Source organism: Falco punctatus (assembly GCF_963210335.1).
Source record: "Falco punctatus genome assembly, chromosome: 9".
Lineage (NCBI taxonomy): Eukaryota > Metazoa > Chordata > Aves > Falconiformes > Falconidae > Falco > Falco punctatus.
The window spans coordinates 7,551,147-7,623,235 of NC_137589.1; the positions used below are offsets into that span (position 1 = coordinate 7,551,147).

A 72,089-nucleotide genomic window follows, 5' to 3' on the forward strand; every position below is an offset into this window, starting at 1 on the left:
GTGTTCCCACTAGCTCCTTCCCCACCTGTACGAAATTTCATAGCACCATTTTCAAAGTGGTGCCACACAGGCTGGGAAGATAAATCCTGTTTATTCCTCATGTGTATTCCTGGACATAACAACCACAGGTAGCAACAATTCAGGTTATTAAGCTGTCTAGCACCCCTCTCATGCTTTCCCCTCAGCTTTGTGTATCAGTCACAGTGCTGGCTCACTAAGGCATAATATCACATTTCTCTTCTGATGCTGCCACCCTAACCCAGAAAACATAAGCCTCAGCAAGTTCCTGCATCCCCTTCAGTAACATGGATGGTCCGTTCACTCAGATGGGAAGGTCACCAATTGCTTTTCCTGGTGTGTAGTTTCTAGACATAATGCAGCTTCATTTCTAGCTTTTTGGATATGGTAGTATTGGAATTCCTTGGTTAGAATTCACTTGGGAAAAGATGGTGCTCATCTGTCCCAAGATAAAGCTTCTCAGTATAACTGGACATGTTCTTCACCACTTCTGTAGTAATCAGTGTAGGCCAGCAAGACCATAGGTTGATGTCTTTTCCCGATCATGCGATTAAAAGAACGAGGTGGGAGCATCATATTGGGTGAATGACAGTCTGCATGACCTTAGAAACCTCTAGGTGATACAGACTATGCAGGGGCAGAAAACCAACGTTACAGACTTCCTCTGTGCCATACTGATTTTCCCCTCCTGAAAGAGCTGGGGCTGCCAGACACCACAGCGTTATGGCCAGCTTCCAGGTGTCCTCTAACAGGTTTCTGGAACACTGGGCACTGTCACTAATTAGTTAACTGATACATTGGGTCATATTGCTTTTACAGAGCAGCATACCTGAGAGGTCATGTTGGACACAAAGCATTGATTAAGTGATTACAGTATATGCAGAGTACTAGAACAGCCTGTGTGGGGAGCTGGTAAGGGGCAGGTGCGGAGCCAGTTTGGAGATCAGCCCATCTACGTATATAGGACTGGGAGCTAGAGTTTTCTCCCTGATACAGGGACATTATAGATGTACTCTAAGTATCTAGCTCAGAACCTCAATGACAATCATTATGACTCTAAATTAAAAGAATGTTAAGCATGCTAGGTCAGGCGTGGAAAAAAATGAAGTGGCAGAATGGAGGTTGCCTCTGCAATCTTGGTTCTGTTGTTTAGTTCATGGACATGATGTCAGTCTTGATGATAGAACATGAAGATCAAATGGTATCACCTCTGTGTGATCCCTGCCTCATTTGGTGCAAAATCTGCAACAGAATGAATGTCAATAGACCGTAATTTGTCACTGACCCCTCTGAGAGGAGTGGTACTATAAAACAAGGTAGCACCACATAGCATAGTAGCTTTTTTTTTCTTTACCTGCACAGAACATACAGAAGCCTGCTACAAAATGAGAAACCTGTAGTGCTTTCTGTATCAAGCCAGAGGACTAAAAGCAATAAATTACTATAATGTAAGGTACTAATAGGAACTGGCTTGTAAAACAGTAGATTTTTAATTCTAGATATTAGTACTGAAAGCATACAGAAAAGTTATGCAGTTGTGGTTACTAAGATGGGTTATGTTTACCATGTACACCTGGAAACACATTGGTTTCCCATTTTATAATTAGTGACAGACTGTAATATTTCAGAAACAGGATAAACAGGATGACCTTTCTCTATTATATGTATTAAAATCAAAATAGAAAATTGAAATAAAATTATTTTCTAGCAGCATTAGACTGGCAAGTTTGATAGTATTGATGTGATATTACATTATATGGTTATATTAATTGGATACCTTAATTGTCACTGTTCAAACAAGCATAAAATTGGCGTGGACCTGCTCTGAGGGAACCAGCTGAAAAAAACCTTTCCAAGTGGTACAAAGCTGAAGTTCTGTTCCTTTCAGGATATTTAGGCTGGCTTGGGAGATGGGAGAGGTAAGGCTAGTATGGGCTATACTTCTGTGCCACTGTTTTTACTTCGGTCTACAGGACCACAGCTTGTGGAACTTCTTGTAGAAATCTCTTGATCATATGTATTCACCTCTCTCCAAGAAGTTTGTAAGGCAATAGTTTGTTTGACAAGCAAAGATAAAAGTTTTGTAAAAGCCCAAACTTTTGTCCATTAATTTTGCCTTTTATTTTTAAATTTTCCATTCCACAAGAGGGAAAAGGCTTTTCATTTTTCATTACACACAGGGAAGTGATTGTCATTCTTGGGTTTTATCCCCATTCCTGAGTGGTATTAGCAAGACAGCTAACCTTTCAAGCTATCCTCAGTGTAACTAACTGTAAAATTGGGATATTAATGCCTAATTGAGATGGGTATAGTAGGGCTTAATTGATTAATATATGTAAAATGTCATGAAATTTGCAGGTGAATGACACTTTAGAAATGTTAGGTATGACTTTCTTTATATTTTAAAATAACCAGTATAAATAGCACTAAGGACTGATCATTATGAACAATTTTTACAAACACATTTACTTATAATTTTTCCACTGAAAGGCAAATTATAATACTGTATAGTGAATACAATTTGAAACAGTAAAAGTAGAAGGGAATTAACATGCATTTCCACTCACTACAAGAAGCTGAACACTAATAAAATATCCTTGTAGATAAAGCTTTGGAAATATTATTTTCAATGTGTCAGTTTATGGACCCATATGATGAAAATATAGATATTAATGTAAGCAGTTGTTAAGTTTAAAACAGAATCTCCAAAATCTTTCAGTGGGCTTGTCACGTCTTCTTGTTGCTCACTTACCCGTTCTGTTGTTGATGAATGTTTTGGTCTTTGCTTTTCTGCTTAAACAGAACAATTTTTAATTAGTACTACAAACCAGACATCCTTAGATTTTTCAGGTCACAAAAGATTTTCAGACCTGTGATTATCTTATAATTAGAACTTCTTTCTGTTTGTGTCAGTGTGGACAGTTCTGTAGCTTTGTTAATATATGCATTTTTTCATAATGAAAAATTAACAGTAGGGAAGAACTTTTAATATCTTGCTATCCTTTCATATAATTTAACATATGGAATAAGCAGAAGTACTCTCCATCATGCTGCATCTTTGAGGTTACTTCATCAGAGTTTTTTTCACTTCATAAAGAGTTTAATGTTTTTTTCAAAATCTTTTAAGTCAGACTTCTACTAAATGTAAGACCAAAGAAAGAGGAGAAAAGTATCCAAGTTAGCCATTAGATCCAAGGTAGTCAGGATTTTTCATGAGAGGTTCCACTTGCTGTATCCACGCTGCATTATCCGAAGTGCATGTGAAACTGCATTTTGAGATTACACGGCTTCAGTGCCATGTCTGGGGTGCCAGAGAGCCAGAAGGCTAGGCGAAACCTTCCCTGGCTGTGTATCATCAGGAGCATGTGAACCAGAGTGCGTGTTCTCATGAGAATAAAATGAAGTTTTAATTCCTAAAAAGCTTAGTAAATTATTAGTAAATATTTTAATAGGAGGTTGATGGATTGACATGAGGTTAAACAAGCCAACAGACTCTCCTTGTAGCCATCCATGACTGCTACTGCATAACCTCATCTCCAACATGTGGTTCTCAGGCTGTAAAATTTTGCAGATTCTTTTACTTACCGGTTAGTAGTGCTTTGAAAACTATTTACAACTAGAACCTTCTTATAAAATACAGCCTAATGGTTGGTTGGGTTTTTTTCTTCTTGTCTTAGTAGGGAAGTCTAAGACAGCTGACAAACTGGGAAAAAATGCTAGAAACTTGGCTGGCTAATCTGGATATTTCTATCCCTCCATCGTGAGAATTAACTGTGCATATTTCTCAAGAGTTTTGAGCTGAGAATAAAGTAGTTTTTGTTGGTTACTGCCGGTTCTCCAGAAGCTCAATTTGCAAAGCTGTGTTTTATTCCTCTGTCCTGTAGTCCCGATCTATGATGATATTTGTTATGACAGCTTCCTTTTTGTTGGGTTCTGTAACATAAATCAAGTTACTCCACCAAAAATAAACAAAGATATTTTTTTTTTTCTCAGAGAGAAAGGAAAAAAATTAATTTGCAAAAGTTTTGTGAATAATATTTTAAGCTTCTTGAACCTTTTTTCTTTGGCTTTGTATGATGTCTTTTATAATACTGCTGTCACTGAATTTTAAAAACACAGCAGCATTTGTGATTAGATCTCTTTTAGCCTTCACTTTTTATTACAGAATTCACTCAGCTTTGTCTTAACAAGGTACAGAATCTTCAGTAAGTGACCCAAATGTAGCACAGTAGTCTAGCTTGCTACCTAATCATGTGAACTGTTGTCACTCAGATACACCGGTATAACCACTACTAGCATGAAATCCCAAACCTAGAGCCCTGTGGTGTTTTTTGGTTTGGGGAAGTATTCAAACTCTCAGCTTTGAAATTGAAGACCTTACACCATTGCATGCTATCTCAGTTCTGATCTGCAGACAAAGCCTGAGACAGCTTGAAGTGGTTTTATTCTCCATGTCCATTCAATCATTGTTTTTTTTTTCAAATATGCTAATTCTGGTATCTGTTTCTATGCTGATTTTGTACATCTCTCTGCTGGAAGTGAAACAGTTTGTTCCGAATTAGTTGTATATGTTATCCAACACCATCAGCTGATAGTAGCTTTACTCATGTGACTGGGATTCCAGCAAAAAACCTAAGCATGGAAAGCTTTATATTATATTGTTAACAGTCCATCTTCATCTTTATTTGAGAGCAACAGTTATTAATCTGAAACTCTGAACTGTTCTCTTGTGATTGTGGAAAAGGTCGCCAGTGTGATGGCCAAATATCAGCACATTTTCAGATACTTATATATGTATGGAGTCGAAGTTGGATTCCAAAATTAAAACAAGAATTTCCTTAAGTTTAGCATTGGTCTGTCTCTAATAATCTCTGCAGTATAAACAGGAAGTCTCTTTGTTTTTAGTCTGCTATTTCTTTTGTGTTTCTCACCAAAAGAAGGCTTATGAAAATATTTTTTTATGTTATTTGGACAGATGGCTTGGAGACTAAAACATAACCTACAGCTTATGGAGTACCACTCTGTTCTCAATGAATGAAGCATTACATTGGCTCAGCTTCTTTCCTTCTTTTCACTTTCCCACTTGGATAGTGAGAAGGGTCTAGAAGAACAGGTTTTTGGAAAGGAGTCGGATAGTATTTGGAAACTTGTAATGAATCTAATCCTAGTATCACAGGACTGCTTGACCCACAAGTTGGATTTTTTCCCTCTGTATTTCCTGTTCACAGAAATGCCATTCTCTTGTTATAGAGAGGTTCCTGCAGAAAATACCTTACTGGCTGCACAGGGGTCCTTTGTTCTTCCACTAGCTTACATGGGATTTTCTAGTTCTTGAAGAACTGAACACTACGTGACTGAATTGTGCTAGATGCAGGACTGGGAAGCTTAGGACGAAAATGTCTTGGAGGACCAGCAGGTACTGTAGAATCTATGGTCTAAAATTAGGTACTCTTTCTGCTTCATCTTTCCTGGGAAAGGGAGTTATGCATATTATTGTGTTTGAAGGATTTCTAAGTTAGTATATTCGCTTGCAAGGACACTGGAAGAGAGAATTAAAGCACTAAAATCACTATCAGGAAGATTCAAGAAGAATCAAATTTAACTAAACCACCTTGATTTCCCATGCATTTTCTCTCATTTTCAAGAAGTGTAAAACCTGTTTCTTGTAGATGTCAGGTTTACATATATCTCTCTATATTAGCTGATAATATATTGCTTGTGGAGACTGCACCTCTGTAACTTTCAGCATCCAGCTCTTCTCTCTTGCATCATGTGTGTGCTTGTTCTTTTCCTAGTGGTGTCTCCAGATGATGCAGAATTAATGCTAGCTGAGCTATATTTATCCCTCTTTGCCCAGAAGGATGGGTGGATGAAAGTAGTGAGCAATGGGAAAAGTTGCTCTTTAACAAACTGCAGAGGATGGTGGCTTTTGTTTGAGCTCTGTTCTTTCATAGCCATCCAAATTGCTAGCAAGTTCCATACATTTCTGCAGGAATCTTTGGTACTTAAAAGGTATAATGAAAAATAGCAACTGGCTTTAGAACTGAACAATAGGGAACTAAAACTTTTGCTTCTTAAAAATACAGAAGTTATTCCACATTGAACTGTACCATGTTGGCTTCTGATTGGACTGTATACCTGCTTATTGCTCTCTTTTTGGCAGCAGTATCACATATCTTACCTGGGGAAGGCTGTGGTTTTGCCCTTTGCTGGTATAACCAGCTCAAAGATGTAAGACTCAAAATGAGGCTGTGAGAAGGAGGGAAGGAACCTGTTTGCCAGAGTCGAGTATTCCCACACCTTGGGTTGAACTCCTTCCTGATCATACAATCTTCTGTCAGGGTAACAGAAGACTTGTCTTTAGGATTGTAGGGTCTTATGACCCTTCCAACATGTATTTTCAACAGTATAACTTGCAGATAAGTCTCTCTTATTATGCAGTTTAGTGTGGCTGGCAAAATAAGGTGTGGATTGTGCCTCCTTGGATTGATCAGGTGGACATAGCTCCTTCTGCAAAAAAATAAGCTCGACAAAACTACCTCTGGCTGGTCTCGCATTTCAGTTCTACAGTGCACTGCCAAGACAGCTAGAACAAGGGAGATCAGCTCAGCTACAAGCTCCCCTGGCCTCTGCAGCCACTTCCTTTGTCCTTTGATCTTGGTATTCAAGCACTTCCTGCAATTATTTTGTTTTGTCTTTGTGTGACAGACAGTTGCTGCCCCAGACATTGTGACAGAGACCTGGAACAAGAAAATACCTCACTGACCTTCTAAAACCTTGTATCTGTTATTTAGAACTGTGATGTTTAATAGCCTCAAATTAGACTTTATCCTAGCTTTAATCCTTTTTTTTCCCCCCAGCTCTGATTGTTGCATTCTTATGAGCAAGCAAGCATCGATGCATAGAGACGTACAGTTGCTTCAGTATTGCAATTTACTTTCCCACGATAATGCAGCCAGTCAACCTGAAATTCACCTATATGTAATGAACTGTAGGGAAGTATAGCACTTCGGGTTTGTTGTGAGTCATTTTAGGCTTTGAAAAAAATAATCTCTGTGTATGTATGCAACATATAATTATAGGAGGAGCAGTAGCAGCAGCTTCCATACAAAGATTACTGAATTCTTTCAGATTAAAAAATTCTCATGATCTTTTATTAGGTGTTCTGTGCCTCCACGGTTAGCAACAGGCCTTTGAAACTTGGCAGGAGGATAATCCCGGCATACTTTTTGTTTGCTATATGAAAAAACATTCAGATTGCATAAATTGTAAGCTATTGAAAAATACCATTTCTTGTGTTTGGTTTGTGCTATACATTTAGTTTTGGCAACCTGTCAAAATCCTGCAATAATCTACAGAGTTTGTGAATGATCCATATCAGCATCTTTTTTCTGTGTGCTATATACTCTAGGTGGGACACACAGAGAATTGTAATCACCCTTCTGTTTGGATTATCCTTTTGCCTGCAAGCACTGGGAGCAAAGAATTGATGGTTCTACTCTTGCTTCTTTTCCTGACTGAAAATGATAATTTTTATGATATAAAACCTATGGTGCATTTACACTGAATAGGACAAACCAGGACAGAGTATTGTCTAGAGTCGGGGTATCAGTCTAGGCCTTGGGAGCTGTAGGTTCAGTTTCCTAGCTGACCACAGATAATGAACATAAGTTTCTATACAAATAAATTAGCCTTTCTGTGCCTCAGTTCCTTTTCTGTAGGATTGGAAGATGAGGATTTTTGTGTTTTCCTGGCATAGGGTGAGAATAATTGCAGTGAAAAATGCCGTGTGCTCTGGTTATACAGTGCATTGAAGAATTTAGTGATATTTTACATGGTTGAATTAAATTTACTTAGCTCTGTTAATTCTATGGTCTAAAGGAAACAGACTCCTGTATATTAAAAAAACCCAAAACCCAACAGAACAAAACCAACCCTGTACCATAAACATATATTATGAGAAGGCAGAATTAAATTGCACAATTACTTGTTGCTATGTCTTAGTTGTTGAGAGCGTCACTTATTAAATGTAATTCTAGCCTAATAGCTGTAGTGTACTATATAATGTAACATAAGGGATTTTTAATTGTGTTTGGGCCGTACCATGGTCGACAGAACTGTCATTAACTTTAGTGGAAGACAGATGAGATTACTGGATAAAAATTTCAGGAAAGATTTTTTTTGTTTTTCTTCTGTCATCAAAGCCTTTGAGTTGTTCTGGTTTTTGAAAACTCTTAGCTTATAGTATATTGCATTATAATGCTTATGCAAAGCTTACCTTAACAGAATGCTAACAAGCTTACAAAATGAAGCTTTCCAAAGACATAAAAAATGCTGAACTTCAAGGTGCCTTTGCAATAAAACAGTGAGCCAAGCTTGTCGGAACTGCATTCATTCACAATCACCATGTAGCCTCACTGTGCTCATACCACACTGCTGCCATATAAGAGAAAAATAATAATTACATATATCCCAGAGGTGGTTTTAGACATAATTCTCTTTGCCTGGGGACAGAGGAGGAATCAGAGAGTCAAAATTCAAGAGGCTTTCTTAAGAAATCTATCAGACTGGACACCCTGCTTCTGCATTGCGGGAAGGGATAAAAAAGCAAAAACTCTAGAAGAAAGTAAAAATATTAACCCTCTTTTTTTCATAGAGGCCTCCACAAGAATGGAAAAATGTAAATCAGGGCCATTAGCAGTAGCAAACTCAAAGCAAACTCAGAGGGATTATGTGGGCCCATGGTAGTATGGGACAAACAATTTTCATTGGCTGCTTTTCTGGACAAATATACCCTGCAGAGTTTCAAACACACAAGTGTGGGCATACACTTCTGAAAAAAAATAATCACTTTACTGTCATTTGGGTGTTTGTATCTTCAAGTTTTATAGCACTATATCACGCCGTCATACTAACACAGTTCAGGAAAAGGTGTACTAGTGTATTGAGTGTATGTGCATAACTTGCTTTTCAGGTCCCTTTGTTTATCATAGGCTGTTAAATGTCTTTGTAAGTGAGAATATAAGAAATAGGTTGGTGGTAGGAAAAGAAAAACCTAATTTTCAGCAGTTCAGCTTGGGAATGGCAAATAACACCATCATTACTGTATTTCTTTCAGTCTTTGCCAATAAGATTAAACTACATACTTCATTGTATTTTATCTTCTTTCCATCATGCTTATTTTTTTCCTGTGTGTTTCACAGCAGAGAGTGCTAGTGATGCTATTTCCTGGGAGACATCTGAAGTTATTTCTTTGGACATTAAACATCATCTTTAACTGTTAGTGATTAAAAACAGGTGTAAGTGAAGCTTTGTATGTATAAAATGTTCCTCTGGTAATATGGACAAAAATGTCCATACTACAGTCAGTCTCTTTCAGCTACATTGATTCAGTTTGTGTTGAACATCATATTGCTGTGGATACTTATCAATAAATACTTTGAGACAACATTTTCATTGTGAGCATCAACAAAATGAGTGATGTGGGTAAACTTTGAGCCAAATTTTCTGATGGTCAAGTGGGAAGAATTCCGTGACTTGGCTGGGATTTTTTTTTTCCTGAAATGTTTTGCTGCAGAAAACTGTTCAAGCACACTATTTTGTCAGGTGAAATGGTATATATATTTATTTTTGTAAGACGACAATTGTTTGTTGTTTGACTTACTCTGAAGTGTGCTGTAAGCCGGAAAACACACCATTTTGATTAACTCAGTCTGAAATATTTTTATAACTTTCAGTTAATAAAACATTCAGAATATTAATAAAACATTCAGGATTTTTCCTCTTATAAAACTTCAGTGTTCTTTCAAGACAGGAAAACACTTTTATACCTAGGCTTTGTATAAAATTATTTAATTCATTTAGTGTTTGGTGCGGTGCCAAATTTACTGGTACGTATTAGCTAATTATTCTAATCAGTTGGTTAATGAGATTTCTTAATTGTAGCTTTATATACATTTTAGGCTAATGACCGCTAAAATGACTTAAAGCTCTGTTATTATGTGAAGAACTTAGAAATAAGTGACAGATCTGACAAGTATCTACCGCAGTTCCAATACACTGCTTCCTGGTCGTTTGGAGGCTGTTTTACAGGTATTATCTTGTTTTGAACATACAATGCACTTTATTCAAGGAACGGGTCTGCTCAATTTGTTATATATATTTATATATATATATATATGCATTGATAAAAAAAATATACTGAGCATATTTGTGTAACTCCTTTATTGTAGCTATACATAAGAATTTTTTTTTTAAAGTCCGTGGTGGTTTTGTCTGTCTGCAATTCATTTATCAAGCAGTTTTGGCAATACTTTGTTAAAAATTTTAGGAAATTGTATTTGAGTGGCCCATACAGAAGTGCCACCTTCTGCTTCTAACTGTGCAGTGAAACTGATAATTTAAATGAACAAGTGATTTTAAAATTTTCTGTATACATGCATTGTAAAAAAGACATTTGGAAGGTCAGCTAAGCCCCACTGTCATATAAATTATTTCGACCTCTACACAGAATCCTCAAAAAACTTTCAGCTTCTAAGGAAACACCAACAAAAATACATTCGGTAAGTACAGACTTAGTCCTTTGAAGCATTACTCTTATAGGCAGCTCTATCAAAGCTAAATAAAATACTCAGGTGATTCAGGTTGTGCAGGGCCCAGACTCAAGAAGGTAGTGTTCTGGGATGCTCAGAAGAATAAATATATATGGTAAGGTGAAAAACATTCTAAAACCAGAGGCAGCCTCACAGTCATCTAGAATCTGTGCTGTAAAACGACACTGATGATCAGCAGGCTCAAAAGCTAAAAAAGCCCTCCTCTATTTATATAGCACTGTAATGTATTTTAGCTTCATAATAACATGAGGCACAAACTAATGAGCACATTGACTCATAGGTTTGAAATCTGAGACAATGTTATAACTTTGTTACAATTTCAGATTAGATGTTACAAAATACTCGTTTGGTGGTAGACAGTTGCAGCTGTGAGTTTTCCTTCCTTTTGAAAATTACGTGCAGGTGATGGGTGCTTAGAAATTAAGAAATAAAAGAAAGACTCTGAAAAAACAAAGTTTGAGAGATTTGCCAATCATCCTGTAGGAAACTGGCAGCAGAATTAGGACTTTCAAGATGTAAGTTTTCAAAGTCTAGGGAAGCATCATAACAAGACAGTCATCTCTCCTCCCCATTCCTCTGTTCTAACGAGTTTTGTTTTTCACTTCCTGTACAGTATAATAGGCCCATTTTGTCACTGCGGTCGGTAGCACTCCCTGTTTGTTACACACCATGGGATCTGGATCTATTATTTTATCTGTGGCAGATAACAATCTAGGCCATGTCTGTACAAGAGAACATTGAACTGGTTTCAAAAGAATGATTATAAGCCAGATGCACTTAAAACAGTTTGCCACCTCCTTAAGTTGTTTTTGTAATTTACAAAATTCAGCTCAACTGATTGAAGAGATGATAAAGTCAATTTAAGTCACCCAGTTTAGGGAGCTGCACCTGCAACTTCTCCCTCTAGACAAGGTCTTGCCTAGTAAGTAGGAGGATCAATGGCAGGTTAATGCAATTGGCAATGTAAGAAGCTGGAAGAAACAGACTTGTTATTATTTGTGAGTGCTGTTTTGTAAACTATTCGGGCAGGAATTTTTTCTTTGTAGATATCGCTAAAGTGACAGCTAACACTCTACTAAAATTAATACTAATAATACAGATAATGATGTGCTAAATTGTTTTCAAGATAGTTATTCCAATTGTACAGCAGCGTAGTACTGAACTGAATTTACTCCATTAAGACAAATACAGCTAACTATAGCAGCGGGCCACTTTGTGCCTTGAGCTGTATGTGTTCATCCTGATGGGAACCGCATGCTTGTTACTGAAGCAGAGATAAAAAGAGGTAGATACAGAAAGAGGAGAATGTATTGCTTTGTTTAAATTTACGGTTCACATAGTGCTTGTTTTCCTTGGCATACATTATTTGCTGTATAATCTAATAAATAAATAAAGGCACCGATTGTTTGAAGCATGCTGAGTGATGACCTGAACGAGCAAGTATGCCTTGATGGAAAACTCTTACTTAGAGAAACAGAACTTTTATTCATCAGCATGTAAGAATCAGCTTATTTGCTGTGGATGAAGGGTTTGATTCTTCTCAGCCTTACACGATACAAGGAAAATTAGATCCATGCAAAGCAAGAGTGATTTGCTCATTGACTGTGTTTTGATCTTTCTACATCTTGGCCCATTTATGTTTTTAACACAATACATTAAAATAACAGAGAGGAAAAAGAGGTACAAAGTGGGTTTTTCCGCAGCTGCCTGCTCTGTGTTTCCTGCCTAGCAGTCAGCATAAATGGAGGAATGGCTCTAAAGGAAGGTGTAGTGCCACAGCTGTACCAAGAGTTTATTCTGTTGATATTAAGAGGCAGAGCAGCAAGTACAGTATTACTTTCTGCTGTGTTGCTGAAAAAACTGTAGAAAGTGGTTTGCAGCGTGGAATATGTGTCCTGAAACTTATTTCCCCTCACAGCATGTGCCTCTGCTTTCAGCAAGGGTGAGTTATGCTATATTAGCAATAAAAGGGAAAGAAGAGCCAGATTTTTGAAGGTGCTTAGGCAGCTGAAGAGGTAGGTAGATGACTAACAGGATTTAGGATCTGAGCCTGGGAAACCTAAGTATCTTTAAAAGTCTCACATAAAATTCTGACAGAAAGCCTGCAATTTCCCTACTCTGCCTAAGCGGTGATAACCTACCATTATGCCAAGATTTTAACTGGCAAATTCTCGTGCCCTGGAAGGACTGGTTTGGCAGATACTTCTGATTAATTCCAAAGGTGTTTCTGTTTTTTGTGCAAACTACCCTATATTCTACAGACAAGGAAGTATCAGTATGGGGCTGCTTCTGCAAGCGCTCCCGCACCAGCGACACACGCGCGCCTCTCCAAAGGCAAGCGATGCCGTCCGGCACGAGCTAACGGGCTGCTGGGCGGCGGGGAAAGCCGTCCCGGGTGACCTGCACGCCACCCAGCTCCTCACTACGCCGCGACCGCTCCGCCACCGTCACACCCACCAACTTTCCATGTCAGCCCTGCCGGGGCCTGTTCCACCCGCGAGACAGCCCGCACGGGGCCCAGCCCGGCGCGCACCCGCGGCGCTCGGACCTTCGCTCCGGGCACGGAGCGGCAGCGGGGCCGGTGCCCCCACGGCAGCCCCGCGGTCCCGCCGGCCGCCCCCATCCGCACCCGCCGCACCGACGCGGTCCCGCCGGGAAGCCCGCGGCGGAGCCTCAGGGCCACCTGCCCGGGGGGGCCTCAGCGGCGGCCCGACCCCCGGCCGCCCGCGCGGAGCCCAGCCGCAGGTGGCGGCGGTTCCCCGCGCTGCCGCCGCCCCCGCCCGCGGCCCGGCCGCGCTTCCGCCCGCGTCAGCTGACTGCGGCGAGGGAGCGGCGGCGGCCCCGGCCCGGCCGAGCCCCGCGGGAGTCCCGGCGCAGCCGCCCCCGCAGCCATGGCAGGGGTCGTGGTGAGCGGAGCCCAAGTAAGTGTCCGCGGCTCGCAGCGGCCCCACCCGCCGGGGGCTGCCCGCCCCGGCCGGCGCTTCCACGCCCCCGGCAGCGGCCGCCCGAGCCCCACGCCGGCTCCCTGCCGCCCGGGAGCGGCGCCGGGGCCGCTCCGGGCGGGTAGGGACGGCTGCGGGGTCGCAGAGGCCGGGCCCTTCAGCTTCCAGCCGCGCGTAGGCACCGCGCCGCGGGCCGCTGCCGAGGCATCGCCTCCCTCGCCGGCACGCCCCGGCGAGCTGCCAGGGAAGGAGCCGAGCAGCCGTTCCTGCCCCCGGGCCCCGGCGGGGGGAGGCGGGGCGGCCCCGGGGGTGTGTGCACGCGGCTGGGGCCGGGGGGGCGCGGGGGCGCGCGCCCGTGCTCGCGCTGCACGGCGGGGACGGCAGCACCGCGATGGCGGGGGCTGCGCTGCCGCGGCCCGCTCCGGCGCGACCGGCGCGTCCCCGGGGCTCGGCGGGGGGCAGCGCGGCTCTTAGCCGCGGCTCGCCCCGCGCAGCGCCCGCGGCTGGCGGCGGAGCCGAGTCCCTGTTGCTGCGGGCCCCGGCCGCTCGCAGGCTTGCCCAGGCTGCGGGGTAAGCGGAAGGAGGAGAGCTGAAACATGCAAAGCGTTGTTCCGGGGGAAAGTGAACACTGGGGGAGGGGGTTCGTTTTGGTTAGAGAAGCTGGGAAGTGAAACAAACCCTCCTGGCCTTTACCAGTGCTATAGTTGGCTACTGAAATTTTTTCTGGCTAGAAACTGAGAAATGGATCTCGTTACTGCTGGACCTGTTATTCAAACTAGAAAACATCCCCCCCCCCCGCCCCCCCAAACAACCGAAACCCAACCCCCCCAAAACAAAACCATGAAACTTGGCTTCTTTTTGAAGAGGCCTTGCCATTTAGTCAAGGTGGTGGCCATCTAATTGCTTCTTTAATCTGGTTGCTATTTCTGTGTGGAATGCATGTAAATGCGTGTGTGATATGGCAGCAATTAGCTAATTTTGCAACTGCTGCAGGAAACGGTTCCTGTGGTCTCTGTGGCACACTGTGGCACTAAGTAACACGCTGCTGCCTCCCCCTGAGCATGCCTTCAGCCCCTTCAAGTAAAACATATTCTTAATTTGGCTGTGTGCCTGACGTACAATCTTCTAACAGCATAGAGTAAAATATAATGCTCAACTGACTGGAAATATTTGCTAGATGTAATTCCCTTCAATGGAAGAGAATAAGTGGTACGGGGAGTTCATACACGACCTTTTTGGTGATATTCTTTAATAAAGATGTTACTTTATGAGTTACTAAGATTACAGTATCTTTGTAAAATGATTGCAGAGATTAAATGGTAATATCCTCTGAAACTGAAGCAGAAGAGAGGTGCAATTGTTATTGACTGGTTAACTGATGTTTTAAATATGTTGTAAAAACATATTTTTTCCTGGATTGCATACAGTGTGTTGAAGAGTCTGTAAGAATGTCTGAGACGTCCGTGGCCTATCTGACGCTGGGCTTTGTGGGAAACTTTCTGAATGTTTTGGTGGGATATTGAGCGGGGCACCAGTAGTAAGGATGGTAGTGACCAACGGGTATTACATTTGAGTTGGAGAATTAGGCAGTGGAAACCTCTACATCCAGTTTTTAATCCTACGTGATGTTCTGTGACTGGTACAGAAAAATCTAAGAAATCTGCTGTTATTGATGTCCCTTGCACCCAAAGGGCTGAGGAGTCCTGGGAAAAGTGTGTTTACTGTCATCTTTCAGTGATGACATCTCTGGATATGTACTTGAAAGCTCATATTCATCCTGAGGGTATTTGAGATGGATGCAAAAGAAAATACACTGAATTATGTACATTTTATTGTTTTCTGGGTAAATGATTTTGAACTGGAGGAATTAAAATGAAGAAATGTTATTCCTCTCTTGTCCAGACTACTGAAGTCTTGTTTTATATCAGCATTGTTCAGGGATTAAAGAGCAGAAGAGTGGGGAAATAACTCTTGAAAACTTGTTTGAAAAGGCTTATGGTGTATCGCATCACTGGCAGTTGCTGCTATTCTAACAGTAAAGAGAGTTCTTGAGTATCCGAAGCAAGTTCATGTATGTGGGGAGTAGACATCTGAAGTTGAATGCACTTTGTGTGTTTTGTGGAAAAATAAAGCTATTTGTTTTAAACTGAAAAAGTGCTTGTACTGTGAGTGTGCTGGAGTGGAACTAAAATTCCTTTTGAAAGGCCTCAGCATCAAAAGGTCATGACAACTATATTTCATCTGCCTGTGAATAATCTGTTTGTACCAGTTGTGCAAATATATTTGTATATTATAACAGTTCAAAGGCTGAGGCTTTGCAACATTTTATGTATTTTGCCTCCTGTGTGCTCCAAAACACATTTGCACCAACTTTTTCCTTCAACTACTGTTCTTGTGGAGCTAGAACATTTATGGCCAGGTAAGTTTCTGAATCAGGTCAAGACTCTTCTGGTCTTTCTCCACCACTCCCTCCCTGGGTGGAACGCAAAGTAGTGGTCAGTGCTCTTGCTGTGTTTGTAGTTGCTTGAGATGGTTTTGCACACCTAGTGTTAATAGGCATCATATTTTAGTCATTTCTGTTTCAATGTGTTACATTTAACTAAATGCTCAAATATTATTCTGCTGTTAATGTGATGTCTTTCCAAGGGTTTGCAAGCATGAGTTTGAAGAAATCTACCATTCAGTGCAGAATGAAGCAATTCTTGTATGCATACCTGCATGCATGCATGTTGTAAAGTGCATCATAGTTGTCTTGGATGAAAACGGGAGGAAAAAAGCTCACATTTAATTCAATGAATTCTGCAAAACGGTTTCTGTTATGTCCAAACCATTAGGATGCCAACTACCCCAAACAGTTCCTTTCCTTTTTGAGCTTATATTTGCTAAATATATACGTATGTCTGGTAGCAGAATTTATTGCAAAAGCAGGTATGGTTTAACAAGGGGAAGAAGTTGTTAAGCTGAGCTTTAAGCTACCTGTTTTCTTCTCGTAAAAATTATTTCACTGTTGTCAGCTTTATCTGTTGAAGTTATTGAACAAAATGAATTAAATGGGATGCAATATAGTATTATCAGATTGCAATCATTTTTAGAGTGTAAGAAACTGCGATGACTTGCAAAAGTACATGCCATCAGTCTGTTCTGCAGAGGAGTCTCTATTTTTGCAGAAAGTGAAATACTATCAAAACAAAGTTTGATTGACTTTTTTGCATATTTTTTTGTCTAACATTTTTTATACCGGTGGTATATGGTATTGAAATTGACTTTTATCTTATATCTATTATATGTATTATATTATATCTAACAGTGTTGAAATCTACTGAACTAGCAAGTTGCCATTTAAGGGCAACTAAGCTTTCTTTAGCAGAAAATCTGAAATGTCAGTGTTTATACTGATGTTTTGAACACTGGGAGGATGAGCCAATATAGATGTATAGAATTCATGACAATAGGTTTGGCAGGCTTTGTGGGTATTCTTGGAAGAAATCAAGCTAAAAACTTCTAAGGCAATACAGCAGAGAGAATAGAAAAAATTTAGTTGTTTCATTGTGTTTTTCTGGAAATGTTATCACTCACTTCATCCTGGCTTAAAAAAAAAAATAATATCTGAGTAGACTGTATTTTTGCTACCACTAATTCTTCCTGTGTTTATTAAAGGTGGATTAGATGGGCTGGTGTGAAAAAGAGGAAAGATGTTCACAAATATTTTGAGTATGGGAAGTATGATCTGAACACAGGTGTTGAAGTATTGAAGCCAGGAATCTTAACTTAGACAACTGTCTGAAAAAAGCTGCTGCTTGGTTTTTCAGCTCCTGGGCAGCCCTCTTGCTCTGTCCTTAGCATATCAATGGGAATTCTCCTCAAGGAATCGCTATGTGCATGAGTTGGCAGTACACTGCTTGGGCATTTCTGGACCAAACTTTACAAATTGACCTTTTAGTGTGTTGTCCTGAGAGGTAAATCTAGAAAGTCCTTTGAATGGCTTCTGATCTTTCAAAAAAAATTTCTGGAGTGTATCAGAATGGTAATACAAAGTAATGTTAGATCCAGGTATTAACAGTGGAATAGAAGAAATGCGATATATTTAATTATTTTTACCTGAAAGGAGACAAGACATTGCACATAAGTCTATAGACGTAATAAATATTAAGCTGATTGAATCTGGACAGGAAACTAAATAATCCACTTAAAAAAGTTTACTTTTGCTTCCAATTCTCAGGTGTCCTACATTAGTCAAGACTGTGAAGAAATTCCAGAATTCCTAGGAAGAAAATATGGACATATGGCAAAAAGGCTAGATCTTAGCTTCAACTTATTAAGGTATGTGGCAGTATATAATTTTCAAGTGCAATATGGGACACCAACTCCAAAAATATATATTTTTTTTTCAAAGTAGAAACATATGTGTATGTCAGGTACATTTAAGTGCTATCAAGTGGGTGACACTGTTTTATAAGCCATGTTTGTCTCTTTTTCTTGCATACTTGGAAAAAAAATAACCAGGTGAGTCTGGAAATTTCTTGTGTTAACATAAATGATGGCCAGTGAGGAACTTATGCTTTGTTTTCTGCTCAAAATGAAAAATAAGCATCGTTACCTGAAGAAGGGAAGAATGGGATCAAAAGTGAATTGTTCTTAACCAAAATACTAGTAAGTGTGTGCTTCTCTCCCTTCTTTTTATTTGTAGATGTCTGGTTATACCATAAATGGTTTGTAGTACTCTTTTCCCAGATGATGTGTTTTTGTTGTAGTCATATGATTTTATTTTTGGTCAGCTGTGTAGTCAAGTGCTAAACCTTAGTGTAGTTAGAATTTATAATTAATTCTAATTATTTTAAGATATGGATTGATTTAGAACTCAGTAGTATCCCCTTTAGTTATTACAGTATCCTTTTTCATTTAATCCTCGTGAGAAAGCCTGGTGAGATTCAGCAGTGTATCTTTCAGGTTGGCAACTCCGTAGGTAAGTAGGGAGAAAGGAATGGAGTGTAGTTGTGTGTAAAAAACATAGCTTTTCAGTGGTAGGATTGGTTGGAGTTTCCCTTTTATTCTGTTGAGGGTGAGCTTAGAGTTTGCTTGTGAGGAGTAAGACACACAAAAATAGTATGCTGGTGCCTTGTTCCCATGATGGGAAAAAACAGTGGTTTTAACTTACTTAACACTCCTAAATGTTATCCTGAGCCACTGTCAGCTCTGGAAAACTGGTTCCTGCATGCAGGAGGTAGGAGAGCAAAGGAGGCACTGAAGATTCTGTGGATGGTTATTGTCTTATACTTCTGCTGATGACTCTGTATTTATGGAAGTTGTAATCAGAAGAGAGAATTTTGCTGGGGGAAGGAATTGAATGGGTATTTTTTCATTTTGTCATAGAGATAATTCAAGTTCTGCATGTGTATTCAGATTTAACATCATCAAGAAGATTGTTCCTTCTTTACAGCTCTGGAGGTGCTATGTCTGGAAAAAAGATTTTGTTTCTTTCATTTAATGCATGATTTCAACAGTTCCTTTGAGTTCATTTATTTCATAAAGTAAAACATTAACACTAAACCTAGATGTAAAATATCACTTTAAAACTGTAAGTCCTTAGTTCATGTTTTCATGAAGAGCTTAATTGGTGGTGTATGTCTCAAATCTGTGTTTTCATTCCTTCTTTCCTTCCCTAGCCAAAACACTATCACTTAGCCTATTTTTCAGAAGTGATATGATTTGGTTTTATTGACATTTGGGGAGAAAAAAAAAACATGTTAAAATCTTTTGTGAGGAAACATGAGAGAGAGTGCTAGGTTTTGGGGTAGCTGCAGTCATTTTCATACAGGATAACTTACTGTTGTAAAGCTGTGAAAGTACTGTAAAGCCAGAAATCAGATTTGGGGAAAAAAAAGGGGCGGTATATGTGTGTGTGTGTGTTTTTAGCTTTGGGAAGCTAATACTAAATGTGACGAGAGCAGTAATGTTTTCTCATTTGAGCTGTGATAGATATACTAAGCATATAGAATGTAAGAATGATCAGCTGCTGTATAATAAATAGTTCAGCCTGGTTTGCACTCATATATGAACACTGTGACTACATATTATAGAGAAAGATAAGTTGTAGAATAAATGTCATAGTTTTAAATGACTGTGAATATAGAAGAGATGTCTTGGGCAGCTGTTCAAGGAAGTGTAAACAGTAAGATCATTGTAATCTTCTTTAAACAAGTATTATTGCTTGAAAAATCTGACACTGCTGTAGTATAGTGATGAGTTTTATGATTTTTATCAGTGAATGCTTAATTTGAAAACTTCAGTATGCTGTTTTCAGTGGGGAAACTTAATGTCTATACTTAAAGTCTTTTTAAAAAGGGGTTTGATTTTCTGGAAGAAAACTTGCTATCTGTTGGTAAAAGCAACAAAAAGTTATGTCAAGACAACCAAGGGTGATCAAAATCTAGAAAAAGATAAAGAGAATATTGTGCTTTGCTGACACAACAGTTATTTGCAGTAAATATGTTAGTTTTTATTATGATACAATTCATTATCAGATGGGACTGTGTGTGTGTTCTTAGAAAGAAAAAATATTTCCATGTTTGTTAATAATTTAGCCTGTATTTAAGCCAGAGAAAGGCTGAAATAGTCAGCAGTTACCTGTTCTCAGTGCATAAGCAGTAAATAAGTACTGACCAAACTTTTTTTTTAATGTTGTTTTCCATATAGGGTCTTTGCGTCCTATCCTCTGTAAGTACAGCTACTGCCAAGTGTATTTTGAGAAGGAATCATCCTGCTGTAGTAGACAATAAATTCTGTTATGTAGAAGTGTCAGTAGAATTTCTGACAACAATTGCATCAAGAATTTAAGAAATTTAATGTAGAGGGAAGATTTTTTTTAATGCTTTGGGCACCAGTAGTTGCAGTCATGTTACTTGATATTGCTATGGTGGGTGTAGTTGCATGGAAAGAGAGCTATCTGTCTGTCATAGTAACGTGTTCAGCTTTGTGGTCAGTTGGCAGCGAGCTCTTCTTGCAGAAAGTGCTGTCCTTTCTGAACCTGAATCCTGTGCAGTTGTAGACTTGCAGTCATTACCGTGTGCACACATATGCTTATCCATCTAAGAGGCTCTTATCAGAAAGATGTATTTGTACTACATGATACAGATGTTACAAAACTGTCTTACGCAACTGATACAATGCAATACTTGATTGAACAATTGCTTTAGTGAATTGTACTGATTCTAATACCACTATAATGTAGATAACTTTGTTGCAAAAGTCAGGGTAGAGCCAGGTAAGTTGTTTTGCCATTTAAGGCTTTCCACTGTAAATGTGAGCTTGGCCAGGTATACTGGAAAAAGCGTGGGAGGACTGGCTGATGCTATTAGTAAAGTGGGAAAGAATTAGCCAAACATGCTATATTTTCTGACTTACACGCAAACAATTTATGCCAAGCTTGTCACTTAGTAACATATTTCAAGAAATGCTGTTGGGTTTTTCTGGGAAATGCAGCTTGTTGGTTTGTGCAAACTAAGAAATTTCTCTTCCTCTGCTCCCATTTTTTTTAATTTTTTTTTTTTTTAACTTTTTTTCTGCAAAGAAGAGTAGTTATGTGAATTCGGTGTTCTTATGTGTGGTGGTTTTGTTACTCAGATTTCTCAGATTTTTTTTTTTTTTTTTTTGGGTGTGATGTAAATGCATAAATGTACACAGGACCAGAGAACTAAATTAGAGGAGCAGAGGGTTGTCATTAGTTCTGTAGTATTGGCAATTTAATACAGAGGAAACTGTGTATTTTTACTATTTTTTTCTGACTAGAGTTCTTCCCAGGCTAGACCCTCTTTATTAAATAAAAGTTAGGGCCTGTGTAGATGCTTAATTGTCTTTGTATCAGATCTGGTAAATCTAAAAATAACACTTGATTTAGTAATCACAAAATGTTGCTCTTTAAAAGAATTGTCTGTCTTGTTTGCCTTTTTCCAAGAAGTAATGTTTCTCCTTGATTACCTTGAGTGATACATGGATGCAACTTTCTTTCTTCTGGTGGCCAAAGTGAAGTGATTGTTAACCCGTCAGAATGGTTGTGCATCCCCCCTTTTCCCTGGGAGGGAAAGAAAAGATAGAGGTGAATGGCAAAAGGGAACTGTTTATGGGGAAAAAGGAGGAGTAATTTGTTGTGTACAAGGCAAAGGGAAAAACTCGTGTGTACTTAAAACATGCTAGTTGTAATCAGCAAGATACGGTGCCACTGGATTGCCTCCTGTTTACACCTCTGGTGGACAGAAATCTTTCAAACCCAGACCACTCTAGTGCACCTGTGAATGATTTCTTCTAATGCTGTTCTCCTTACAGATTTTGTTTAAGTAGTTTCTAATGTCTTTTGCTTCCTTTTGGGACTAATTGGGGGTTGCGAAGAAGATGGAGCCAAACACATCAGATATACTGCAAAAGGACGAGAGGCAGTCGTCACAGGTTGCAGCAAGGCAGTTTCCAACTGTTTGTAAGGAAAGGCTTCACGATGAGAAAGGTTGTGTGGAAGAGGTGCCCGGAGAGGCTGTGGAATCTCCATCCTGGGTGATACTCAAAGCGCAACTGGACAGAGCTCCAAGCAACCTAATCTAACTTTGAAGTTGCCCTGCTCTGAGCAGGGGATTGGACTAGATGACCTCTAGATGCCTCTTCTGACCTAAATTATACTATGGCTCTGCAGCTTTATTGGTGTGGTTATCATAAAATAGCCTGAGTTGTAGCAGCTCTTTTGATTTTATATTAGTAGTGCTTTTCAGCTGTTTTAGAAACCATCTGTTTACACCGTGTATTTTGAGTGAGGCATGTTTCAGGAGTAGAGATGTTTTGCTTTGGAAATCTGCTCCTGAGTCTCTCATGGCAACTGTACTTGATAGCCTTGCCCGATAACAGAGTACCGTAAAGGCCACTATGTTGTTTCATAATATGTGGAAAGCATTCCCTGGTTCTCATGTAAGGAAAGCACAGAGTATAGGAAGGAATGTCACTAATGTGCCACTGTTAGTGTTACTGGGAGGCTTTGCTGAAAAGGATTTTGAGAGAGAATGAAAAACTATTGTTGATCATTCAAAGTTTTCATTTAAAGACAAAAAGTAAATAATAATCACTGGTGATGGACAGAAAGGAATAAATAAGCAAGTAGGAAGGATGTAATGTAGGCAGGGAGTAGAGATTTGGAAGAAATACAAAGATTTTTATTTTTTTACCTGCATCTTGTTGTCTTGTGGAGAGAAAAAAACCAACAACCCCTATTCAAAGTTTCTCTTACTTGTCCTAGATAACTTTCTTTGTGCCAAATTTGTCATTTCACATTAAAGGCTAAATACATTCCAGTGTCTGAGTAACAAATGTCTGTGGTTTTGTACAAATAGATGCCATACTTTTATAAATAACAGCTACGGTTCGATTCACAGAGAAGTCCGTCTTCTAATTTTGTCCTCAGTAGTTTTAAACGTGAGTTATTTTCCTTTTTCTTAGATTTCTTCTGGGTCTAAGCTATGTGGTGAAAGGGAGAGTGAATCTTTAATCTTGGCCAATGAGGAAGGATTAATCCAATAATTGTGCTCATGGAGATACAGATATCTCTTCTCTCTCTCTAGGGTGCAGATTATTTCTGCTAGGAGCATGAATAATTTGCACAGTGTGTGCTTGTGCATATTTTCCACTGTCCGATTAAAAGGGTGTGTGTATGAAAACATCCCCTTGAACTTTAATCCTAGTCTGGAATGTTCCTCCATGACTTTTGTGAGGCTGAGGCTTTGTAATGTCCCCTCTCTGTGGACTAGAGATTGTTTTTCTCTTCTGCCTACTGTTTTCTTGCCTGGGGGAATATGCAAGTGGCAGCTTGAAATTGGGCTTCAGTTTTACAGGCCATGTTCCTCTTTGCGAGTTGAGTATGTAAGAGAGAGGCTTTTTTTTGTTGGTTTTTTTTTTTTTTTTTCTTGCCACCTTCCCAGTCTGTGCAGCAATAAGACACGCAGAACAGGAAGATGAACAACAAAAGAAAGATGGAAATAAAAGCCAGAATTCAAAACAAAGCATGACATATTTTTTTAAAAGCCTTTAGACTGATCTTTATAGCGTTTTAAAATGTTGAAGAAAATGCACTATTGTTAAAACTTTTTGATGGTTTTATTTATAAGGTAGAAAAATATTTTCACCATAATTGGGTAACTCTTAATCGTAGCAATTGCATATTTATCAGTGTGAGGGGCTGTTATTAATGTAGCTGTCTTGCACAAACACATTTCTGCATTAAATCCATTTAGTATGTGCATTATTCGGTCTAGAATGTCACCAGGACATCAAAGCCCCCTTAGGCATAAGAGCACAGTGCCCTGCTGTGGCTGCAGAAAGGGCTTGATCAATAAATGTAACATGTTAATGCAGAGCAAATAGAATAAAAGATTTCTTTGACAAGACATGAAAAATCACCTTGTGGCAGCTGGCATGGTGATGCCATTTCAGCGGAGACACTAGCAAAGTTGATCTGACAAGTAAAGAGGAGAGATGATGGTTATAAGGTGCTTTTGTTTCAAACTTCTTTCTTGACCTGTCAGGTTTTGAAGGAGCCTGAATGGCCCTTTTTTGTCATGTGAAAATTGTAGTCTTAGGCAGTTATGAAGCAGTTATCTCTTCTCAAATTGTGAATGCTGCTGTTTAATTGATTCACTTAGCATTTGAAACTGTCACGCATTAATAATTGCTAAATCCTGTAGATACTGCTCCAGTGTGTCATGCTTAAATGTGTAGTTATCAGAAAATTAATATCCTTAATGAACCGATGCTTTCAAACTAGCATTGCATGAAATCTCTTTTGCCCTTTCATTTGCTGAAGGTATATCAGCCAGTGTTCAGAGAAACCCCTCCTGACAGTTGTGTGGCTTTATTTTTTTTTTTTTTTTTTTTTGATGCCCGACAAATGCCAGCTTTGCTTTGGGTACATAGTGTGCTCAATGACAATAAATATAGTAATTATGCTGGAGTTAGTAATTAACATAATTATAGTCAATTACGACAAATACAGTGCAGAGCTAAATAAATGAGGGTGCGAAATTAGCAAGCTAATTGATTTACCTTACTCGCTGCTTTTTCTTGCAGCTAGCAGTTGCAGATTTTCTGCAGGAGAAGGAGCGTTGTTTACAAATAGCTGATTGTGTTTTGAAATGATTCTGTCTTATGGCTCTCCTGTTTCTTTTACACTGAGGTGAAGAGGATTGAAATATGGGGTAGGGGTTAGAAGGAGAAAGGAGCTGCTGTTCCGTCCTCACTGAAGGCTTTGAAGGAAAGTGTAGGTAACTTGCTTTAATTTTAGAGGCTTCTTACAGTATTGAAGGGGGGGAAAAAGTCATGATTCTTTACAAACAAAACACGTTGCTGCAGAAATTTTGATCCTTTATTTTAATCCCCTTAGATGTGGCCTGAATTATCTAAAAGACATCTATCTATCTGTTTATTGACATTAGAGAGGTCTGCACAGTACTGTATAGCTAAAGAAAGAATCCAAACTGTTCAAGCAATCCAAGTGTGTTGAAACAATATGCCCTTGTTCAGCCATCAGTTTCAATAATTTAGAACTATTGGACCAGTAGAGATGCAGAGTATCATAACATTTGTGCACATTATAATTGCCTGTTTTGTTTCAAGATGATTTATAGTATGTTGTCTGAAATAAGTGTATTGGAGCTATGCAGTTAATCTGTTTCACTCTCCTTGTTTTTTTGTTTTCGTTCAAGCATGACCACAGTTTACTATGTGAAAAGAGAATTAATATGTTTAAGTATTGAAGATTTTGTATTGCTTTTAAAAAAATAAAAAGATGTTTAGCAGTAGCTGAGATTTCTTTCTTGCTCTAAGAAGACTGGTTTACAAATGTTTGTAAATCTTATACTTGAAATAGTTCACTGTTTCAAGGTAAATGGAGTTGTATTTAGAGACTTCAACAAAGAGATATCATTTGCCACAGCTGAGCTGTCCGAAATGTGTAAATTTTTGATAATTTTTCCTCTACTATTGCAGTAATGTAACAAGTTCAAATGAGTAGGCTTGTAGTTTGAGGTGGGTACTTAAAGTTTACCTGGAAGGGATGTCCTACAGTAAGCACAAGACACTGGTGTTTAACTAATGTTGAAATGTTATGAATGTCTGAAAATAAATGTACACTAACACTGCTAAGGGTGGTCATTCTTTAGAAGCAATTCAGGTGGAAATTAATTTGCTAAATGAAATATTTATGTGCATGGAATCATTTAAATTATTTAAAATTTACAGATGTAATGGTCTTTCAGATGAAGTCTTACATGTCTATTAATCACTATGGACTACCTTGTGCATAATTACCTTTCTATTAAAATAGCTATGAAATAGCCTTATCCTACTAGATGGACTGAAGACAAGTGTGGTGATGGGTTCACTTTCTGCGTGGGTAACACCTAGGGAGTTACACCTATGAAACTTTACCTTGTATATGTCTATTGTAAAAATGGAAGGAGAGTGTTACCAGAAACAAAAAGGATTTTAGACTTCAAATTTAATTCTACTTTTGATAGCTGACAGACAATCAAAAAAACCTAAATCTACTCCTTGCTCTCTTCTTCCCCTCCTTTTCCCTCCCACCATGCCTCCCCCTTTTGAAAAGTGGCATTTCAACAAGAACCAGATGTGCTCTGGGTAATGTATAAGGATTTTTTTTTCCTTTTTAAAACTTTGACTAATAATAAAAAATATTATTAAGATTTACCTTGTCTTGCTTATAATAGCTATGCCTGTGTTCTATTATTTTCTCAACTTTAAATGTGACTACAGAATATTTGCCTTTACAAAGTGTACCTGTGTGTGTTTTTGTGACCTGTATATTTTCATGCTGTGTCTTATTTGCAGTCATTGGTTTATTGTTGATATGAAGGGGACTGGTGAATGACTAATATTTTTAAAATATCATATTAATGGCTTATGGTATATATTTAAATATCTCACTAATTTCAGCATACTGTGCCAAGGATGTAAGTTTTTTTTGATGGATAAGTTATTTTTCCAAAATCAGTAATGTGTAAGGACAAACTTAGAGTATGAATTGTTGTATTTCAATCTTGTACGGGTGGCTGTTATCTTCTTCAGTCCCAACAGCCTCTCTTTTTGTCCATTGATCCTTGCTTGACTTTTTATGGCCACATAGTCACTAACGGACTGTGAAAACACTGTGGTATATATACCTCTGACCCCCAGTGCTGGCCATTATCCATTGATTTACTGTATCTGACAGATCAGAACCTAAGATTGTTTTCTGTTCTGCTTTTCTCAAGGCGGCTTAGCATTGTGGAAGGAGTTGTCTTGAGAGTGTATCACTTAGCACAATTGGGCAAAAGCTTGTTACTGTTACCTTTGGGGTGTTTGTGTCAGTGGGTGTTCATATTATGTAGCAGAGTGTTCTTGGGAGGATTACTGAAGTTGCTAAATCTGGTAAAAATCTTAAACATACTGCAGGATCTAACATGAAGTAAAATAAGGTTGTGAGCTTGAACTGTTACATCCTTCAATATAGCTAGTGAATATTTCTGTGATGGGTGATGAAAGTTGTTTTTTTGGTGATATCCCTCTCTAAAGGGCTGTATCATGAGTAAAGGTAAAGGTGAAATCTGTACTCCTGAACAAAGCTAACGAACTCCTTGGACTTCAACAGAGACCTGATGTCATATTAAGCATCCATTGACTCAAGGCTGTTGATAAGACCTTTTGACTGAGGTGAAGCATTTGCCAGTGAGCTGATGTTTGCTTCACATAGTTTTCTTCGTGTTCGAAAGAACAGGGAGCAAACTGGTTTCTCTTGATCTGGTTTCCTGTGTAAAAAATCAAGTTGTTTTTTGGGGTGATGTTGAAGATCTAATCCACACAATCTGCACTTGTCCTCTGGGTACCCGGAGGGCTTAATTCACTGGCACAGTCAGTCCAGCTCCTTTTGTGAGAACTGTAATTGGTCTTAAACAAAAATGGGTTTTTGTTTTGAATTCTGTTCTGAATGACAGGAATCTGTGTCAGATTGACAGAAAATCAGGTAATAAATGGAAGACTACTGCAATGTATGGAAAGTATTGACATTTGGAGGAGAAATAGTTTGATGTGCTTGTTTTAGCTTTCAAAGAATGTCAATAGATTGCAAATAACATCTTGGTGACTTGTCCTACACAGTCTATGGTTATCTGGATTGTAAGACTCAGAACTACTTTTATTTTAAAGACTATTTGGGGGTTAAAGAAAAAGGCATGATAAAGAGCATGTTGTGTATAGTAATCAGATGGACCATTCTTACTTTCTGACTTCCTTAATCTTTCTTACTCTAAAACAGTATTTCCTCATCACTGCTGTTGTGAAACAAGAGTGAAGGACTGCAGAAATAACTGTTGTCTGAGGACAAGGAGCTTGACTGAAGGGAAGAACCTGCATTAACCCTGGAGCTATTGTCTCTGTCTTTTCCTCTCTGTTTTGTTGAAAGGTATCTTCTTCTCTCCTTAACGCAATACACAAGATTCTCACCATCTAGTTGCAGATGTAAAGAACTTGACTAGTTTTGCTTACCAGTCACTGAGTAAGAAGTGTCTCTGTCTTCCACTGTTCAACAAACCTGCTGAGGGGTCATGGTGCAAATAGCTAGTTGGCATTTGGCAGGTAAAATCCTTACAAAGCTTCTGTTTATGCATTGCTTGTTTGTTTTATGTTGTCTTGTGTGGTTTGTGCCATTTTTGAGACCTTGCATTTTACATAAATTATCTTCAAGATGATATTTCAGTTTAAAAAGACAATCCCCAAACCCTTAGCTCATGCATGTGTGAAGAATGAGTAGCATAGAAGTGCAAAAGGGCCATGCACTTTTCTCAGGCTCAGGAACCAGCATGTCAAACCAGACATGCTATACAATAATTATATTGTCTTTAAGGTCATAGTTAATGCAGTGTTATAGCTTAGTTGCAGGCTTTACCCATGAACTGATGCTGGCAATCATTTGAAGTGATATTTTTATTTCTGTCTTTGTTTTGTTTCTCCTGGTCTTTGTTTTTGACTGTGCTTGCCTGAGTGAGCTGTTCACTGGTAGAGTTGGAAGATTATTTCCTTTCTTTATAATTTCTTCTCGATTTTTAGCTTAATTTGCCCACTGAGTCCATAAGTGGTAGCAATAAATGTGCTTTGTGTAATACAGCTATAAGAGTTTGTTCATTTTTAAAGCCACCTCATTGCTCATATTTGTAGGGACCATTGCTATGGTGAAAGACTACAGAAATTACTTTTAAAAGAACACAGATAAGAGATGCAAAATATCTAATGTTAGGGCATAGTTTGTAATCCATCCAAAACTCCAGGAAGTTAATAAGCTCTTGCAAATCGGACCAGACTTGAATAGCTTCTCTTCAAGTGCTTAAGTCTCTCATTTTTTTTCCTGTGCGGTTGGTATATGGGCTGTACTGGTGGATGATAGTATTTGAATGTGTGCTCATTGTTTTGTAGAAAGCGTACTGTGTGTGGGATGCTGCTGTCAGAAGTAGGTTATTGGCATTTAATACATACATGTACACACAACCCCCAACCAACACCTTATATGTAAACATCTTTATAATACATGTATAATGTCTTTATATGTATTATATGTGTAATACATAAATTATATTGTTAATATATAAAATTTTGGAGGTGATACTCTAGTATTTGGTTTACTTTGATTCAGCACCTACAGTAGGACTTTGTTAGCGATAACCTTCTCATACTCAACCTAGAAAGAAAGAACATATTACTTACAGGTTACTAATAAAAAAAGATAGAACACATCAGAGAGGGGTGATTAGGAGAGATAACTGACCTTGAGGGAATTGGACCAAAATGGGAGCAGTCTTAAGATGAAAAAGTACTGAAGTAACAAGAAATGACAAATTTCTATCTTCTTCCTTTTGATTATTTTATCCAAACCTACCTACATTCTTACAGGCTTTTGTTATTTTCAAAATCTCCCTTTTTCACTCCCTCCTCCATAAGCTCTCCGAAGTAGTCAGTATTGGTCTTGGCATCAGCTCTTATCGAGGCTGAGAGGAGGAAAGTTACATCAGCATGATGGTGTTAGCCCGGTGGTGACTGATGCATATTTCAGGTTATGAGCTGTTTGGCATGGATTCTGACTCTGTTTCTGGGTTTGGTAATGGTCAGGCTCTTGCTCTGTTGATATTGTTGCACTGAAGACTAGAGTGACAATGTTTGGCTTATTACTTGTGAACTTCAAACTTTATATGTTATTTTTGTAGAACTAACAAAGGAATTTGAAAAGTTGGGGGGGATTTTTGTTTGGTGTTTTCCTTTTTTTTTTTTTTTTTTGGTATGAAGCTTATGTGCTCAGTTTTCTCAGCCGGTTAATTTTTATGTAATGCATTGAACTGATGCAAATATTTTGAGTACAAATGCTCAGTCCTTAATTTTTGAGTTTGCATAATGCATTGAACTGATGCAAATATTTTGAGTACAAATGCTCAGTCCTTAATTTTTGAGTTTGCATTAAGCACCATTTTTCAGTGCTTGGTTTGCTCAATGTTAAAAGATGGGGAATATATATAGTTAAAATACACTTGATATTTAAAGTGTGGCTCATATTTTATGAGCTAAGCCTGTGTTTTCCTTTTGGCAGGTGGGCCGACTGGTGCTGTTTGTTCCTTGTGAATAAGACCAATGGAAAGACATCGTAGTGCTCAATGTTTTTAAATTACATTCAGAAATGTGAGCTGCCTTTCCCTTAGAATGTTAATCTATGATCAGACATGCTGACAGTGCATTCAGTTTATGAATTTAACAGAAAAGCTACCTATTACCTACATTTTATATTTTTTAAAAATTGTAATTTCCAACCATTAGTTTGAAGATCAAAGTTAGCATATGTGTTCTTTGTAAGAGATTATGTACTTCTGGTGATTTAAATTACTTTTTACTAATTAGTTTAGATATTTATTCAACATGAGTATTTTTTCAGCCCCCCCTCCCCCCTTTTCTTTTTTCTTTCATGATTTCAAGACCAGTATATTTTGATTTTAAATCCTTAGGTGTTTGGGAGCATTCAGTTACCTTCTTAGAGCAACAGAGAAGCTTTTTATGACCAGGATATGGCTATTGCATTTGTTGACAGTGGTCTGAGGTTTTTGTTCATCTGTTTTTTGGTTTCATTCTGTTTTACCAAATGCTAAAATGCATTTCTTCTCTTTACGTGTAAAATCTCTTAAAGCACAAGGAAATGCAGCAGAATTGTCCTTGAGCCATTTCAGATGTAAAGGGTCCAAGGCTTACTGTAGTGCCATGACTCCAAGGCCATGTGGCTAGAAAAGCACTGGATGAGGATGCTGTGTTTTAGACTCCTAGGACTTTCAAGACCTTTTAGCTGGAGCAAAAAGATGAAAACTTGACCTAGTTACATAAGTGATGAAGTGTACTGATTATGTTAAAGCACTTAAAGGCTGAGGGAAGGGTGGTCTCGATGTGCCAAGGATTAACAGTATATTGAATATTCAGAAAACTCTGCCTCCAACACAGTTGCATTAAGATAATTTGACAGTCCAGTGTGTGGATGTTAAAATTACAGCTGCTCAAGGATCTGAACACTTTCCTTTTCTACCTGTTATCTTACATTTAATAAACTCTCTATCTTGGACAATCAAGTACTTTGGAATAGCACAGAAATAGCCATGTGTGAATGTGACTGTGTTGGAATGGCTTTGGGCAAAAGTTGTCAAATATTCTGTTTTCTAAGAAAAGGAAACTAGCCTACTAAGTGAGAGACTGCATATGTGTCCAGTTTACTTTCTTCCCTCACTCTATGCCGCCTTTTCTTCCTCCCCACTGGCTCCAGCTCCTTAAATCAACAGAAGGCTGCTGAAGGTGCTGCTGAGAGATTTGGGTGCAGGTGCAATGTGAGGTGCTTGCTTTCTTGCAAATACTCTTTCTTTTGTTCACTCTGTTGCTTGTAATCAGGAGCCAGGCATCAGCTAGTTCAGCTGTTCTTGTACAGTATTGGTTCTGGTTCTACCAGGTGCACAATTAGAAAATTGTCTTTCAACATGAGGGGAATGTCAGAGGGTAGTTCAGTTTCTTTCCCTGTTAATTCTTTGGCTTCCTTTAAATAAGTCATATCAACAAATGGTGTGTTACTACCACTAACAATAGGGCTTTTGAAATGTGGATGTATCTCTAATGAGAATCTATTTCAACCCGTTTAATGCGGCTGCTACTTTGCCACTGAATTACAGATTCTGGTCACTGCAACCACAGGTGGTTTGAAACAAGAGCTTCACCTGCATGTAAATGACTGAGCAACAGAAAAGAAGTTTCTAAAGTTAAGGAGACTAATGCATTACTGTAGATTTTGTTTTGATCATAATTTGTCTCACTTTCCACTAATTGGTAAATGGAGGAATAGAGGACATACACTCGTATTGAGCTAGAAGTGAATGGGCAAGTGTTTCTTTGTGTGTTTTAGTACAGCAGATGAAAATCTTGGTTGCTGTAGCCCTAGTATTTTAAACAAAAGTAGAAGTGTGAAGTCAGCTTTAAGGTAGTGTCTTGCACTTTCTTTTTTAAAAAAATTCTTTGTCTGTAGGGACAGATGTGCACTGGAAGCAATTAAGATTAATGTGGGTGGAAAAACTAGTGCTAGAACCCCTTCAAGATAGCTGGTAGTTATAAAGTTGATGCTTGTATTCACAGCATAGCCTATTACTATCGTTTAACCTGGAATGAATAAATAATTCCTATATTGTAGCAGGTACATCGTAGCAGTAGGCAGAATAGTGTCAGGGTTGGTTAGTAAGCTTCATCATATACTCAGAAACATCACATGTTTCAGCTTCTGTACCTTTTATTTAATGCATTATGAGGTCATAATGTAAACCAGATTTTCTGAATGATTCCTTGACTGCAAATCTCCGTACAGCTCTGATTCTTGGGAGGTGAGAGTAGGAAAAAGGCTTCTACACCCTAGTGAGTGGAGTGAAACCCTATTCACACCCTTTTTTTCCTTGTAAAAAAGCGTAAGAAAGTCTACAAAAAAAGATATGCAGGTACAGACTTATGTTAAAGGTTCATCTGTAAGTTCCTAAAATCAAATACCTGAACATACCTTTGCTGCTTTTCAAACCTTTGACCACTTGCAGAAAATAACAGATTCTTCCTTTCACTTGATTTTGTATGCTGAACACAGGTAAGATCCTTGATGTTTGAGCCTATCCAGTTGAAGTTATTCATATTATAGAATGCATTCACAGCTGTGCCTGCATGTAGAAAGCTAGGTGTTACTCATTTAATCCTCTGCAGATCTATTTTTTTGCAATGTTTTAAAATCTGTTCCTTGTCTTTTGCTACAGAGCATTTTATTTATTTATTTAAAGGCCTTCATGTCTCTTGAAGTGATCATTGAACAGAGACAGTAAAATGCTGTTAAAATTTCATCACTGCTGATTCCAGCTAAACCAACCACAACTAGTGTATTAAAAACAAGCAATACCCCCCCCCCACCCCCCCCACCCCCCCGTCCCGTCCCGTCCCGTTTTTTCCTCATTGGTGTCTAGCTAGCGGAGTGCATGAGAGTACAGAACTTTAACCCAAGAGAGCTGTGCATGAGAGACTCTTTTCAGATTCTTGCGTAAATCATACTAAGGCGCCGTGTGTAAACGTGACAGTACCTCTCTGCGCTTGACATAGTAACTACAAGCTTTTATGTTATTTAAATATACTAAAATGTACCCTGTATAAAGCTGCAGGTGCTGCTACGCCTCTATTACAGCATGGCAACGTTTGCCTTAGAAAAACTCCAAGGCTGGTGAAAGAGTTAAGCAAAGCAGCCAGAAACCATTTTCAGCTTTTACTTTGCAGATACAACCTTTTAAGCATACCTACATTTACCTGCAATGGCAATCGTTTTGCATTTTAATGACAAATCAAGTATGTTAACTTGCATTTGAAACGAAAGTGCCTTAAATGTCTCTGGCTGTCAGAATGAGATGTTAGGAGCTTGATGAAAAGAGAACAAAGAAGACAAAGTATGAAGCCTAGATACAGAGCAAAATGAAATAAAACCTTGTATGGCCTGTCAGGGGTGTCAGTTGATATTCCTATCTAAAGCACATTATAGTATTACTTTGCAGCTCATAGCTTACTCATCTGTCTTTTTTAATTCATCACATTCTAGCCCACATCTTTTAAGTCCCATGTGTCAACAATGGAAGAAATCTGTTAATTGACAAATGAGTGTCACAAATGTGAATTGGTGCCTTTACATCAGAGGCAGGTAGTCTCTGTTGTTTTTTGTCGGCTCTATTATTGGCATAAGCCAGTGTAAGACATCTGTCTTTGCCAGAATGAGAGATGACAGCCAAAGAAGGGCTGTCATTGTTTTAGTGCATGTTCATTCTGCTGAGATACTGTATAAAGATAAAATGTCAGTTAAAAGAATATGAAAAACTATCGGGAGGAAGTCCTTAAATTACTTGGGAAGGGGATCCGGGAATTGGTGCCAGAATTGAAATCCGAACGTTCCAGTTTGCATCTATCACATCAATTTAAAAATAATACTTTCTGAGTAACTGGGTCAGTTTATAAGGCATTTAGGAAAACGTTATGTTGTGTTGGCATAATTAGCTCATAAGATGGAAGGAAAAACATACCTCCACAGGATATGAGTTTATTACAAGTTCATTTTTCAGACATGTATAGAATTGTCTCAAGAAAAATATCCTGTGTAGCATCTCTGGCGTTGATTTGCATCTGTTTTGAAATATTGAAATTGCTCCTTTCCAATTTCTTTTTCTGTTATAGTTCTATTTTAGATTGATGAATAACATAATGAAATAAAAAGCATAGCCAGCTGTGAGCTGATGAGACAATTAATAGGAAGAAAATTATTAACATAGTTCTGGGGTGTCTAGAGGGTGTACAGTATACAAAAGTTACTCCCAAATCACTAAATCCCTTTATTGCAATAAATGACTTCTTAATATCAGATAGTGAAAAAGAGAGGAAGAAAATGTTTTAATGGAGGAGGTGGAAAAGGGGAGTAGAATAAAAATGTCATAAAAGGCTGCCATTTTGCTTTTTACCTTGGCTCAAAAGTTGTAAGAAAGATAGATCAGCATGTTAATCTTCAGCAGCTCTAACAACCATATGCTATAGGTGCTACAGGACACTCCCCGTGTGCCCCTCTCCCTCCAGAATGACCTGTCACTTGTGTTCTAAATGACCTTGTCTGAACTTGGGGGTTTTCGAGGACTATGTTGACAGAATCTGGTGAAGGGCTAACTTGTTCTGTAGTGAGACTGACTGTCTTGAATTTTCAAGATGGATGTTTCTAAGCAGCTATTTATTGAAAGTCTTAATTTTAAAATTACTTGGGTTTACATTTTAAATAGAGCTGATGATATAGCAGATTTTAGAAATTCTCAATCTTGATAATATAGGCAGAATTGTCATGGATAATTTTGTAGGAGTTGTGGGTGTCTTTTTAAAAAAATTTGACATTTTTTTTTAAACTTGCTTCCAGCAATTAGTTGAGCACCAGCCGAGTGTCAAACTGATGTTTCTCCCTCCCCTCCCTACCATCTAACGTGGGCTTCTCAAATTTTGTTTGTCTTTGATAACTATGTTTATCTCCAAGGTGCCTCCTGGCTGTTGTACTGCAGTCCATGGTTAATGCTGATTGCAATTTTAATTCTTGAGACCAGCAACAAAGTTAAATGCTTCTAATAGGTGTTAGTAACTTTACAGGCCTTTTATGTCTTAGGGCCTAAAAAGCTAGGAATGAGTAACATACAGTTTCCTTTTTAATTCTTTGGATTAGAAATATTGTGGCTTTGTAAATGGATCTACCTTTTAAAATGAATACTAAGAGAGAAGGTGGCTTGTCTCTTTGAAGCCTACTTTTTTTCTTTTTTTTAAGAAAAAAAAGCTAATCTTTTCAAAGTTATTTGGAATTCATTTTGCTAAACATAATTCTAAATATTTATAATCCATGAAACTTAAGTATTTGCTGCTTGTATACAAAGGATTACGGGCCTAAACTGAACAACTGTAATTTTATTGGTGGAAGCCTTGTTCTTCCATTCCTAGCATTCAATGGTTCTAATGAGATGTTTAAATTTCCACTCAAAAGCCATACTGTTGCTGGTGTTACGTTAAGTGCCAGGCATATCTTTTCAGGCACAGTTTTGAGTAGTGTGTTCTCAAGCTCAGTTTCCTTTGAGAAGTTGAAAGATAACACTGTCTCCATTTTACAGATGGCAAAACTGAGAAGTGGGGAGGCCTTGTTGATAAGCTATAGATGCCAAGTGTAATTTTCAGCCCTTCGTGCCAGCTTGCATAAACAGCTTCTGCATGTTGTGAAAAGTGATGGTTAACACCCGTCCACCTGCCAAATCTGTAGTGATCCTACATGTAGTTTATTCTCAGAAAGTGCTACTAGCTGCACTTTGTGTGACCTGATACCTGGTATGTCAGCAAGGTGATGATACAGCTGAGTTGAAAAAGAAAATAAAAAATTGAATGCATTGTAGACATGAAAGAAATCTTTTTGCCTTCAAGTGGATCAGGGTTTTCTCATATTTGTTGCCCTGTGGTTGAACAGTATGTAATTATAAAAGCAACAACAGTAACAACACAGAAGATGTGTACTGGGACTGCGTTTTCTATTGTTGGTGGACTTCCTTCCTTTCCTAGCTAAAATATACAAAATGATCAGTAAGGATAAGTAGGAAGAACAGATCTCATCTCTCTAAATGAAGTGAATGAACTTCCTTGTGAAAATTCATGTGCGGGAAATGCAGTTGGGGCTAGTTAAGATACCGTCCTGTTCCATACCCAGCACTTACTGCAAGATTCCAAGTAGAGCCCACAGAAAAAATTCAGCTTGTAGAGTTCAGCTAGGGCAGCCTGTGTTTGTATGACAGTATTGTCACTGTTACATTAACTCTGGAAAGGGAAGATACTGGAATTTAAATACAGAAACGTACGTGTGTGTGTGTGTGTACCCTCTTGGCAATTCCCCCTTCCCAACTGCCAGCTGTCATACAGAATCTGAAACAGACAAAAATTTATTGGGTAGTATTTAGAAACATGTCAGTGGTAACGACTGGATCTCTGATTTCAATTATCACCTACTAAATTTAGGCTAATGTAATGCATTTGTAGACCTGTTGAATGCACTTTACATCATGTTTAAAATATTTGAAACTGCACTATTTTTTAATATCATATATTGACCACTTTCTTTTTCCTACACACATCTGGTGCATGGCAGCAGGCATCCCATGTGACCTATAAAAACTTCAGTTGTGCTAGTTTGAGAATTTCTTTTTTTCTTCAGATAATATTTCAGCTAAGGAGAAGAAAGTAGTCTGAGACTACAGTACAAAAATTGGCTTAATGAGACACTACTCTAAGAACTGTAATTCACCATTTTTTCCCCCTTTGCAATCAATGTGTAAACAGCATTTAAAGCTTTATTCCTATTGTTTACCTTTTCATTGAAAATCCTTGGGATTTAGGCGCCTTGGTCACCTGGGTGCTCTTAAAACAATTTTAATAACAAATTACCCATACTGTCTCTCTGCGAACATTTTATGTGCTATTATTTTAGGATTATTGTGGGGGATATTTTTTAAAAAAAGTTCCCTTTTTCAAGTGTTGAAATACTTTGCTGGAGTGCTGCAAAATAGTTTTCTAATTTTCAGTCTTATATTCTTTCCCTACCCATCATTCTCATAAATATTCATTAATTTAATATGCTGATGTTTGCAACTCAGAGCTGGCCTTCTAACTATTGGAATGGTTGAAGGCATTTGCTTGGTAGTACTCCAGACTACTGATCGTCACAGCTTTTGGTTTGTCTTTCGCTGTTTTTGTGAAAACATTATGAGCTTTTAAAGTTACATCCACATCCGCATGCAAGTAATCTAAGAAACAAAATAGTCTGCAAGTACGTGTGGGCTACTTTGAATAAGTTAATTGTCCACATCTTGATAGCTGCATAGACAAACTTGGGGAATTTTGGAAGAATAAATATCCTTCTCCTTTAAAGCAAGATCCCAGCTTGCTTGTACTAATTGGGCTTTGTTGTGTTTTCTCATGTCTTGGAATATATTTTTCAGTAGTGTTTTCAGTGGTGCTTAGCAGGGTCTTTTTCTTCCTGCCTAGTGCTTCCAGACATCTTTTAACTGACTTAACCTTAAGAATCTCAAAATTATTTTAAACTAGAATTATAAAAAAATTCTGAGCATGTTATCTGTTTCTGAAATGCAAGACAGAATAGCAGAAGCTTTTCAAAAGGTTATTTGAAACAGGCCTTCTGGTGGAGGAAACAATTCTTGGAGATTAAATTTTAGTAAAGTTGGATGTAGATCTTCTGGAGAAATGAGTAAGGATGTACAGTCTTACTGATGATTTGTCATTTTCAGAATCGCAAAAAGTGTCTTGGATGGTAAGTTTCAGGAGTAATTTCCTCTGACATTGATTTTCTGGGGATTTTGTTTGGTTTTGGTGTGGAAATTGTCTAAGATTCCTTAGAAATTCTCCAAGCCAAGCATGAATGCAGATGGCACCCAATAATTGCAAAGGATCTACCTAATGGCTTCACAGTGCAATTGAAGTTGCTGTAGAAAAGAAGCAACATTTCCTGTTCTGGTTTAAGCTTGTCCAGTACAAGCCTAAAACTCATCATTGATCACAAGTCACAGAAAATGCCTAAGTAACTTGATGACATCCAGGCTATATGTAGACATGTTTTTCTCAGTGGAGGATCCCTTTAACATGAGCCCTACGTTGGTTTTTTTTTCTTTTTTTTTCCTTTTTTTTCTTGGATGTTTGAAAAATGAAATCTAAGGCCTGAGAAGTCTTCAAAATATAAATTTCAATCATAAACTAAAACCAGGTGAAGTTTTAAATAGCTTGCAGAACTTCCTTTGCTCTGTTGTTATATATGTCTTTAGTAGTTTGGGGCTTCCTGATGAATGGATTCTGTTCTGTGCCATCAGTTCTAAAGGGCTGTGTTGTTCCTACCAGAATGCTGAAATTTTGGAAGAGTGCAGGGTGGACTTGTCTGTTTTGATATGTTCTATATTGGTTTCAAATATAGGGAACTCCTTGGCTGCTTCATTTTGCTAACCTGTCTGATTGCTCTGTACTCAGTTTTTCTCAAATCACTCCTGTGCTGCCTGACTGCCACCTTGGATGACCCAGTTTTGGACAGTTTTGCTGCTTTCCACTTTATTCCTACAAATTCTTCTAATCTGTGTGACTGCAAAAATGTTTCCTCTGCTTCCAGGTATCTCCTCTCACTTGATAATGTGATGCCTGCCAACCATATGTTTCTACAGCACCTAACTGTACTTTTGCCCTTTCTTTAAATCAATAGGAGTTATTGCTTTCAATACGTCAAAGTGGACCTCCTTCACAAATGTTACTCTGTTTAATGCTAGTCTGTTGTAGATGGTGCAACTGTTGTCCAGTTGCTATGTCAGAAAAGTGTATACATATTTGGAAGACTAGAGTGGGAAAAAAATAGCGTGTTGCTGTTCTCTCCTTGTTAAAGCTGATAGGTCTAATATAAAAAGTGCATGGTACAGTCATGAACTTGAAACTAGGAGGCTTAGGAATTTTTATATTACATAAGCAAACAAATAAAGTATTTTATGTATCTGTAGAGGAGAAAGGTAAATACTGTGGTATTTACTATAAGCCCCATCAGTAGTAAAAGTCGTTAAGTGTATTAAACTTAAGACTTACATTAAGGGCTTTGTCCTATTTTCTTGTTACTTCTCATGAGTGCTTCATCAATCAACACAGTCCTGTAAAGTGATTTCTGTGTAGTAATCAGAGGTCGTTGTGGAGAACTGTAATCAGAAAGAAACCCCAGTTCATACTTTGCAGACAAATAATAATTAATTGACTAAGAAGAGGCAAAAAGCATTACACAATCTCATGAAAGCCAAAAAGAAGGGACAAAAGCAGAGAAGAGTGAATGCTTATCTTTGTTACTAATATACGGTTTACTTTCAGTTCATAACTTCAGTCACAGAGTGCTGTCCTTCTACTGAATGGTCTGAATGTCCTTCTGGCAGAGATTAGATTAATCCTTGTTTTAAATGTGAACAATATAAATATACATTTATTCCACTGGAGAGGAAATAAGATGACAACTAAAGAAGTTCACGTTTGGAAAGAGTAGAAAGGAGTTTTATGTTGATGTTGGCTTTGCATTTTGATAATGTTTTGTGATGCTTTCTCATTGCATGACTCCTGCAGGAGGGTGGTGGTGGGTTATGTGAAGACAAATGTCTTGGGAACAAAAAAGCCCTTTTCTGCCAAAGCTAGAAGGTGCTTCTGACTCTTCTATTCCCCCCTCCTTCAAAGAAGTCCAAGAAAACTGTTGACATTGATGGAAGAGGAAAATATCATTTATGATGACATCATGTATTACCCAAGCAAATCTGTTTTTTGTGGTGTGTTGAAATAAACAGTGAATCATTCTTGCAGGAGTATTGGTTTGGATTCTTCTTCCTTCTGTCACCACTGCCCCACTGCCACTTTTCCTTCTGTGCTTTGTCCATCTTTGGGGGTCTTAATATTGATGCTAGCTACAGAAAGTTGTTAAATTATCTTCAATCCTTATACATAGCTGCTTCATGTGGGTTGATGTTAGACAAGGATAATTTCTGCCATGTGGCTGGAGGCCATACCCAGCTGCTGCTAAATAACATTGGTACCGATTTACTGGCTCCAACAACATTTCATTGCAAACTTCATTTGGAGGTAGTAAGTTTCCTTTGCCAAAGTACTGTGGCAGCCTCATCTGCTAATGGAAGTTGGTTGTTTTCAAACAGTGTTCCATCTATAGATATATGACTTGAGTAAACTGGCCTTTGTCTATCAAATGCTGTGAACCAGTCACAATGTTTGTTCAGATGATGTTTTCATCAGCAATTGAGAAGAAAACAGATGAGTAAGATACAACCAATATTCCAACAGTGAGCAGGTTCAAAAGGAAGCTAACGGGTACAGTTGGGTAGATTACATTAGCGTTACAGATAATGCTAGGCAATAAGGCTAAAAAGGAGTTGAGGTTGGTTATGTGAGTGGAAGGAAAGAAGCGATGACTCAGTGCGTCTTAAACGGAATTCTCAGATGGAGTACCGATATCTGGACTGAGACTCGGGGAGCTGGGAGCTCAAGCGTCTATTGGCTGCAGAGGGTACAAATGATTCCAGAGAGGGAGGTGTCACACAAATCTTGTAAAAGCCTTTTCCTTTGAAGCTAGGTCAGAAATGGACATTTATGACTACTTCATGAAGTTCTTTTAGTTTGTCATAGTTCTTAACACCAAGGTAAATGCAAAACTTGCAGAAACAATTGCGGAGATGTCCAAATTGGGACTTAATAAATGTTGCTCGATCCTTCCATAGGCGATACTAGTTAGCCAATTGCACTCTGCCTAATGTCTGAGGGCCCCATGCATCCTTTTTACTAAAAAAAAAAGTATCATAGATTTAAGTAGCTGTTTATACAACTCATCGTGTGCTTAAAAAAAAAAAAAAAGAAAAAACAAAAAGACCCCAGTGGTACAACCGAATTCAAGCTGACTGTGGTGCCTGCATTCATACTGAGAAATCCCTTGTTTTGTGAATTTTTTTTTCTTCTTTTTTTTTTCTTGTCAGATTGGGCCTTTGATATAAAGTAAGTATTCAATCTTTTTTTCCTATTATATACTCTTCTGAATATGCCATGTATGCATTTGCCTTTCCAACTAATGCTGCTTTGAGAAGGAGGGGCAGGGTTTGCCATGGGACATAGCCTTGGCAGAAAACAGTTTGAAACTCAGGAGTTCTCTGTTGCGTCAGGCACGATGCTTCCCATCCATTTGTCAGAAGTGTTTTGCCACTACAGAAACACAGGAAGAGGAGGGTGCAGCTGTCTCCACAAAAGCAAAACCTGGACCATCACGGGTAAGTGGAAGTGTTGCCCATGAGCAAGGCAGGGGCTTCAGGCTCACAGCGGATTCCTGGTTTGTCAGTGCAAAGCATGGACTCTTTTGCCTGGACTTTGGCAGGCGTCAGAGCTGTGCAGGGAGCTAAGAGTTAATGTGTAGCATTTCATTTCTGTACAAAGCAAGTGCTGCCATGCAATTGGGAGTCCTATCCCTCATTTCCCCTCACTTTGAGCAGTGGTTATGATATATCTTACTTTGTAATTCTTCAAAAGTCAGCTCGATTGATTTTTATTTAATATGTGTTAGGCCTCAACCTTTCCCCAGTCTCCTTTTAACCTTGTCAGATTTCTGTCTGGTGTTTCTCCCTCTTCTATTTTGAAACAGTTAAACTCTTGTAATATAAATTGATTTACACCTCAGCTTTGGTAAGTATTTTTGAGAAACATGGATAAATTGGTGCTTGCAGAAAAAACTCAGTTTTTTCTAAGGGAGACTGTGCATGTGTGGACAGAGCTGTGAAGACAGAGTCCTTGAAAACTTGCAGTTTTCCTGTAACTTATTCAACACAGTCTGTGTAAAGACTACAGCAAAGTTGGTAAGAGTCCTTTCATCACCCAAAGAAAACATGTGCCAGCATAGCAGTAGTATAGTCTGTCTATACTGCAATGTAGACTGTCAGGGCACCTGAACAGATGACTGCCTTTGCCTCCAGTTAAATGACAGGCATATAGCATGTGCTTAACCGTATTCTTAATTGTTTTGTAATACAGGAATGGAATTGATGTCCTTATGTACTTTGCTGAGTCAAGATCTTGGTGGATTCCTGTACTCCTGTACATGTTTCATGGTGTTAACTCTCTACTGATGTTCTTTCTTTCTGCTAATAGCAGTAAAGTCACAAAGCAATTATACTCCCACAAGCTGTCCTTTAATAACCTTTGTCATTTGTCAGAGTGCATTAGGCCCTTGCAAATTTTTACAGACAAGCTATTGGTCTTCATGAACTAATAGAGTGCTCTGATGTGCCAGCTCATCTGACTTGCCAAATCACTGTTGGTTTAGAGGGGAGCTCATTTCAGTTTAAAGAAATATTTCACACCTCTTTCTATTAGAGCAAAGGATTTTCAAACAAGATTAAAATCTGATTTAGCAGCAATCAACGAGTAATGCTCATCTGGATAGTCTCGGCCTTCCAGTCCTGCAAAGCTTATGCTTTAAGCTTTTCAATTGTCTTTGGATGTGAATGTAATTTATGTTAAACTAGAAATGCATAACGATGTTTGTGCTAAATTACCATAAGCATGTATTTATGATTCTACACATCTGTGTGTATTTGGGACTTCAGATGCTGCTGGTTGTACTACAAAGGTATAACTCAGTGTGATTCTGTCTTCTCTAATTATTTTGTTTCTTAAATTAGTGTTGTAACTACAAGCAGCCAGGGGGTATTCCTCCTAGTAATTTACCGGCATGAAGTGGATATTTGGGGTTGGCATGTTCTTAGGTTACCTGCTATAAAGGAAGGTACATGAAAGGGAAAGAGAGCAACTGCCTGTAAAACCATTTAGTGTTTTGTGAACTGTCTAGTGTTAAGGATTAAAAAAGGTGATCATTCTATTGCAGCTGTGGTAATTTAAGTACATACATTTGCCTTTACTCCTGATGACCCCTTCAACAAATAGAGAGTTCTGATGCTTAAGAGTACATATTGCATCTCTGCTTCAGGGACTGCTTTCTCCTTGGCTAGATCGTGGTTGAAGCCTGATGGATCGCTTTTACTCTATGGAAGTGTACACTCCGGCACTCAGTTCTTGGGTACACAATGAGACACATTAAGCATATGGAAGCCAGTCAAATGAATGTGCTTTGCTGACCTTTGACTGGACTTGGGATATAGCAATATCTAGTTTGTAATGAAAGTAGCCCGTGTTCTTTCAAAATATTCAAATGTATTTTTAGCATTGTTACTACTTGGAAAGTAGTAACTAAAGCTTTAACATAATGTGCATCCCGCACTTCCAGGTGTTCTGACAAGAGTTAGACTAGAGACTACGTATGTCATTAATGAAAAGTATCCTTCACAAGGAATACATTTAAATTAGCAGGTAAGCAACCATTACAAAAAAATATTGACTTTGATGGAAGTCTTTTTGTGTTGTAGTCTCTGAGATCTTCTTTGAAACAAACATAATTTCTTTTTTTTAATTGCTTATCCCACCTGTGCTACTTTATTATTGTAACGAACTGTGTAAACTATCTGGCAGGGAGATTTCATTGTTATGTTGATGCTGTTTCTGTTACATCTTTGCTCTCTCTGTTGCTTGCATGAGTATGCCCATATGTGTATTCTGCTGGAACACTGTCTCATTGTTGAGCTGTTAGTCTCAATATTGTGTGTGTGGCTTTTATTTTATTTTACAAATATTCATCTGGCAACTGAAGACAAGTATTTTGTTGATGGATTAGAAAGGTTCAAGGTTCTTGAAGTTTGAACGTCCGGTGAAGAAGACAGGTCAATTTTTTCACCCTGGGCATCTGTCTCTCATAAGCTCATAAATTGCTCTTGAAGCTAGATAAAAAAAATACTGAAGGCAACATCATATTTAAGAGTTTAAATGTGCTGATTGGAGTGTCTGAGAGTCTAACCTCAGGCAAAAGGTCTCCTGTTCAGTCTTTTTGACTGATGTGGAGTGGTCCACTGTTAATAATTTAGTTTTGAGACCTACTAAATGAAAAATAGGAGACTCATAGCATCAGTATCACTGTTGATCTTCCCTAGAAAATACAAACTCATTGTATTTTGATGTGTGTTTCCATTTTTTACACACTCAACTGTTCTGTATTGTAGCCACTGCATCTGAATTTCTTTTCTTAATGAGAAGTGATTTTATATCTACAGAACACATAGCTTGCCCTGTGGGACCTTGTGTTCATTTTTAGTCTGCTCTATTTGTATAGTAAATAAAAAATGTGTAACACTCTGCCATTAGCCATTTTATATGCATCACTCCTGAACCATGCTTGTGAGTAATCCGCTAAAGAGTGCGCAGATATCTTTGGTTTATAGCAAAATGGAACCTGAAATAATTTTGTATCTTAACCTAAAATATGTTACTTTTTTATTTAAGCTTTGGCTGATTTTTTTCCAGTGAGTTAAAGGAATTGTGGCAATTAATTTGTGGGAGGACCAGAACAACAGTCCACTTTGTCTGACAGTGTATTGTCAAAAGTGGCTGGTGCTAACTGTGGTGGAGGAAGAAATTGTATAAGCAACAGTGGAGAGGGAATTTAATCACAGCAAACTTCCCCCTCCTTCAGAGGTGTTTTGGATGCAACCTTTGTCTAAGCAAGGTTTTTGATGGCTGTGTAAAATCAATGTGCTATGTGTTTAGGTCCAATCCTTGTCAGCTATGAGTGTGTTGAATTTCAGTCTCCCATTTTGGTAGGTATAAGAGGTGAAATGCGGAACTGATCATCTCTAGATTGTCTTCTCGAGTTCTCAAGCATGTTTGTTTAATAAAGGTCTTGCATAACGCTTTAATATGGGATTAATATTTTGCATTTTAGAACTTCAGAGTCAATTTTGGCAATGATGTGTGGGGCAGAATATTCTACCCCATTTCTTGTGTTGCTTGAGTGACTTTTCAGTGAGAAGGTTTGTTTTGTTAGCAAAACATGGCATCGGATATCCATGCAAAGAAGTTTTTTAAAAAAGTTGTTTGTGCTCTCTGAAAAGAGGTGTATTTTCCAAAACAGTATATTGTTTTTACAGATTTTACAGATGAACACTGATTTTTTCTGAAGGTAAATAATTATGTATGTAGTCATTAGCTTGCTGAAGAGCCTTTTTTTTTTTTTTTTCCAAATGTGATTGTGAATATGAGAGATATGAACAGCTGCTGTAAGATGTATAGCTCATCCAAAGCTCTAAGAGTGCAAAAGCAGTAGTGAGGAAACCACCTTTTCTTCCACTGATGGCTACGATATTACTTTTTAAAACTTGTCTGAGTTGACTTTCTATATTGTTTTTCTTAAAGATGTTTCCCAGGAAGCACAAAGACACATCCTGGATAGAACCTTACCATTTTATAAATTATTTGAAGCAAGATAGACTCTTGAAACTAATACAGTTCTTCAAAAGTATCTCTTAATGCCCAGCCTGTATATGGAGTATGTATTTAGAATAACCCTGAAGGTCAAGTTTTAAGTGCTTGTGTCCTAGATCCATGTTGAAAAAAAAATACAAAAATGCTAGTGAGGATCAAAACAAGTTTTTAATGTCATTTACCTTTGGAAATGGAATGAACTTTGGTAGCAGCTATTATCTTGCTTACAGTTCATATAATGTTCACTAAAACAAAGATTTATAAAACTGAACATTTAAAGATTGATCTTGAGCTTCCTTGGAGCATGATAACCTAGTTTAGCTGTACTATTCTGAAACTGGTGCTCAAACAGAGGAGGGAGGGAGGGATAATTGGGCAATCCCTGTGGCTCCAGAAAGTACTGGTTTTGTCCTTGTGCAAGGAGGGTGTTTTCCCTTCTAATTACCTCAGAAGTGTTACTGCCTGTGCCTGGCACTTGCCGATCTACATAGAACATAAAACTGAAAGACATATAAACAGAGTATGTTTTAAAGATTTTTGTAATAAACACATAAGCACTGATTTCCCCCCACCTCTCCATTGTCTCTGGAGGTTCACTTGAGTTCAGTCTTTTTAGGGCATCTTTACCATGTGGTAATTTTGATGTTGTTGTTGGGGTTTTTTTTTTTTGTTTGTTTTTATGAAACCATAAGTTACAAAATAGAATCCCAGGGCACTTGCAGGATTTCTGTTTTAGTCAGATCATCAGAGCACTATTTAGATTTTTGTTGCTGTCCCTCCTGTTGATTATTTTTTTCCCATCTGCAGCTTGTATACTTTCTAACCTCAAAATATACTTAAAAAAATGAACAGTTCTAAGTGAGATGTGTGTAGATCAATAGACACCTTTTCCATGTCAGTGTACCAGGCTTTCTCTTTAAACAAAAAGAATGTGTTCCTGGTTTGGTAGGGTGAATAAAACTTTCTCCATAGTAATTAGGTTGTTTTAGTTAAGTTGGGTCATCACATTAGCTATTTAAAAGTGCATCAGGAAAGCACACACTGTACTTTGCCTGTCTCTTCTGTAGACGGTAACAGTGAAAAGAACGTGTGGAACTGGACTCTCATTTTATTTGGTACTTAATGCGCTGAAGTTGAGCATGGTTACCAGTATGCCCAGTATGGAAGGCAAGAAGGTAATGAGACAAATTTCCTCTCCTGAATTTGGAGACTGTTTCTGTATGCATAAGTATGAATTTCCTTAAGGTGTTCATTCATATTCCAGCTTTGCTATTGTGGTATATCAAGCATACTGTAAAACAGGAGGAATCAACCCCAGTTTTTGCAAACTAAGATGCCTGGGGGCATATGTGTGCTGCTTCTGTGACATGTGGAGCAGTGAGGTAGCTTCTTGAGCATCTAGGCTGAAGAGGGCAAAGAGCATGTCAGGCTGCCTTCAATCTTGGCTCCCTATGCAGTCTTCTGGGAGAAGTATTCACAGTGTCTACATAAGGAACTCATCTTAAGTGGCTTGAATACTTCCTATTGATTAAGAAAACTGGTGTCACAAACAAATCTGTTGAAATGAAGTCAAATGTCTAAGGAGCCACGGAGTATTAAGATACTTGTTTTTATTCCAGTGATGTTTTTTGGCTGTTACTTCCATGTATTGCTGTTTGCACTGTGGTGACAGACTGAAAAGAAAACGGTCTCTCTAATGTACAAAATCTGTAATTTAGGTAGAACTTGCATGCACCATTCTCTCAAATTGAAGCATAGAACTTAATTCCTTTTCAAGAAAAGAACAAACTCTGCATCTCTGTTCCTGTTTTTAACTTCCTTCATTCCAGGCAGTGAAATGGAAGAGAATGTTGGATGCTGGAAGGGACCTTATCTGGCTATATCTTAAAGACAGATCCTGAAATCTGGTTGTGGTGTCGTTAGTTCAGCTGCTGCCTTTCTTTCTTTTCTGCTTCCTTCTTCCCCAATTAGATTGGTCTGAGTTGAATGTTTCTGAATGTTATGGGAGGTGGCTCTTCATCCTTTTCACAGCAAAGCATTTCAAACAGCAGTTTGAAATATCTATTACTTGACATTTAGGCTGAGTCTGTACCTCCTTGGCTTCATGTAAGTGTTTTCTTTTTTTACTAGTCTCTGAAAGGACTTTTCTGAAGGTTCACTGCACTTCATTGATAGACTCTTTATTTTGCTACCATCTCTTATTCACATCCTCCTTATTTTTTTTTTTTACTATTTGATTCTTAAAAAAAAAATATTCTGATGGTTGAATTATGCACAGCCAAAGTAGCCAAACCTTCTCATCCCCACCCATAATCATAAGGTTTATTAGCCAAAGTGATGAATAAGAAAATGTGGATGTTGAATATATTACTTAACCTTTCTTTGCCCTACACTTGCATTTGTAAAATAGAGACTGAAACACTCAACCACACAGAATACTGAAGCTTAATGCATGTTGGTAAATCACTTAAAATTGCCGAAGATAGTACAGAAATACCGTGTTAATTTTATCTGAATTATGTCATTGTTTGGTCAAGAAATAGAATCAAATGTGTTCTTGCTTGTGCTGCTGAATTTATGATTCATCATATTGATTTCCAGCTGTGATGATCTTGCAACATGCTAAAGTTGGTAGGGGTCTGTGTTTTGATAGCATTGGTGCAGCATTTTATTATTAATCAAAGACAAAAACATTTGTGGTCCAAGAATGACAAGGCATGTTATGTACTGGCTATATAGAGTTAAATTTGTCTTCCCTTGTTCCCCAAGTAAATTGCAAATTAACAGTAATAAATCACATTGCAGCAGTTGGTAAGAAGTGAGAGTGTTTAAATAATTAAATAGTTCTTTTCAGCCTTCCCCCTCCCCCTCACCCTCCCCCCCCCCCTTCCTTTTTTATGTGGTGATTTTCTAGACTCAAAATCAGCGTGTCTCATGCAGGCTACCTATAATATATAGTTGTTTCAAATCAGCTTTACTTACTGAGCTTTTTCTAGTAATGGAGCTCTGTCAGCAAAAAGCATATGCACCAGCAAATGATGAACGATGGACTCGTGTCAAATGGAAGCTTGAAAGGTGCTTCTGTCGTTAGATGGATTAGTCTGAACCAGGAGTTCAAAACTCCTCAAGTGTAATTGTTTCAGAGGAAAGGTATCCCTGGATTGATAGGGGAGGGTAAGCACTGAGAGTTGGAGGAAGAACTATTTCATCAGATGAAAGTAAGGGTTTACTAATCCACAAGAAGAAGGATAGGCTTTGTTGTCACGAGCTTGCTTGCTTGATATATCTGCGATTTTTTTTTTTTTTTTAATGTGAAATTTGTAAAGATTTAACTTTGTGCCAGTGAAACATACTGATACTTTGGGATTTTTTTCTTACAAAATTAGCAAGCTTATTTCCAGTTATGGGGCTATTGGCAACAGTAATTTCAAAATAATCTGTTATATTGTTCATATGCTTTCTAAAAATGTTGGTTCTTGTTTCGGTAGTTGTGTTTACTGTGAAACCTCTTTAGTCTGCTCTAGTTTTTCTGTCAGTTACAGGCTGATTAACTAATTAAGGATAACTATTTCAATACAAGACATTCTTGTTAAACTGTAAAATGTAATTTTATATAGTGTTCTAATACTGTTGTTCATTGTTAAATGTGTTGTGATGTCACGTTATTGTGTAAATTTTATTAGGAAGAACAAATTTACAGGGAAAGGAATTTACATTATGAATTAAACTTTTGAAATATTTTTCCTGATTTTTATGTATCGTTTTGGCTGCGCTTTAAATGGGTGTGCCGTAAGAGTGTTCAACAAAAGAATAACTATAAGCAGGGAGGCTTCCAGTGCTCCTCCGTCTTTCCGTTGTGCCAGTTTCCCCTTCTCTTCTGTTTCTTTGCAATTGTTAGCCTTCATGTGAACTGAAAGGTACTTCAAAACACTGGAAGAAAATAGTCTGAAAGCTTCATGCGCATTTGCTTCATAGTAAAGAGAAGCGACGAAGTTGAAGACTTTTTCCACTGACAGGTGTTTGTGTGTCAGAGCAATGAACGCTTTTGATGGCAAACCCACTTGCTTTTCTTCATTGTACTCTTCTTTCTAAATATAATAGAAAAAAAAGGCAAATTCTGACAACAAAAACAAAAATTCTCCAAACTGTATAATAGAAAGCTTGCTTTATTTATTTTTTAAAGAAGAAATATAAATGATTTCGATGGCTATTTGCCTTCTTTCTGTGTGGGGAAAAAAGACAGCAGTTGAGGAGTGGCTGGGAAAGGTGAAGGCACTTGTGAGTTGTATTCCTCATTATGTTACAAAAATATTTTCATCTGATGATTGGTTGATGCAAAATTGCATTGTGTTACAGATTGCAGATCTTCCTTCTTTAAAACAATAAAAATTGTTAAAGCCCCATCTCATACAGCATAGAACTATTCTAAATGACTGCTTGTTTTTAAAAACTGTTTCCACATACTGTGAAAGTATATTAGCATGGCATGCATCTGTCTTCCGTATTTGCTTAGTTTATAATCTAAAGACAGTAATTGGAGATTATTTTGCAGGTGTTAAATGTTCTGATCTTTGGTTATTTTTGTATGTTAAGCCATGCAATGCAATCACATCATATGGAATTGTAAATGCATCAATAGCCCAGTCAAACTGAGCATGTGGAAGAGATTAAAAACAAGAGTTGAGAAAAACATGACTTAGGTAGTAAGCCTGTTCTTTCAAACATAGGAAACCCCCTCCTATTTAATATGAAAACACAAAATGTAAAATTACTAAGTAAATAAAAACTACCTAGTTTGGTTGTAATTAAGCTTATCTTTTCTTTTCATGAACACTGGAAGCAATTTGAATGGTGGTAGAAGTCGTGCTAAAGTGAAGTCTAAACTTATGTAGACAAATGTTTGACAGAAATACTGGGATATTCATCCATGCAGGAAATAGAAACAGCTGCTATGTAAATTGTGCTGCAGACTAAAACCAACCCAGTAGCATGAAACAGCCTTCTCCAGGAACACTCCTGATCAACCCACAATGGGCAGAAAAAGCAAATGTGTAACTGCAGAATATTAGATTACTCTGAGTGTGAAGCGAGCAGAAAACAGGTTTAATCCAAACTAGCTGTCCTCTTTGACCTCAAAGCAATGGCAATATATATGATGCGGTTTTCACTATTTAGCTTTTGTGGATAACTTTGAAAAATGCTGTCACATCGTCTTTAACAGGCGAATGAAGTATTGTTCCAGAATTTCTGGAGGTCTTCACTTTTCTGTACACTATGTCTAGAAAATTATTTTATTAATACCTTTCCTTAAAGCCTAGTAAGGGGTTTCTGAAGGCCAGGGTTTTTTTATATTTATCTTTTTATTTGTGTCACTTAGTGTGCAAGAATTCACTAATGTCATGTTTGAAATGGATCCCCAAGTAATGTGAGTGTCTGCCTTATTCCTACTGACTCCTGAAAGAACTGGACTTCTGATAGTCTCAACATACAATATTGTACCCGTTAGGTCCTGCAAATGCAGGAGAGTGAGGTGTGTGCTCCTGGGTTCTCCAAGTCACCCGATGGGGAAGGAGCAGGTATCTCCCAGCATGAACCAGTTGAGCACACAGCTGTGCTAGCAGGCACATCCCTCCCTGTGGTGCGGGATGCTCCTGTGCCGGGCTCGGCCAGCCTACAGAGCTGTCACGGGGCCCTCTGTCAGGTTAGAGGCCCAGGTGTGTGCTGCAAACGCTGGGTGGGAGAGCTGCAGCTGGGGACTCTTAGGGAAAGGTCAGATGAATGACTCTTTAGAGAAGGTGCAATCCCCAAAGTTTTGAAGAAGAGCCTAAGAAGACAACTTAGGCATCAGGGCACCTGAACCGTGGCCGTATTGGCTGGTGGGAATGTGCAGACTGGCTCGACAGGACCTCTTGTCATCAGGAAGGTGAGTTTTGCATCTTAGCTGAAGCTGCTGTATTGTTGCTGGCCCTTGCGCTTTTCTGTTCACCCCAAAAGCTTGAAGCAAATCTTGTGTAGAAATAACACAACGGTAGGAAGGTGCAAACAGGATCGCTCTCTACATTACTTTGCGTAACTGCATACATGTATGTATTATATATAAAAAGGGTGAATTTTAAATAGAAAGTATGCGACATCGAGGTGATGTGTCAATGTAAATTTTGATCAGGCTTCAGCACTGGCAAGGTTACTGCACAGTTTACCTGCCACCTATATAGCGGTGATTGAGCTGTAAGCCCAGGAGAGCTGCTTGGAAGCTAAGGTGGCCCAACAGCGGGAGTGTTTGTGCTGGAAAAGAGGAAGATCTGAGTAGCCAAAGTACTATCGAAATCTTAAGGGAGTAGTGAAAACCTTTGCCAGTGAGATGGGAGATTTTTGCCTGGACTGTCTTTTTAGTGTTCCCTTTAGGAATTAAAAAAATAAAAAAAAGCGTGACCTGCAGTCATGCTGCCTTTGTCTCATGTGAAACTGTACTTTGCACTATTTCAAATCTTTTCAGAAGTGGGCTGTTCTCCACCCTCCCCCATAGCTTCCTCTTGATGTTAAAGCTCTAAACCAGTGATATGCCTGAGTAGAGCTAGTCACAGATGCTCTGCCAGCATGTGACTGGTGTGCCTGAGCTTTATCATTCCTGCTAACTGACCCTTTTACTAAAAGTTTAATAGGGGATAAATTCACATGTGAATTCATAATCCCCTCAGTTGTGCCAGAAGGATTCCTTAACAAGCAGGCAACAAAGAGAATCTTATACAGCTAGACTTTTTCATTCCTCCTCCTCTTCATTCTCTTTCCAAATTTATTGGGTAGACTACTTCAAGGATGTCTTTAACTGTCATCCCAATATTTATTTGTGCATAACCTACACAAACAAAGGCAATATATTCAATGTGGCTTTTGGAGCAGCTCTATGCATGGAATTGAATAAATTTTTGAGCTTTTAAGTACAATAGGTAGAAATATCATATCTTCCAAATATTTATTATTTAGTATTTCTACTTACTCATTACAACTTAAAAATTATGTTTTAATAGCATGTATCTTGTATAACTGAAATGGAATGTTTATCATGTGATACTAGTTCATGGGAGCTTTTCTGTTGTTTCAGAATTTTGTAAATTGTTTGCCACTCCTACCTAGAGAAGCCTGTAAATGCAGATATTGCAAATATTTTCAGTAGAAAATGCTTTTAATCAACTCGGTTACTGTTATTTTGAGTTTGAAAAAAGAAAATTGTTTCTCCCATAATGTTCTGTTGAAGTGCCTTTAAAGTGATGATATCATCACTTTAATACATTTAAAAGCTTCAGGGTTGCAACATTTATTGAGCAATGCTCATTGAAAAATATGGATGTCTGGAAGCTTTCTACTTTTATAAAAAGGACACTGCTTTTTGTGGCCTCTGAAATAAAGCTTTTTTTTTTTTATTTCATATTATATTTCTGGCATGGAAGATTAAGAAATATGCGTCATCTCTTTACAGTACTTTGTTTTCTGAATCAAAACTTGCTGGGATATGCTAGTCTGAATGAAACATCCTCAGAAGCTCTTGTTCCAGAGCCCCAGCTTTCCATAATTTTACCGTGCACGCAACCAAAGTGTTGCAAAGAGATGCTTCTACTGGTTAAATCCTGCCTCTCCTATCAGTAGGCAACTACTTTTAAAGAGTTTGGTTTTTTTTTTACCTGTCAGACCTGTCACATTCTAGAGCCCTCTGTAACTTTAGAACTCGGCATTTCCTGAGTGGAACCAGTAAAAAGTGGTTTTGTTTTGTTAAACTTTAAATGGAAGTAGGATACAGCTGGTTTTGGCAGGAGGAAATTCAGTGTGAGTCTACTACGCTCAGGGGCCCGGGGGCAGCAGGGGGGATACGTGTGTATGTAGGGGGTGTGTGTAGGCGGAGGTGTATTTGGAGTGAGAGCCAGGCTGTGAGATCAGGCAAGTCGGCTGCCTGCAGCCTCAGAAGTCAGTAGTGAGTTGTTGCTGACAGTGTCTGGTTCTGACTCTGCTTTTGGGTTTTCTTTTTTGTTTGTTGTGGTTTTTGGTTTTTTTTTGTTTGTTTGTTTGTTTGTTTTTTAAATAATTTGAGACGTGGTGCATGGAAATATTTTAACTTCTGAAATACAATGGATGCGTTATCTTTCAAAAATTCAGCAACTAACTTCTCTTCCCTTTCCTCTCTGCTCTCCATGTTTGTCCCCCTTCACCTCAAGTTGAATTGTTTTAGGGACTGAGGATAAATAACATAGTTTTCCCCTGAGCAATTGTTTGGATTTGCAAGAACCTTAATGTGGAAGGAGCTTTTCCGTATTTTGTGATGATGGTTCTGAGGTCTGAAAACAGACTTAAATTCATGAGATTTGGGCAACTGTTACTAGAACATTTTGGCAGCCGCCATTAATGCTTGTGGTGCCTGTTACCCAGCCCCACAGCATATGAGGTTCAGACAGGTCATAGTAGCAGCCAGCAACTGGTTCAAGATGGTAAAAAGAAGACTGAATTGAAAGGTATAAGAAAGCTAGGTTGTTGTTTGTGTTTTTGAAATATTTTAAAGTTTTTTTTGTTTTTTTTGTTTTTGTTTAGCTCTGTGACTTAAGTGTTCATAGTCATTCAGTATTTGGGACCAAGTGAGAAATTCCTCTCTATTTACAAACAAAGCTTTAGAAAGCAGAGGCAGCCCTGGGGCACTTCTGAAGTTGATTCCAAACTTTGCTCCATTCCACCTTTTTATTTAGGAAAAATCAACAACAGATAAGAGAGCTGCATGCCCTGAAATACTGCATTTTAGTTGACGGGCGAACTGTTGCTTCAGAAAAGCAGCCTTAGCAAACTTGGAATTTGGACCTCTTTGCAGATCAGGATTAGGCAGAAAACATGCCTGCAGTGTCCTGCAGTCACTGAAAGAAGGCATAGATGCTTGTGTGGCTGAATCTTCATTTTGATCCTATACACTCATTGATGTCAAAGTACTTATTCAATTTTGTGGTTGGTACAGAGGTTGCTGTTCTGGTAGCATTTTTCTTTATATCTAGTAGTGTAAACAGAAAGCCTGGTAAGTATACCTTACTGTAAAGGTATGATTTAAATTCCGAGATTTGAAATGATATATGGGCTTTCAGTGTAAAAGTAATGAAGGTGGTTTGGGTGACCATTTATGAAAGTGATTGTTACAATAGGAGTTTATACAGGCTTCTTAAATGATAAACATTTCTACTTCTGTGTAAGACTTCAATGCAAAAATCTACAGCAGTTTCTTAAACTGCCTGAAAGAGGTGATTAAAATCTTCCCCCAGAAATTAATACCACTGTATTTTTCATAGTAGCTCTGAAGTTCACAGTGATTTGCATTGATGGGTAGGAGAATTATCAGTCCCATGAATACCACTGAAACAGTAGACTTATGAGAATGTTAATTATTAATTCATTTCCTAAATCAAAGAGGAATATTCTTCAGGAATATGTGGTGTTTGAAAAAAAAAAAAAGAAATCATGTGTCTTCTCACACTCTGAAGTAGGATGCCGTTACTGTGTGGGTGTTTAAAATGGCCTTGGGGTTGTTTGCCCACTGCCACAAGACTGGGTCTGCATTGTCAGATCATTTGAGCAGTGTCCTAACGGTGATCGGCATAGAGGTGTGAATACAGAGGACTGTTTAGCACCCAAATTTTGCTGCCTGGACCTGTCAAGTAATGTCACCTGCAGTCTCCCCTTCCTGCTGAGCCCCAAATGAGTACCCCTTTATTGCATGTAGGGTTGGTACAGTTCTTACTGGTGTGGTTTTTTGTTTTCTTTTTAAAACCTGCCCCCACAAATGTCTGTGGGAGTCGTTGGAGGACACGATCCAGTACCCTGTTGCTCCCTGAGCGCTCTGGATCCTGGAGGCTGGGTGCTGTAATTGCACATAAGCAGGTGGGGGAGAGTAATGGAGTATGCGAAAGGGCGTTGCTGGAAAGGCTTGGGATTCTCCAGGGCTGGGAGCTGTGGGGTCTGGTTTCAATCTGTAAACGCTGTTTGTAGGGTGTAGGTGGTAAATTTTCACCATGTGTTGTTTCAGCAGGCTATCCTGCTGCCTTCCCGTGGTCTGCTGGAACTGTTCATTTTCCCTTGGGTATATTGGACATAACCGAGAGCACATCTACATTAGGGTTTTTGTTTGGAACAGCAGTGCGATTTTAAAAGTGAATCCCCCAGAAGTTCCTGCTTACTGATCATTGATTTGTTCCACAAGTGATTTAGGCACGTGCAGACTAGACTCATTTTGGAGAAAACAAGACTAAACTGAAAGCTGTATTCTAAGTTTGCACAGAAGGAGCTTTAACCTCTAGTGGAGACACAGTGATTGAGGCCTCTGAACACCTTCAAACCATGTGGGTAGTGGCCTTGTTACTCAGGGGGAGAATGTAGTGGCAGATGCATAACGGAAGAAGAGTCTTGCCAGATTATTGGAAATGTGAGGATAAAAATAGGTAATTTCTGTTTCTGACAGCTAAGTTGTATTTAGACCAGAATTGCTTTGTTACTGTGCTGGGCAGTGCATCCCAGTTTGTCATTACTACAAGTACACCTGCATATCCATGTAAGTGGTTTGTTTGTGGTGCACACTTTGTTACAGTGATGGATATCACCACAGAAAAGCATGCAAGAAAATTAGTGATCTATACTGTGCTAGTTGCAAGGAGAGCATCTTATATGGGCCTTTCTCCCAACTTTTTGTTCCTTAGGGCAAGTCAGTTGTTAATAGTAAATGACATTCTGTTTACAATTTTGGTAGTGCCTTCTATGCCAGAGGATCTTAAGGCTTTTTTTAACTAGCAGTCACTTCATCTGTAGTCATTTCATCCACCTTTGGAAAGCAATAAACCCATTTAGAATTCTAAACAACCAGCTGGGAAAGAAACCAAATTAATTTAACTTCATCTTCTAAACCTTTCTCCTTCAGTGATGAAATTGATTGCAATTTTTACAAAGGTACAAGAGCATTCTTTCAAAATGTAAATATCTTTGTCATTGCCATCTGTGTGTTTTAGGGTGTGTTAAAAACCCTCTTTTGCACCATGTCACAGGCTTTTTATAGGCCTCGTGTTTCTCTGGGTGTATGGCACATCGCCAAAGGCTAACTATATTGCTAGTAAAATAGTGCTTTACAGAACTTTTGTGGAAATGGCACTTCCACTCTTTTATCCAAATAGTTTGGGTTTTTTTTATTTGTCCCCTTTTTTATATGCTTTCAGTGTAGCTGGTTCATGCTATCTTCCCAATACAACAAAAATATAATCTAATGCCCTAATGATAATACTTAATAAATGGGCCATAGCAGTCATGGTTGTTGTGGTTTAACCCCAGTTGGCAACTAAGTACCACGCAGCTGCTCGCTCCCCGCCCTGACCCCCCCCAGGATGGGGAGGAGAATCGGAAAAAAAATGTAAAACATGTGGGTTGAGATATGAGCAGTTTAATAATTGAAATAAAATAAAATATTATAATAACAATGTAATAATAATAATTAAAAGGGAGACAACAAAAAAAGAGAAAGCTATAAAACTGAAGACGGACAAGTGACGTGCAATACAATTGCTCACCACTCACTGCCGGACCTTGAGCAGCCATGGGCAGCCCCTGGCCAATGCCCCCCAGTTTCTATACTGAGCATGATGGTCTGCTCATACATACATAAGCATGTACGGAATATCCCTTTGGCTAGTTGGGGTCAGCTGTCCTGGCCCTGCTCCCTCCCAGCCCCCGCGCACCTCCTCACTGGCAGAGCGTGGGGAACTGAAAAACCCTTGACTTAAGTAAGCACTGCTTAGCGATGACTGAAACATCCCTGTGTTAGCAACGTTATTCTCATTCTAAATCCAAAACACAGCGCTGCACCGGCTGGTAGGAAGAAAATCAAATCTATCCCAGCCAAAACTAGGAAAATGGTATACCTTTCATTTATTAAGATACAAAGCTTTCTGAAGAATTGTCTTTCATGTTGTTAATACCAAATTTGATTTGATATCTAATGAATTTTTAACCTAAATTAAATAGGAATAGATTAATTTTGCCTCTTTTTTTTCTAACTTCCATATACAGTTTTTGCAATAGCAGTATATTAGGGGTAGCTTTTTAGTTTAAAGGGGTTTACTTCTTTACTATGTTGTCAGTACTGTCTAAAAGGACTGCCTAAATCAAGCTACAGAGTTATATGCTAATATAATTGCTTTTGCTATTTAAGCCAAGACTATAGTGGTTTTGTTGTGTTTTTTTTTGTTTTTTAGTTGTTTTCTTTTTTTTTAAATACTCTGGTTCTAGGTCTGCAAATGAATTTGAAAGGGGCATGAATGGACAATGAAGTGATTGTGGTATAGAGTTAAACCACGCAAAGTTTGATGTGTATTCTGTAACCTATGTTTAGAAGGTACAAATTGTTCTCTAGTGAAAGCAGGTTGTACTTGGCTAGCTAATGGTTTGCCTTCTGACATGGCTACTGGTGTGCTAGTCTTCAGCAAAAACGTAAGCAAATGGAAGCCATGAAGGCAGTTTTATTGGCTGAGCTGCCTGGAAGCTGAGCAGAAGTCTTCTTGCTGCTCTTAGAGATGCTGCTTGTTTGCGGTGGCTGTTAATAATACCGCCAGTTATTTGTCTTGAGTTTCTGTTCTTTAATGAATGCTCCTGTGCCTGTGATAGTGAAACAACTAGGAAGAGTTTATGCTGAGAAGACAGACTTGTCGTGCTGTGGCCAGTGGCTAGCTTTTTTTCTTTCATGTTATATTACAAGTTTTCTAATACCATTGTGGTCATCTGTAATTGTTTGGGTGTCTGGTATGCATTATTTCTAGCCATTTTAATGAAATATTACAGTTATTAACTATGACTACTGGTTTATAGTGGCTGTAATCCTTGAATGTTGTCTGTTATTGTAGTTTAGGACCACTTTGTTAGAGCATTAGCCACCTTCTGGTTTGCATCAAGGTGCTGTCTAATGGATCATTAACTGCTAGTGAGGCCTGGGTCCTTGGGGACTTGCTGGGTACAGCAGTTGTGGTATGAGAAGTAAAGCTTATAGAGCAAGCAGTCAGAGTATAGTGACCCTGTAGCAGTGTAAAATGAAATTACTCTGTCCTCTTAATATCTTCAATTTTGCTGTAATACTTTGCTGCCCCAAGTGCAGCATGTGTTTTAGATGCTCTGGATGGGCAGGTGTTGATGAAATGGAGACTCCTGAAGCAAGCGCGGCTGTTCTCTCCTCTGTTAGGGTGCTAATCTTGGTACTACTTTTTGGCAGGTATTCATCTGGTGCCAGAGAAGATGTTCTTATTTTCCTCACTAACTTTGAAGACAACACAGTAACGGTTACAGGCGGGGTATATGTGTTTTCTTTCCCCACCTTTTTCTTTTGTGTCCACTCCCCACCAACTCTCCTCCAAATCAACGCATAGAACCAGCACAACATGAAGAGGAGCTGATGAAACAAACTGCTTGTAGAGAGCTCATGTCTGTGTGTATTTTCTGGTAATCTGCACTGTTCTGAGGCCCACGTCCTGTATTCCTGACTGTCTTAATAGTGTGGTTGGCACTTCTCTTTGTTGGACGTGCTTCTGTGGTTAGGTCCGTACCAAGCGTTACTCCTCTGCGTCAGTGTGATAGTTGGAGCCAACAAAGAGAGTCCTCGTTAAGTTCCCAATTTAGAATATCCTTTTTGGTCAATTAGGTCTTCAATGTGGGTTGAATTCAGAGGTTGGTGAGAGGTGGTGTCAGATGTCTAAGAAGTGTTCAGGTCTTTGGAGACAGCAAAATATTTGGTCATCTTCAGTCTTGTTTATGAGATTGTATGTGTTGTGTGTATTTTTGCCAGATGACAGTTCTAGATGTCTTTACCTGTATTTTAAAATTCAGCTGAGAGACTTCTGTGGCTCTGACCTTGCTGAAATTCTTGTGTCAGCTGATATCCTTAACTGTGACATTTACTGTATAAAACAGTGATTTTTACTACAAATTGCTGCCACGGTTTATCCAGTACTAAGTCAGCACTTTTCCTTAAGTTAGAATTTCATTTAGCTGCCTTTTAATTTCAAAATGACAACATGTAGTGAAAAACACTGCTTCAGTTCCTCAAAATATGAGTAAGTGCGGACTGTGAAATAATAATTACAGAGTTGAATCTTACTTGCAATGGGATCAAAATATTAAAGCTTTAATGCTCATGCAACAAAGATCTATCAGTTTGGCAAATCCTGAACCTCCCAACACCTTTCACAGAGATAGAAGTACTCCTTCTAGCTGTGTATATGATGAGATATAAATCAGTATAGTAGGCTGTAGTTGCTATTGGATTAATCTGTTTAAAACTGAGATGGGTATGTTCATGTTGGTTTTGACTGACATAAGAAAGCATATGAAGAGTTCATTTTCAGCTAATACTGTGGCTCAATTATTTGAGTGGTTCTCTTGCTTGGACATGCCATTAGCTTATTTGTAATTTTGAATTGACATATTTATTCTAAATAAATCAGTAGGATAATGCAAATGTCAATACATTTTTTTTTATTTTGGGGGGGAGGAAGACAAAAAGAAGAGAAGGAAACGGGAACTAAAGTAATATTTAGAAATGTCAGATTTTTCAGAGGTAGGGGCTTGGGAAAAAGGAAAGTTGCATTTAATTAGCTGTAACTGCCTGCCCGCATATGCCTGAGCACATGCAAGTACAGTCCTGAACAAATGACATAGTTCTCAACTGCACCCTGTTGATGCACAATTTTAATTGTGTCAGGATTTAGTTACCAGACTGCCACACACAGCTATGCTTTAAAAATTCAGGATTTGTATCTCTTTCATTAGGTGGTACTACTGAATTATGAATATATTCTGTCACTGTTAGGTTTTCCTAATCTGTAAAATTACTTTAGTGTAAAAAGTGCTATTGTTAATGTGTGCATTTGATAATTACAAAATTGATGAAACAAGCATTGCTGCTTGACTTCAAGGAGTTCATCTGGCCTTTTTGACGCAAGCCCTTGGCTTTAAGAAGTGGCAAATTAAGCTGTTGTTTTGCTTTTTTGCACCCCTCCCCCCCCCCCCCCCCTCCATTAGCAGTCATTCTGTTGCACACAGTACGTGATAAATCAACCGCAGGAGCTTTAGAGTTGCCATAACATGACATTACCTATCAGCTCGTCAAGTCTGTGTTGACTCTGCGCCTTTTAGGCTGTATATTTCTTCAAAGTCTAGCGCCAGTTACTTAGTCAGCTCTAACTAATTTCAGAGTGGAAGGGAAACTTTACTGGAGTGCTGTTTGGGATCTGCTTTTTAATCCTGGTCTGTTTAATGTTTGCCTCCTGACATTCTAGGCCAGACATCATTTTAATGGTATGTGTGGTGATAAAGCCAATAAACTGTCAAGATGATTGATAATCTAAGCATTATAGCAATATGACTTTCCTGTTCTCCTCTGTGCTTTAGATGATGGTTTCCAAATTGAATTCTTACAGTGTGCTGTGTGCTTGTTGGAGAGTCTCTGAACAAACAGTTGGAAGGAGCAAGCCCTCACTAATGCAGGCTTTTAGGTTTCTGTTATTATTGGAAGGACTTTTAATTTGGGAAACATTAAGTGGGAGTTCTACCATTGGAATAGGCTTGGTCTCTACGTTTTTTGAAATTCTGTTATTTTTTTATGGCCGCCTGGGATGAATCTCAAAATTTCATATGGCTGATTCCTTTATCTGTACTGTCTTTCAACTAGAGATAAGAGAGCGTAATGCAGGGTGTGCGTGGCTTCCGGGTTCCCTTAAGCAAATTCAGCAGCCATTTTTCATCATCTTAATTGAAAGTCATTGATCAGACTTGCTCACTTTTTATTTTGGGGAGCTTGCAGGCAATTGATTTGGATTATTTTTGCATGGTGCCTAAAATTAATGGTTTTCATCTTGTACTTTTGTGCTGGCCCCAGACAGTGACAAGACCAGGACAAAAGAGTGATGGATATTGGTGTTTTGGAACTGCCCTGTGTGTGCCTTTTTTGTTTAAGTTTGCCAGTACATCGGTTTCCCAGTTGTATTTATTTTTCTTTAAACCAGAAGTTAGCGCTCCTGCACTGGCTGGAGAAATTTTACACAGGTAATCCTCATTAATGTCCATCAATTGATAAATTCTGCATACTTGCAGTGATCCCTGGTGGAGTGAGGTCAAAGCCACTTGGTATTTTTACTTAAACCGTGTACAGTGTTTTGTACCCCCAACTCAGTTTACTGACTGGCCGCTACAGCCAGACCCCAGATTCTGGGGCTTCTAGTACAAATATCACTTGAATGGTATTTTTAGGTTTTGGGCAAGTAAATACCGCACACTGTAATTATGTTATATGGGTGAATGTAAAGTTCTGATGCATTAGAAAAAACAAACCTTTATTCAGTAGGTTTTCACTGCAGGCTCAGCCTGAATGCTTGGGATTAACCTGGTTTTGTTGGGAACAAACAAACTGAAGAGTCATGTATGAATTGCCGTGCCATCACCGGTGGCGCACCCACTGCTCCCCATATGTGCTGGAAGATGTGTCCCTCGGTTCTTGGCTCCTGGGGAGAGAGCCCTGTCCAGCTTCCATTCCAGTGGAACTGCTGGCAAACTGATTCTCTAGGCATTGCATGGCAGACTGTGGAAAGGCACTAGGAGACCCCAGTACTCTTTTGAAAGCCTTGGCCCATCTGGAAAGTGAGTGGGTTAACCAGACTGGTGAAAAGCTTTTTGTGTCAATAGGAACTAGATTAGAGATGGCAGCTCGAGAGCTTTGTTAATTCTGCAATGAAGATGCATCTCTTAGAGCAGTCAGAACTGAGAGAAGAATCTGTCCCGTTTTGGACTGCCAGGGCAGCTCCTCTGGCTGTTGAGAGCCACTCTCCAAAAGGAGTCTTTTGCTTTCAGCTTTGTCTTTGTTCCTTCATCTTCTCTCCTCTTCCTACAGTCGCCCCATCTTTTTTCCACTGACAGCCAGTTCAAGTTGTGCTTCTTCATGTGGCCAGGATGATTTAGTGTGTTGCTGTGTTCGTAAAATTGCACGAAAGCACTCTGTTGAATAAAGGGGATAGACCAGAAATGACTTTGGGAGGTATTCCAGAGAATGGATTGGTAGGGCACTTGGGGGTTTATTACATTCTCTTGTGAGTTAGAGGAAGGAAACTGCAGGATTTAATCCAAACTTAAGAACACACCTGATGTACGGTGAATCTTTCAGCCGGGCTTTGCCCAGTCTTCAGGAGTATTCTGTCTGGGTTTTAGGGACCTTTCTCTCTAAGGTGTCTTGTTCTGCTTCTCTGCTTGGAGTGATTGCTTTTTACTCAAGGAAGAACTGGTATGTATCAGTAGTGTTTGCTGGTACTGAAGCCCTTCATCTTGGAGTGGGGGGGGGGGAACTGCTAGGTGCAAGCCTTGGCCAGAAGAAATAGAAGGTTCTATTAAAATTCAAGCAGATGGAGAATTGACAGGTACAATGACCAGATTGGATTTGATTGTGTACTCCTTGAAATTGTGTTTCTCAGAACTGCTGGGTCAAATTCTAGTTGTGTAACTCACCTGAAAAAATGAAGATAAACTGGCCTTTTTCTTCTCAACCTGAAGACTTCCTGATGCAATGTTGCACCAGTTCTCATCCACAAGCATTAAAGGCTAAAACTTAATTTACTTCTGAAAAATTAGAGCTTTTGTTTTCCAGAAACAACTGGGCAACAGTGAACTAAGTACTGTTCCGCTGTGCTATTACAATTTTATTTGGTCAGCTTTTTTAAGATCCTTACAGTCAATTTAATCACAGTGCTCTCTGGAAAAAAAAAGTTGCTTCAGAGTCAACTTCTTTACTTCTGCTTGCATGATTACTTGTGGTCTCCTGAATTTTTTTGTAGCAGTGATTATTAAAAAAAATAAATGTTTAATAATGGCTTGTCTACTGAGACAAGTGAAAACTTTGTTTTCCAGAACACATTTGGTTGTTTGAATAGATTTATCTTCTCCCCAGATGTTCCTGGGGTAGCTTGACTATTTTTTTTTTTTTTTAATTTCCCCCCCAAGGTTATTGTTCCTCAAGAAGAGTGGTGGGGGCCAACTGTATAGTGGAGCGATAGAAGCAAAACATGAGTTCATAATGTGAGCAAAGGATCTTAGACATGCAGAGAAGGATGCATTTAGTTAACTGGTTTCCCCTACTTCCCCTGTCCTGTAGCATCTGAGATGGTGTACACAGCTTCCTGGTGCCTGTAAAACTTTTGTCTTTTTTAAAGCTGACTTTTTCCTGTCCTGGCATGTTATGTATTGATAGGAAAGAAAAATGTCTGTAGTAGCATTATTTGCTATTGTTCGTCTATTGTTTCTGTTAAATGTAAGTTATAATCATTGGGGGGCATTACATTTTTGATTATTTACTACCTTTAGAATCTGTAGTTCTTTGGCCAAATATGTCTGCTGTACTGAAGTGATTGCTAGCTTCACTTAAAGGCATGAATTTGTACTGTAGCTGATTTTGTGTTTTATATGATTTGAAAAAAGCAAGGCATGCCTTGAGATCTTCAGCTGAGTTTTTTGTATAAATGGACATCATTTTATATGAAAGGGAAACTTTTTACCTCCTCCCTAGCCATACATCATAGTCTTATTTCTCTTGAGTGTCTATAAAATAATGTTAGGCAGCCACTTTGTAACTCTTCTAGGAGGTAGCATGTTAAGAATTCAGCTGTGTAGGTAATGATGATTGTGCAGAATTGAGCATTGCTTGTGTATTCATTGCTAATAGCTCCCCCTCGTTGAGTCAATTTGTATTGTGGATTTTTTTCCCCTTCAGATGACAGGGATATGGTTTGCTGTACATATTATTTCAGCCATTTTGCCCCAGGAAAAACATTAGTAATTTATAAATAAAACACACATAAAATAGAAGTCAAATGTAGATTTTTCAGAACAAAGGCACTACTAATTTCTGTACTGTACTGTGATGAGAAGTTGATTTAGTTTAAGTAAGTGATTTATGAACAGTTTATTTTAGAACTATGGAAGTCACTTAAATTCCTATAGCTTGTGTAGAAGCAGAGCCCTGGCTTGGGTCTCTGATCTATAAAAAAAGAGAGCAAGAAATGTCTTCCATCTTGCTTTCTGAGTTTTTGGTTCCATCTCCAAGTGAAACTATTTAGCCAGCAAATTGAGCGTGTGCTGTATGTGATGGGCAGCTTAAGTGTGGCTCCATATAGCTCTGTGGATGTGAGAGCTTGCAGAAAACTGGTTGTGGGATTTTAAAAAAATATTTTATTTATTTATTTTCCACAGCTGTTAAACAGAAATTGACAACGTAAAACAAAAAAAGACATTGTTACCCAAAAGAAAATTTTAATCTATTGTATCAGGTGGGATTTGAGAAGAATTTTCATTTTTTTTTCCCCCTTCTCTCTAGAATGGAGATGAAACTGGGTGAGTTGTGAAGGCAGCTCATTAAGGTCTTACTGACTATCCATAGTGAATATAAAAAGTAGAAGTTTTTATAAGACCTTTCTAATTCTTTATCTAATCTTCCATCAGATTGTAATACTGTTATTTAGTGTATTTGTTATCTTCTGATTGTTTTAAAGTGACAGATCCCTACTTAAATGCAGGCGCGTTTTTTATCTTAAAATTTTTCTTTTCCTTTCTTTAGGTATTGTCTTATTGTTAGGTATTTTCCTTTAGGTATTTTCTATAACTTGTTTACTTCATTTGTAGACTATGTTGTCTACAGCTCAGAAACACTGAGAAGCTCTCTACGTTGTGTTTCTGCAGTATTTTCTGAACAGCGTGGAATAACCCCCAAAATTACTTGTTCAGACTGTTTGCATATTTTAAAGTTGTTTAAGAGCTGTAAAATAACAGGAAGTTATACAAATTGTTTTTAAATAGCAAGGGTTCTGCTGATAGACTGCAAAATGGGGGTAGAGTAGGAGGGCAAGTCTTGAAATTATATCCCCAGTTCAAAGCCTCCTAGTGATTAGCTGCATAAGTGCTCTAACAAAAAAAAAAAAAAGGAAAAAGCATGTTTATTTCATCTTACCCTTTAAAATAAAACCGACAAACTGATGACTGTTGAACAGAATGTATACAAACAGTTGTAGAAAGAGTACCTAAAGCATGGTAAGTCATTATCAAATCCATTTAGTGAGAAGGCGCTGCTGTGCCATAGCTGGTTTGTGGGGCAGGGGTGGGTGCTGGGCAGCTCCGGTGCCGTGTGGTGCGGAGGCGGAGGCGGAGGGGGGGGCTCTCTCTATGGTAGCTGACGCCGCTCTCCCCCCACCGCCTGTCCCGCTCCTGTTCCTTCCAGGCCTAAGGACATGGTTGAAGGCCACAGGGTGGTGCACAGTGTCATTTGAGAAGGTGATAAAGCAAAAGAACTCTTCTAGAGCAAACTCTAAAAGAAAGAATTTGGAGAACACTCTCCGCTCCCCTTTTTGAGTCAACTAGTTCATTTGCATGTGGGTTGGGGCAGTCCCAGGTACCTATACAGGCTGGGCAATGAGTGGGTGGAGGAGAAGGACTTGAGGGTGCTGGTGGATGAGAAGCTCAGCGTGACCTGGCGGTGTGCGCTCGCCGCCCAGAAAGCCAACCGTGCCCAGAGCAGCATCCCCAGCAGCGTGGTCAGCAGGTCGGGGAGGGGGCTCTCCCCCTCTGCTCTGCTCTGGTGAGACCCCCCTGCAGCGCTGCGTCCAGCTCTGGGGCCCCCAGCATACGGAGGACACGGACCTGTTGGGGCGAGCCCAGGGGAGGCCACGGAGGTGGTCAGAGGGCTGGAGCACCTCTCCTGTGAAGTCAGGCGGGGCGAGTCGGGGTTGTTCAGCCCGGAGAAGAGAAGGCTCCGGGGAGACCTTAGAGCAGCCTGCCCGTACCTAAAGGGGGCTACAAGAAAGCTGGAGAGGGGCTTTTTACAAGGGCCTGTAGTGAGAGGGCCAAGGGGGAATGGCCTTAAGCTGGGAGAGGGGAGATGTAGATGAGCTGTGAGGCAGAAATTGTTCCCCGTGAGGGCGGCGAGGCGCTGGCCCAGGCTGCCCAGAGCAGCTGTGGGTGCCCCATCCCTGGCAGTGCTCAAGGCCAGGCTGGATGGGGCTGGGAGCAGCCTGGGATGGGGGGAGGGGGCCCTGCCCGGGGCACGGGGTGGGACGAGATGGTCCTTGAGGTCCCTTCCAAGCCAAACCGTTCTGTGATTCTATGATTTCTGGATGTGACCTGTAACAGGACTGTGAACTCGGTACTTGGAAAATGCTTTGTGGCTGTATATTTCTGCTCTAGGTTTCCTCCATGCTTTTTAACTGTTTGAGTATTGATCTGCTAGTGCCTTAGCTTAGAAACACTGTGAATGCAGTATGAGAATTAGAAGACTACGCCCCTAAAACCCAAATTATGGAATACATATATGTTCTTCTCCCTGTGATTTAGTTCTGATTGAAATTTATGGTACTGGTCATGTAAGTAAAATTACAAGATGGTGACTCTGAGTGCTTTTTATGTATCTGAAAAAGCATATAGGATATATGAACACGATTAAGTGAACTAAATTAAATTGCTTACTTTGCAAAATTGTTCACCAATTATTAAGTGAGACTATTTAGGCTGCTTATACATAGAAGGAAAACTGGATATGATTCAAAGTAAACAAAAAAAGCTTTGTTTTGCTTAGCTGATCGATAGAAAAGAACAAGTCTATGGTTTTGCTTTACATGTAAAAAAAAACCCGCAACCTACCATAAATTGTTAGGCATGGTTGTTTTTTTTTTTTTTTTTGTGTCAGTCAAAATAATTTTTCAAAGAGCATGAAAATGGAAGACAGAGAATCTGAATGGTTCTGCTTTAGAACCACACTGAAAGTTTTTTGTTTTATGTAAATAGAGATTGATGGAACATTTTACACAGAGTGCAGGTTTTTGACAAAAAGTATTGATGGTTGCTTTCAGTAAGTGTTACTGGAGATGACAGAACATTGCATTTTAAGATGAATTACGGTAGAAACTCCCTCTTTGGGAATGTCATACATTTTATTTCATCTGTTGTTTTGAGAAAGAATGACTAAAGTCATAAATACCACAGACTGATCTCTCTTTCCTAAACATCTTATAGATCTTGCATTAGTTTGCTGTGCTTAGTAGAAGTTATATTAAAAATAATTAGGTAGATGCATGGGTTTTGCTAAGATCTGCTTACTGTTACTTCTGGGTTTTTAAGTTAGCTTGTATTGATGCTAATCCTAAAGGAATGGTCCTTTTGATTTTTATACTGGCTTGTATTTAAACCATCAGAAGAACAAAATGCTTTGTATGATGCATTTGGAGGCAAACTAAGTTTAGAGGTCTGGTTTGAGTGGCGTGAGACCCCTTTTTTGCAAAGGCAAGTTGATCAACTTTACAGCACCCAAGTGCTAAAATTTTAATTAACACTTCCAAAAGCAGTTATGTTGTCTGTAAACAGAAGAGAGGTTTTCAAAATGTTTTGTCTTGCTGCTGTGCATAGTTTTGCTGGTATCTCTCTTGAAGCGATAACAGAAAACCAGACCTATGGGATGACTGAATTCCTAGAGCTGAAAATGCAAGTGGGATTTGGATAGTGAGATGGGATGATTTAGGTCAATAGGAATTGTAAGGGTATTCCAATTGTAATAGGAATTGGAAAATGAATTCTGTCGTAAACATACATTTGCATTTTGTATTTTAAATGTTTTTAAATTGTTTTGTGGTTAAAATAGTTGTAGCTGGAGTAAGGGATCTAGTTTCTGTAGTGTTTATGATTGTTACTTTCAAAATCTGTGGAATTCAGCCTCCCACATGCCTGCTGTCCCGTAAAAAGACAGAAGGGAGGTTTGGGAAAGCGTTGCACAGTGGAGCGTGCAAGTATTAAGAACATCTCAAGGGAGGACACAGTGTGAACGTGGACTCCTCTGCAAGTTTCATGGCTGATAATGACAACTTGAAAAGGAAGACTAGATATCTTCTTGGAAGAGTGATAGTTTTAACACAAATCAGCTTCTGGGCGTGTTTTTCAAGCCTTTTAAAGAATATTCTCTTTTCTGAATAATAAAAGAGCAATAGTGACATTTTTATGATGAATGTGTGTGTAAAAGGGAATATAGCCAAAAGGGTATCATCACCCTAAAAATAAAAGCTTGTGTAAAGCAGGCATATTCTTTAGAAAGGAGCATGGAGAAAGTGACAAATCAAATATCAACAATGAAACTGAGTTTCTTCTAGATTGCCTCCATTTCCATGTTGGCATTCTAATACCACCTCTCAGTGCTTACTGAAAATCAGCTCTTTCCTGTCTTCAACTGGGTTATCTACTGAGAGAGTTGAATTTTTCTTTATTATTTTTAAGCTGTTTAAAATGATTCCTTGGAAAGGAAAGTTATTTTGGTTTATCGTTCTTCCTACCAAAATATTTCTTATTGCTTCTTTGTTGCAAATGCGTTACTGATTTTTTTTTTTCTTCCTTTGAATGTATCCATTTAGCCTGTTCTTACAACATTATATTGCCCCAAATTATTTTGAAACCTAGATAGATATGAATCTATTTCATATATTGATTCTTTTCTTTTACCACTTGATGGCTTCTTTTACCAACCTGATGATAGCGTGGCTTGGATCTTCGCCCTTAGCTAGACTGAGGAAGCTGTCGTTGAACCCTGGCTGTCTGGTTGTTTAACAGGCTAAGTGTGCTGCTTCTCCAAAATTCCCCATGTGGTGTCCCATATTTGAATGGTGAAAACAGGTAATGTTTAGATACCGTTGCACAGGCATCTTTTTAATTGCTGAGTGAACTGAATAAATACACAGAAGAGTCATCGTGGAATTTGTCTTTTACATCGGACTGAAGCTTGTCAGTTGATGTCTTGTAGTATTCACTAGCTTGTCCTTTAGTTTATAGATCCTCAATTGACTTCTCGATGGCCTCATTTTCCCTGCAGGTTACTGACCTGAGCTGGAACACATGCAAACTTCTCCCTGGCTGCTTTGTTTAAGGGTTGTCATTGTTTCTGCTGCCAGAGTGTCCTGTGGCTGGGCCTGAAAAGCATCTTTTTCCCACAGGTGGAGCAAGGATTTCCCGGCTCCTTCACCCAGCCGGGCCTTTCTCCACAAGAAAATGTCCTGGCAGATTGCAGCAGACTGTTGCTTCATGGCAGGCAAAGTTGTGAAGCCTTTTTAAAAATATATAAAAAAGTAATAAATCAAGCCTTTTTTAAAAATGTCAATTTATTACTGTCTGGATAGCCAACCTTAATTGGAGGAAAGGAATTAGATTTATAATTATATTTTATTAATAATCAGCTGCTGTATGGAGAGAATGATCCCCTGCTGGTGTCAGGCTCAAGGAAAATATAACAACTTTGTGGAAGAAAAAGGCTTTTCCTTATTCTGTAAATGTCCTAAAAATTCCAAGTGTAGTATAGGCAACTCCAGGACAAGATTTAAACAGGTGCTTCAAGGGGACTGTAACCCATGAAATCATCCTATCCTGCAGCCAAAACCCCACCTTCGAACTCCTGAATAAATAGATTCTCATGACAGAATAATTCATCTCCAGTCATGAAAGCATCAGCTTTAAACGACAGCTTGTAGAGACCCGGTGCTTGTTAGGGCCAGATCAGCAGCCCAGATGCCTCAGATGTAAACTCATGAAGGGAAGATTAATTTATCTGTCATTCTATGCTTTGACAGTTGTTGTAAATCTGATTTAGCTCTGAGCAGAAATAGGGGGACCTTTGAATTTATAAGGGTGATGCTAAGAAAACCTAACCTACGCTTCCTGAGCCTTGAAGAAACAAAATGTACTTATGGTCAGTGGGATCTTAAGTAATCTTCAGTCATAAAAAAATAAAAAAAGTGGTGAGGGGCCAAGGCTCGCTTTCCACAGACAAGGGCTGTGTGGGTGCACTGGTGTGGTATGGCCCCTGCAACTCTCTCCGGTGAATAGAAGTAGAAGCAAGGCTCTGTGTTTATCGATCAATGGTAGCAGACAACTCCATAAGCCAAGTGTGTGTGCTTTTTTTAAAAATATGTTGGCACTGTTTTTAGAGCTTTTCCTTTTCTGACATTTCGAACTTTATGGAAGTGATCTTTTTCTTTTTTTTTTTTGTTTGTTTTTTTGGGTTTTTTTTCCTTTTTGAAAATTCATAAAGCTGTCAGACTGATTTATTGTGGAACGATACTGTGCAGATTTTAAACATCTACAGCAGTACATTTGTAAAATCTAAATGAAAACTCTAATAGTCATGACCTCACTGGAGATGGACTGTCGTCTTATGATAGGAGCATTTGTCTGTGGAAACAGAACAGGTGGCTAAAGCTAGGAAAAGTTTTTCTTGTTACTGTTACTCTGCTAGTATCGTGTACTGTGGGAACTGGGTAACTGTGTGTGTCTTGCCTTTCTTGTTTCACACGCTCCAAATTAAACATAGTATAATAGCTGTGGAAATTTAATTTTCGCTTTCGTACCAAAGAATTGCAAATAAAATCTGTAGCATTGTTTTAAAATCTGAGTTCCCTAGGGTAGAATGGCGCTATTTTTGTTAGGTTAGGATAAGAGCGTCTGCAAATTCTGTGGTATCTGTTGCATATGTTCAGCGCAAGGAAGGTTTTAATCTTTATGGAGGTGAGTTACCGTTGATTTATGCTGAATTCAGACTATGCAAAACTTCTGAGAATCTGCTTGTAGTATGTTACCACACATATAGCTCAGGTCTTTAAATGCATATCATTACTCTGCAGGACTAGATTGCAGTGAAGTACATGATTTCCATCCACCGGTAAGTCGGAAACTGTGCCTTTCCTTGGTGATGAGGAGGTGACCTGCGTGTTAACTGCTTTTGTGTTGGGCTAGCAGTGAACCACAGTGAAAAATCACTCTTCTTCCTTGAAAGAATAGAATGCTAATGAGCTCCTTTCCTACTACTTTACTTCCAGCTTGCATCACCTGTTAGTTTGGGACCTCACATCTGATTTTGTAAAGCTGGTGGTGAGTCAGGCTGTTGTGGTTTAACCCAAGCCAGAAACCAAGTACCGCACAGCTGCTGGCTCACTCTCCCTGGGTCCTCCCCCATTGAGGGGTGGGGAGGAGAATGGGAAAGGAATGTAAAACTTGAGGGTTGAGATGAGAACAATTTAATAATCAAATAAAATAGGAGAGAAAAAGCCCAAAACAGTGATGATGATGATGATGATGAAAAGGAGTGAGAAGGGGTGAGGAATAAAATCCAAAGGGAAGAGAGAAAAAGTAAGTGATGCACAGTACACTTGCTCACCACCTGCTGACTGAAGCCCAGCCAGCCCCCAGCAGCCATCAGCAGGCCTGGCACCCCCCCTTCCCCCCAGTTTCTATACTGAGCATGATGGTCTATGGTATGGCATGTCCCTTTGGCTAGTTGGGTCAGCTGTCCTGGCCCTGCTCCCTCCCACCTCCTTGTGCCCCCCCAGCCCTC

At 38.8% G+C, this 72,089-nt stretch overlaps 1 protein-coding gene across 2 annotated transcripts; it reads left to right on the forward strand.

Moving 5' to 3' along the window:
* Window positions 1-13,278: 13,278 nt before the first annotated feature.
* LOC308070010 (leucine-rich melanocyte differentiation-associated protein-like) lies at window positions 13,279-59,577 on the forward strand. 2 transcript variants are annotated; one of them, XM_080403245.1, is made up of 4 exons: window positions 13,279-13,552; window positions 17,793-17,893; window positions 20,267-20,287; window positions 21,956-22,915. In XM_080403245.1, the coding sequence occupies exons 1-4, from the start codon at window positions 13,523-13,525 to the stop codon at window positions 22,116-22,118; spliced, it is 315 nt and encodes a 104-aa protein (XP_080259371.1). In that variant the 5' UTR covers window positions 13,279-13,522; the 3' UTR covers window positions 22,119-22,915. The 2 variants fall into 2 exon arrangements, with proteins under 2 accessions (XP_080259371.1, XP_080259372.1); XM_080403246.1 differs by lacking the exons at window positions 20,267-20,287; window positions 21,956-22,915 and adding an exon at window positions 58,920-59,577.
* Window positions 59,578-72,089: the final 12,512 nt, after the last annotated feature.

What these genes read in the sequence shown, in the direction of transcription:
- LOC308070010 (XM_080403245.1), top strand. Translation starts at nt 13,523, where the DNA reads ATGGCAGGGGTCGTGGTGAGCGGAGCCCAA. An exon ending in TCGTGGTGAGCGGAGCCCAA is followed by an intron (nt 13,553 to 17,792) that starts GTAAGTGTCCGC and finishes TCCAATTCTCAG; the next exon opens with GTGTCCTACATTAGTCAAGA. An exon ending in CTTAGCTTCAACTTATTAAG is followed by an intron (nt 17,894 to 20,266) that starts GTATGTGGCAGT and finishes TTTTCCATATAG; the next exon opens with GGTCTTTGCGTCCTATCCTC.